At 35.0% G+C, this 72,089-nt stretch overlaps 4 protein-coding genes and 1 pseudogene across 21 annotated transcripts; 1 reads left to right on the top strand and 4 right to left on the bottom strand.

Annotated features, from left to right (window-relative positions):
• Positions 1-22,074: 22,074 nt before the first annotated feature.
• LOC111901476 (E3 ubiquitin-protein ligase WAV3) lies at positions 22,075-25,797 on the bottom strand. The gene is made up of 2 exons (XM_023897342.3): positions 25,279-25,797; positions 22,075-24,174 (listed from the first exon to the last, which is right to left on the bottom strand). The coding sequence occupies exons 1-2, from the start codon at positions 25,492-25,494 to the stop codon at positions 22,273-22,275; spliced, it is 2,118 nt and encodes a 705-aa protein (XP_023753110.1). The 5' UTR covers positions 25,495-25,797; the 3' UTR covers positions 22,075-22,272.
• Positions 25,798-29,178: 3,381 nt separating this feature from the next.
• Positions 29,179-33,806, bottom strand: LOC111901475 (putative pentatricopeptide repeat-containing protein At3g15130). Of its 9 annotated transcripts, none has more exons than XM_042899356.2 (4): positions 31,197-33,806; positions 31,010-31,079; positions 30,883-30,935; positions 29,179-30,803 (listed from the first exon to the last, which is right to left on the bottom strand). In XM_042899356.2, the coding sequence occupies exon 1, from the start codon at positions 33,388-33,390 to the stop codon at positions 31,327-31,329; it is 2,064 nt and encodes a 687-aa protein (XP_042755290.1). In that variant the 5' UTR covers positions 33,391-33,806; the 3' UTR covers positions 29,179-30,803; positions 30,883-30,935; positions 31,010-31,079; positions 31,197-31,326. The 9 variants fall into 9 exon arrangements, with proteins under 9 accessions (XP_042755290.1, XP_042755292.1, XP_042755291.1 ...); XM_042899358.2 differs by lacking the exon at positions 30,883-30,935 and having other exon boundaries at positions 29,179-29,406; positions 30,741-30,803; XM_042899357.2 differs by having other exon boundaries at positions 29,179-29,406; positions 30,741-30,803; positions 30,883-33,806.
• Positions 33,807-42,890: 9,084 nt separating this feature from the next.
• Positions 42,891-49,002, bottom strand: LOC111901473 (helicase protein MOM1). 10 transcript variants are annotated; one of them, XM_023897331.3, is made up of 13 exons: positions 48,762-49,002; positions 48,558-48,653; positions 48,316-48,435; positions 47,690-48,217; positions 47,474-47,536; positions 46,790-47,361; positions 46,533-46,706; positions 45,613-46,462; positions 45,415-45,533; positions 45,208-45,312; positions 44,414-45,133; positions 44,068-44,290; positions 42,891-43,948 (listed from the first exon to the last, which is right to left on the bottom strand). In XM_023897331.3, the coding sequence occupies exons 4-13, from the start codon at positions 48,201-48,203 to the stop codon at positions 43,059-43,061; spliced, it is 4,230 nt and encodes a 1,409-aa protein (XP_023753099.1). In that variant the 5' UTR covers positions 48,204-48,217; positions 48,316-48,435; positions 48,558-48,653; positions 48,762-49,002; the 3' UTR covers positions 42,891-43,058. The 10 variants fall into 10 exon arrangements, with proteins under 10 accessions (XP_023753099.1, XP_023753100.1, XP_023753101.1 ...); XM_023897332.3 differs by having other exon boundaries at positions 47,690-48,211; XM_023897333.3 differs by having other exon boundaries at positions 48,359-48,435.
• Positions 49,003-49,493: 491 nt separating this feature from the next.
• On the bottom strand, positions 49,494-54,715 carry LOC111901501 (BTB/POZ domain-containing protein At5g41330-like; annotated as a pseudogene).
• Positions 54,716-57,352: 2,637 nt separating this feature from the next.
• Positions 57,353-61,355, top strand: LOC111901500 (uncharacterized). The gene is made up of 4 exons (XM_023897368.3): positions 57,353-57,437; positions 59,127-59,623; positions 59,708-60,775; positions 60,870-61,355. The coding sequence occupies exons 1-4, from the start codon at positions 57,353-57,355 to the stop codon at positions 61,353-61,355; spliced, it is 2,136 nt and encodes a 711-aa protein (XP_023753136.3).
• Positions 61,356-72,089: the final 10,734 nt, after the last annotated feature.

The following is a 72,089-nucleotide window of genomic DNA, read 5'->3' as shown; positions in this document are numbered from 1 at the left end:
AACTGGTCAGCACCGAAGACGCCTACAGAAATTCGTTAATTTCTAGGTCTCGTTGGCTACTACCGCAGGTTCATACAGAACTTCTCCCGAATTGCGAAACCTCTTACAACACTGACCCAGAAAGGCGTGGCCTTTGACTAGGAAGAGAAACAAGAGAGAGCGTTCCAAACGCTTAAGCGAGCCTTGTGCACCTCACCAATACTATCCTTCCCCGAAGGGATAGAAGACTTCGTTGTCTATTGCGACGCGTCAAACCAAGGGCTCGGGTGTGTTCTGATGCAGCGGGGTAAGGTCATCGCCTACGCCTCGAGACAGTTGAAGACACACAAAGTTAACTACACGACCCACGATCTTAAGCTAGGGGCAGTTGTGTTTGCCCTGAAGATCTGGAAACATTACTTGTACGGAACGAAAAGAACCATCATTACCGACCACAAGAGTTTACAACACATATTCAATCAGAAGGAGCTCAACATGCGACAACGACGGTGGGTCGAACTACTCAATGACTACGAATGCGATATTCGTTATCATCCGGGTAAAGCCAACGTAGTAGCAGACGCCCTAAGTCGGAAGGAATATTCTGGTCGAAGAGTCAAGTCGTTGACAATGACTATCCATTCACACTTGTCTAAGCAAATTCAGGCGGCCCAGCTTGAAGCCATGAAACCTGAAAACGTGACGGGTGAATCCCTTAGAGGAATGGATAAAAATTTAGAAGCCAAGGGTGGCGGAGCCTTATATTTCATGAGCCAGATCTGGACACCGAAACACGGTGGTTTCCGAGACTTGGTCATGAACGAGGCGCACAACACTCGGTATTCCGTCCACCCAGGTTCAGATAAGATGTATCTGGATCTTAAAAAGCTATACTGGTGGCCTAATATGAAAGCAGAGATTGCTACCTTCGAAGTAAGTGCCTTACTTACGCAAAGGTTAAGGTCGAGTACCAAAAGCCCTCCGGTTTACTACAACAACCAGAGATTCCAGAATGGAAGTGGGAGCGGATCACTATGGGTTTCATAACCAAGTTGCCCAAGACAACGGGTGGACTTCATACCATATGGGTCATCGTCGATAGATTGACTAAGTCTGCACACTTCCTGCCTATCAAAGAAACTGACAAGATGGAGAAGCTAACGAGAACATACATTAGGGAAATCGTACGACTACATGGTGTACCTATATCCATTATCTCCGATAGAGATAGTAGGTTCACCTCAAGATTCTGGCAATCACTACAACATTCCCTGGGAACAAGGCTGGACATGAGCACAACCTACCATCCACAGACCGACAGACAAAGTGAGAGGACCATCCAAACACTGGAAGATATGTTGAGAGCCTGTGTGATTGACTTTGGAAAGGCATGGGATACTCATTTACCCCTTGTCGAATTTTCCTACAATAACAGTTATCACACGAGCATCAAGGCTGCTCCATTTGAAGCCCTCTATGGCCGAAAGTGCAGATCCCCTCTGTGCTGGGCTGAAGTGGGTGATACCCAATTAGCTAGGGGCAAGTTTCTGACAGTACTCTCACAGGCCCGGAGATCATTCGGGAAACGACAGAGAAGATCGTTCAGATCCGTGAACGATTGAAAGCCTCTAGAGACCGACAAAAGAGCTATGTTGATAAACGAAGGAAACCTTTGGAATTCCAGGTGGGAGACCGAGTCCTTCTTAAAGTCTCACCATGGAAGGGATTGATACGCTTCGGTAAGCATGGGAAGCTTAATCCGAGATATATAGGGCCCTTCGAGATTCTCGCAAGAATAGGCCCTGTAGCTTACAAACTCAATCTACCCGACGAACTTTGTAACGTACATTCTACATTCCACGTATCTAACTTCTTGGACTTTTAACTCAAATCAAGCCTCCTAATAGTAAGTACTTCCATCCTTGAGTGTTATTAAGCTAGTATTACATTTAAACATCAAGAAAATATGCCAAGAACACAAGGTTGGAGGTGTTCACGGTCCAAGAATGTTCTTGGGCCGTAAACACCAAAAATGGCACCAAAGTGTTCCTAAGTCCCTAATCTAAGTCCTAGTTTGATGTATAAGCCATCCTTGACATGTTTAAGCCTTCCCTTATTGTTTTTAAGCCTTGAAAAACATCAAAGACCAACATTTATAGGTGTTTACAGTTTGGGGATCTCCCAAAACCGTAAACACCCTAAAGTGTGTTTAAATGGGTCATTTTCCTTCCTTAGGCCTAAAAACTAACTTAGACTATTACCTAGTTGTGTTAAGGACTTGAAAACATGGAAATACCCTTTTCCATAAGGGTTTACGGTAGTAAACCCAAAGGGAAATGACCATGAGGCCGTAAACTCCTCTAAGGAGTGTATTTGTTGCCCTAGTCCCTTCCAAAGGCCAAATCACCTAGTAGAAATGCTTCAAAAGGCTTGTTAAACCACAAAACAACACATGGTCAATAGGAGTAGAGTTTACGACTGTAAACCCTAGAGTTTACTGCCGTAAACTCCTTGGGTTATGACCATCAAAACCATAAACTCCAAGGGAGTTTACCCTTGAACTCCAAACACCCTAGCTTTGCCCTACCAACACCTGGATGCAATCCTTGTGATCTTTAACACTTGAAACAAAGTGTTTTCATGTTCTAGAGTGTCCCGACTTAATTTATTAGTTATATTTTGAATAATTAGCTATATATATGTTCATTATATGATAACTAGGCTCGTGCGTGTGTACAAGTCTTCATTTGTCACCTAGCACCGTACCCGACACTTCAATCCAATCCACTCACCACAAGTGAGTTCATACCCCTTTAACTAACCTTTGAAATACTTTTAAATGTTTTAAATGCTTTAATGGGGGGATACAAGTTGAATACTTATAGTTATTACATCAATCACATGTGATTAATAACTACAAAACCAATGATTTTATTACTGTTCAAACTGTTTATCAAACTGGTTTACTTCAAACTGCTTTACAAAATCTTTTACTTATCAATTAATTTTACTTAAACTCTTTTATACTTATTATAAATTGCATGCCTGTATATGTATAGTTATATAAGCAATTTTTAGAAGGCTTAGGAAGGTCGTCCGCCCTATTTCCTTTTCGCGCTTGAGATGTGGTCTGGTGGGATATCGGGTAGCCGTCCGAAGGTCGTTTCAATATTAATTATATATCATGTGTACATATATAGTCATAAAAGGTTTCCATATTCATGTTTACTAGTTACATCATTAGTAAGTTACCATCGGGGTAGCACAGGATAATACTTATACTATTGGTAGATCAATGAGTCAGTTCATTCATGAGTCGGTACTTATTACTATGAGAACATATACATTACATTACTATGAGAACATATACAACTATACTAGAAGAAGAACATATAAAACTATTCTAGAAGAAGAACATATACAACTATACTAGAAAGAGAACATATACAACGATACTAGAACGAGTAACAATACATTACATATACATGAATACGTTAACATAATTGTGATCCACTGTATCGGAGGATGCCTTCAATGTCATGGCCCGAGTTGTAGCCATAGTCTCTTGGAGGGAGAGCGTGAGTTTGCATATAGATCTATACTGGATTGACTATCCTACACCTTGCTGCTAGCTACAGCCGGACCTGCAGGTCTGCGGGTGCCAAACGTCATACATTTTTACGACCTACATTTTTCATTGTTACCTAGTCGATAGTATGGTACAATTAATCACATGATACCTTAATATAAATCCGGTTTAAGGTAGTTAGTACAGCAGTAGTTCTTATAATACAACACTACAGTACTACAATAATTTACCCTTTACATACATTTAGTGATCATTTCACTTAAACATTAATGTACAAACTCTATTTTGTTAATGATAGTTACACTTGGGAAAATTACACACTTTTACGATAAATGAACATACAAAACAATTACGCTTTGGTAGAAGGCTACTTTTAATAGAAAATATAGGTTTTTCTGAGAGATTCAAACTATTACAAACACTTATAAACATTCACATACTTTTATCACCAATGTTTACAAACTCATACTTAAAACCACGTTCAAACGTTTTGATACAAACACCGACACTAAAATACTTATGAACTCATCAGCTTAATGCTGATAAATTCTTTCAAAATAACTTGTATTCTCAGGTCGTCAGTAGACAGGTACCGAGGCCAGCTTTTGAGAAGATGGAGCGCATCCAAGACTCGTCTTATTATTTTTGATTTACTTTTTGGTGTCTATAACTGTACGGAACACACTTGTATTAAAATTATATATTTAATGCAATGGATGATGTTGTTTGCTTATTTACTGTTATACTGTGTTGTGATACTTTACATGACGTCCTCAGCCCCAGAACGTTTCCACTGTTCTTGGTTTTGGGGTGTGACATATTTTGTCCTCATGATTTTATTTTCTATTTTTTTATTTAAATATTTTTATAATTAAAAAAATAAAAAACAAAATAAAACCCCTGATAATCTATCCCACCAAATCCTTTCTCTTTTAATATATGAATTTCATTTTCTATCCACCTCTTTTCTTTCCTACTGGAGCACTACTGCCAGCCACATCCCACCAGATTTGTCTTTGTCTAAATCCATTGTCATTCACTTTCGTCCAGATCCACCACCACCTACCTCCATACAAAGCATATCTCCACCTCCGACAAACTTCCTCTCTTTCTCCGACAAACTAGGTAAGATGAAAACATATATGATGGTAAGGGCTTGCCTTAAATAGATGACAACTTTGGTGGTTTCCATCATGACAATGCTTCCCGACGAGAATTGCAGTAGTTTCTAGCGAGATAGTGGTGCCCGTAGGTAACCGACAATTGCACACGGTGGCTACTAGTTTCTTGGAGTAAGGGTGATATAATAATGGAAGGTTGTGTTATAAATAGAGAGGTGTTGGTTGGTTGGGGTTATTATTATATTTTTACCTTTTTAATCTAAAAAATAGATAAAGAAGTAAATGAATGAAAAATAAATTAGTAATAGTAAAAGAGTCATTTCAAGTTCAATCTAAATTTCGAGGGACTCATTCTGCATCGGAATTTCAATTTTGGACCAACCATGCACAAAGAAAAAGTAGACTCAAACTGCACTTTTTGTGATACCACATGTACCAATTTGGTAGTTTAATCTTTATTTGTAACATCCCGATGTTCAAGTACTTCTAAATTCATCCCTATAATTCTATGTCATGTCATTTTGGTCCCTAAGTCCAAGAAGTTATGTTTTGAAGCCCTATTGGCAACTTTGTAAATATGACAGGAGGAGTACGCCATATGTACATGTGTGTACGTTGAGCGTACTAGGGCGCGCCCTAGTACGCTGGGCGTATACTTATGTACGTAGGGCGTACTAATTTCAAGAGGAAACCCGAATTTTTGGGGTTTCAACACTGAGCACCAGGTCAACTCCCGACCCCACAGTTGAACCTCCAAAGGTTACCTATTGCATGCCCCAAAACTTCTCACTGACTTCATTCTCACAATAACTATCCCGGCCCATTGTGACACACAAGTCACGGAGTTCGCTTTACCCCCAAGCGAATATTACAATTCCAACTGAAAACGTCTCGCCCTCAACCTCTGTCGTCTACCACTCATTAGCTCCATATGTCTCGCGGTTCTTCCCATACAAAGATCTGACCCACTTAGGTCTAAAACATCAAATGACACATAATACCCATCAAAATGAAACCCATCTCTGAATCCAGAATTTCATTCGCCTACTCAAAACACCACCAAAGCCAAACTCAAACTTGAGAGTCTGGTCTGACACAGAATTGGAACCACTCGTCCCAATGAAGCACTCAACTCATGACCCATGGCCCCCAACCCACACATACATCATTTCTCCAATTCCTTTTTTATTGCGATAACCATAACTTAACTCAGAATATATCGATTCTCGACAAATATTGAGACCTCAGTCTCACCCCTAGTCTGACCACCAGGTCCCCGAAACTCAAAGAATAAGGCTACCCATGCCTAAAAACTCTTATGTGTCATTCCCTAACTAGCGAATAATACGGCTCCCTATAGAATCATAACATTCCCTCTCACTAACATGTGAAGACTACGGCTCCCTGCAGGCTAACGACACTCTCTCCTTGACTGGTGAACACTACGGCTTCCCGCAGTATCACAACACTTTCTCACTGACTAGTGAACACTACAGCTCCCCGCAGTATCACAACACTTTCTCACTGACTGGTGAACACTACGGCTCCCCGCAGTATCACAACACTTTCTCACTGACTGGCCATGGGCTCACTCCATGGTTTTCCCCTTATAATCCGAAGTGATTACTCCCACTCAGACCCACTCACCCTCTAATCCCCCATAGTTCCTCCTCAAGTCATCACCCCCACTATGTTCACTATCAAACACTCCACGACTCAACATAGATTGGTACTCACACCCACCCAGGTTAAGCATCACCACCCCTTATGGCAATCGGCGTGACCAATGCTTTTCTTGCTGCAATTCACATTCTTGGGTAATCTAGTTTGATGAAAAATAGCTGAAGGGTTCCCGTTGGAACCATAGTCACTTGATACTTCAGTTGCCATCTCGTGACTCGAGTCTCAAAATAATCCGAAATTCAGGGCATTCTACTCGGATACCTCGGTACACCATCAAAAAATCTCAAAATGTTTTGCCTCAACCACTAATCTCCTTCTTACGACATCATAATCAAATACAACAATGCATCCTTTCAGAATCTAATAACTGATATTCCTCTTACACAACTCGTAACTTCGGAATATTCCAACTCTCAATTGAAACACGGAGGAATCGTCAATGGCTCAGAACACGTTGACAACCATTTGAAACTCCCTCCTCTATTGCTCGAAACCCATGCAATAATACACATACCGACCCCGAAGTTGGTTGCCCAATCAACTTCTACCCTTCCCAGAGTGCACATAACACCCATAGGTTGAACCAGAAATCCTCAACCACCGAACTATCCTTACGAGCCACCCACCTCGAATTAACCATTATAACCTCGAAGAGTTCCTAACCACCACAAGGTCTCAAACCAACGGTCACCTACCGTGGAGACACTCATCCTTTCCTGAACACGTACAACCTACATTATCTCGCTCTATACATCGCCTCGACCACCAATAACCTTGGTCTCATGCTTCCGTACCGTAAGTCACTATATCCAGTCCTCTAACCGCTCTTGGAAAAATCTCTAATACTCTTAATAAAATACTCGGTTCTCCCCCACTCAGGGTTCAAACTATCACCATTTGGCACACCAACAATCTATTCCACAGGCTGCTTCACCAGGTACATCACACTTACTCTTGGAAAGTACCGCATAACACTCGCTGATCTTTCCGATAGAGACCAAGAAACTCTAAACATCTCGAATCTCAGATAAAATCCTCGAAAAACTTCCCAACGTGTTATCCAAAATCTCACACCGATACACTACCAGACATCTCAATTGTCTCGTAGTAGCCATGACTCACAATCTGAAAATAATGAACTATCACACTCCTCATCTTCGACTCCCCAACCAACGTCCCATCATGAGAATTGTCATGAGAGCAGATACCTCACCCCCACACTCGATATCTATCATAGAAATGAGAGCCACCACCCCAAAATACTCATCTTGATCACCCGACATTGCTGCCAACATATGGCCTACTATACTCAAATATGGTATATCCTTGTCCTTGACCATCTCAGTTCCCAATGATGACCCTCTCATGCTATAATATTACCTTGCGGCAGACATATTGTCCAGATACTCTGGCAAAAGATTGCAACCACTGCTACCCCACAGGGTTTACCTCCAAGCTCGGAAACCGGAAGCTCAATAGCTCTTCTGCTCCTCATAGGAAACAAAAAAGCACAACTCTGGTCACAGAAAGTGACATCTCCACTATCGCCCGATTGCTCCTCCATAAAGCACCATCTCTACTCACCCCTAAGTCTTGCGACTCCAACTGACATCTCACCAAAAAATCTCTCGGAAACAAACTCGATTTCCCTCTCAGGTATGCTCTATTGAAACTCGTTCAACATGGCCCTCTGGCCCCACACTCTATCACATCTTATCTCAGTTTAATCAATCACAACGGGATAACTGGTAAAACCAGAAGCACTAACCGCCACAAGTCATGGTACCCGAACAATGTGACCACCTCTCGATCGGCTATGAATCATGGTACATGAATCATGTTATCTCCTCTCAATCTGCCACTTAGAACCTTGGGAACTCACCCTGTTTCGAGTACAAGACCTCTTCTTTCAATAGTACAGACCCATACTACCTGCCACATCTACCCATACTTTCCACACGGATTGTCCCAGATTTCCTAAGTGGTTGCTCAACCTTCTCGATCACCAATCCCGTTAAACCTGGTCGCTCCCCAACGAATACTCTAATCTATCAGCGTACTCATCTGACTAAGGTCACTCCCTAGGCTCTTCCTAGGTTCTCACACGCTCTACCATCAACTGCTGAAGAACTCCTTAGGATGTCAACCATCTACCACCTGAATATCGTCATATCCACTTAGTAGCTGACTCCCATCACCGAGAGTTCCACAAAGCACGAAGAAAACATCATTCGGGCATCGAATAATCTCCACCAGCACGTAAAACCACTCTAGGTTACAACTCTATTTTCTCTACTCACACTCAAAAGGTGTCACCGAACTCAAGCAGCTCTACCTCATGCAGGTATCTAGCTACTCTCTCAGCAGGCTCCTCCAATGCTCATTTAGGTATCTCTCCTAGATTACCCCTCTACTCAAAGCTCTATCTTTGCAATATTCCTGCTGGATACTCTTACTTCACAAATACTCAAGGCAAATCACAGATAGAAAAATCCCTAGGCTAAGGCATCACAAAAAAGGAAACTCTAGCCCTAAAATATGAAATACCTAGCCTTCTCTATAGCATACATAATATCTCTCATAAATATCTCATAACACAAAAAGTAAGGGTATTTTGGGAAATCACCGTTCGGGCTCTGGCTGATTGTACACACTACTCTTTCTCGTTTTTCTCTTAGAAACTCTTACTTGTTTTTAGAAAAAAATTGTTTCTCTTGAAATTTTTTCTCAAATCCTTAGTTTGAGTCCAGACATACCCGAAGGTGCATCCGAATCCCTCAAACCAAGGCTATGATACCAACTTGTAACACCGTAAATTTCAAACCAAAATTTTCAAGTTAAAAACACATTTATCACAATTATAAAATCACAAAATGTCACAATTTCAAATCATTAAATCTCATATCCAAAATCTGTATATATCAAAACTCTACGATCCTCTTATTTTAACTCTGTCTCCGATGTGTGTACAATCAAGTCGGTGCCTTCCCGCGATCCCGAGAAAACCTGAAACAAATAACACATAACACGGTAAGCACGAAGCTTAGTGAGTTCCCCAAAATACCATACATACAGCTCATTAGCCACTCGAGGCTATATCACTATAAGACCCTCCGGTCAACATGTCTCAGTGGGACCCTCCAGTCCCACGGTGTTGGACCCTCTGGTCCGGTATGTAAAACTTTGCATAACATAAATCACAAAGACATAATGCACAACATACAACATAAGATAGGATAACATAATACTCAATGTAAGCACATAAGACCCTCTGGTCACCCATAAGTACTACTCTAGGTAAAGTATAGTGAGAAGACTCGCCTTGATAGCAAGCAAGCATCCTCGCACTCAAATCTTGATCTAGCCACCGCCTAACACATAGGGTAGTTATCTCAATAAATATTCGATTCTCGACTCTAAATAACCAAACACTACTCCTCTCTTTCCAACTCTCGAATTGGGTAAAAGACCATTTTACCCTTCCATGGTCTCCAATACTTACGCAGACCAAACCCTAAAGTCAACAGAAGTCAAACTCAAGTCAACAGTCCATGTTTGACTCGACTCATCGAGTGCACTCTTGCGACTCGTTGAGTTCCCTCATTCCCTTAGAAGTCTCAAGAAAGTCCAGCTCAACTCGTCGAATTGACCCCCAACTCGCCGAGTTATCGCACGATTAAGCTCATCGAGACAAACCCACACCGACTCGTCGAGTCAGGCCATGGACTCGGCGAGTCCCTTCGATCTGATTCCTCGTTCAGTCGATTTAAGGCAGATCTGTAGCCCCACACTCCAGATATATCCTCCTAAGGCTCGAAAAGCATGTAAAGTTGCAAGCTTTACATTCATGCATGGCATAACAGGCTCATAATGCCAAAACATGCTCCAACAAGGGCTAGATGCACAAGAGTTTGCTTCCAACTTAATAAAGCTCAGGTCTCTAGACTCACAAGGCCACTCATAGTCCAAATCTGAGGTTCCAACCTCAATCCATACACTAATCACTCCATGACACAAGATAAATGGAAGAAAGCCCAATAAGTTCCTTAAAACAAGATCTCATAAGGAAAAGATCAAGCTAGCATCTTTTTACCTCCAACTGAAGCAAAACGCTGAAGAATCTCTGGAACCAAAAGCCTTCTCTTGATCCAAGCCAAGATGTTATCCACAACCCCTCTCAAAGTTCCACAAGAACACCCAAATTAGCCTTTTTCTCTCTCACAATGGATGGAACTGATCTAGGGTTTCCCACAGGGCTCTCTGGAGATAAGGGAGGCGGAAATGAGGGCTTAAGGCCCTTTAAATATGACACAAACTCGGAAAAATTAGGGTTTCTCTGCCCATCACCTACTCGACGAGTCGGCTCTTTGACTCGTCGAGTCCATTCATTAAAGCCACACGTACAACTCGACTTTACTCGACGAGTTGGACTCTCAACTCGCCGAGTCACTCCATAATTCTTAAAAATTTTAGACATACATTAATGTACCTGAAATTCTGGATGTTACACGTTATTTGTTTTATCAATTACAATTTGCTTTACAATTTGTAAATCGATTCTACCATATCTGATGTCGATTCATTCTTGTTTCTGTTAGACTAATCTCAACGGTGAATCTTGAATGATTGAGATTTGTGAAATTTTCTTCTAATAATGGATGGAGGTGATAATGGTGAGACTGAATTTCTATGGCTGTCGCGGTGGGTAGATGGTGGTTGATATGATAAGAAAACGGAGTCGTGCAGGTTGTTGTGGAGAGGGAGAGATGTATGATGGGTGATTCATAAAGAAGATGATGAACATGCCCTATTTCTTCCTCTGGTAAATAATGTATAGAGAGAGAGAGGGCCCCTTTTTATTTTATTAATTATTAAAATAAATAAATTAGTATTATATTTAAAAAGAAATGAAAGAAAAATGAAAAATAAATACCCTAAGGGTATTATAGTCATTTCAATTTTCGGAGGGACTATTTTCACATACAAACTAGTCCAAAAGGACCACCAATCCAAAAAAATCGTGTTTTGGACTAAAACCCCCCCAAAAAAATGTATACCATATGGGCCATTTTTGCAATTTTGTCTAAAGAAAAAAATAATTATATATATTATCTATGAAGAAAAGAAAATGTAAAGTTAAAAAAGAACAATTTTTTTGAATTAATAAGCAGAAAACTAAAAATGAAATTAAATGTTATTGTGTAATACAAGAGAGATAATTAAAACCAAATTAAATAATATAATATAATAAAAGAAACTCAACAAAATATAGAGTAAATGACATGAATGGTCCCTATGGTTTGGGATAATTCACGTGTTTGGTTCCTAATTAATTTTTTTAACTCGGAAAGTCCCCACTGTTTGTTTTTGTTACGCTTTTGGTCCCTATTATTTGTTTTTGTTACACGCTTGGTCCCTATCTTACCTAAAAAGACTATTATTTAAATAGGAAAAAATGGTGGGATAGGTAAGGTAAGGTGAGGGGAATAGAGTTGGGGGTGTGTTTATTTAAATAAATTAAAAATTCAATGACAAAATAGTCTTTTTAGGTAAGAAAGGGACCAAACGTGTAACAAAAATAAACTATAGGGACCTTCCGAGTTAAAAAAATAAGTTAGGGACCAAACGTGTAAATTACCCTAAACCATAGGGACCATTCATGTAATTTACTCCAAAATATATTATTTTTGTGAAATTTTCATAATATTACAAAATACATGTTTTAACATATTTGTCTGTGATTTTATTTTTACTTTTATAAAATTACATCCCCATTTCATAAAACAACATTTCACAAATATCTTATTGTTGTTTTCATCTTTGATTTTAATCACTTTGCTACTTGAAATATCTAAAATCCTACCAAAACTAAAGCAAGGACATTATGAATAAATTTTAAATCGTTAGGCCTTTCATATAAGTTACATTTACATATAGGCATAATATGAATTATATTAATCGTCTTGGATGTATGTTTTCCCCGTATTTCGCATTAACCAAATACTCAAACTATTAAACTCGTCTTTTTTTTAGTCATTACTTCCGTAATTAGTCCAACGATGTTGTAAATTGAATACAGGGTTGGGCCCTTCAGGTTTTGGACTCGTTAGCTTTGTAAAAATACACTTCTGTATCTTGGATCTTTAGCGTTTTCATTCACTTTTATGAATTATGCATGGTGTTTATGCCTTGTGGACTTAGATTGAAGGAAGTGGGACAATTTTGTCACATTAATGTTATCCTATATTTGCCAAATCTTTTTATGAATGATTTGCCATATGAAGTTTTTTATTTTTAAATTATTTTAAACAATTTAATTTAAATAAAAACCAGAAATTTTATTAATTTACGATAAAAATACATAACATTATATTAAAACATAATAATAAAAATAAAAAAAAAGATAAAATTTACATACTATATTTTTTTCTTGAGTTCTAAAGCCAAAACTGTGCTTCTCCTATATAGTGACTCACATCTTTAAGTAAAAGTTTCACATAACAAACTTTTTTATTTCAGAGTTCTTTTTCTTTTACAAAAGTCAACTAATTTTTTAGACTTTTATTTAATCCCACTATTTAATCCTTCATTACTTGTAGATTATTTGAATTTGACGCGCCATACGTTTTTTCTTTTTCTTTTGCTTTGTCCCTTCCTATTGGTCTTGTGGTATCCATCATGATATGATGCAAATTGCAGAAGATGTATTTTGAGTTTTAGAAAGTATTAGTCAAACGTCTTATACTTCCATACTGAAATTTCACTGTTTTTGCTTGACATAACATTTAATATAGGTGTTTACTAGCAGTTAACGTTTTTACCCGAAAAATTTACACTTAAGAACAAATTATGTATAGTAAAAAATATAATCACTATATTATAATAGCTGTTAATTAGTAAATATACAAATTTATGCTGAAATATTACTAAAAGTATTTTTTTTTACAAAATTTATTAGTAATCGAGAACTTTGTGGTTTGTCAATCAACCATAAAAAAGCAAAAAAGAGATTATTAACCTTAATCGAAAAAAAAAGTTTTTTTAAATTGAAAAAAATCAAAAAATTATGATTTTATTAAAAAAGTTAATGACTTCAGAGGGCATTACTATAAACAATGTTGTAAAAATCTCAACTAGGTCCTGATTAGTCCCTAGACACTGCCTGACCGACTAGAAGTCGCCTAAAGATTAATCTTTGCCTACAAAATGAGCGAAACAGTAGCAAATGATGAAATTTTCACACTTTGAATAAATTTTATCTCAATAAAAACTATTTGAGGAGTGTTTAAGTGTTATATTAATCATGTTAACCTATTTTGTTATGATATTAGTCGTATTTACGAACTTTGTTATGATATTAACATTATTTAATTTTTTAAAATTCATCGAATTAGCATTTTAGTATCCCCACTTAGTCCCCCGATTAATCCCCGCCTAACCGATTAATTTTTTAACCACAGTCGGCTGGACTAACTTACGCCGGAAGTTTTTTTACAACATTGTTATAAACTAAGCCATGTAAACATATTTAGTCATAAAACATTTTTTTGCATATGGTTTACCATTACATGTTTTCAGTTGTTCAAAAACTATTATTATGATCGAGTATTATAGGTTATACTAGTTACTTTGCTTATTTGAAAAAATTAATCAAATGTAATTTACGTAGATTTTACATGGATACTGCTAGGTAGTAATGTATTATGCCTTGTGTATATATTTAGTCATTAAACTTTTGTTTATATAATTTATCATTAAACTCTCATCAGTTGTTCAAAAACTATCATTCTACCCGAGTGTTGTAGGCAATTAGTGATTTGGCATCTATAATTATATATGGTAGAGATGGATATAATACATTATTGTGAACCTATATTCAATTTCTAAGCCATCTAACTCAAATAAGAATAATGTTCCAATGTTAGTCTTCTTCATCGTTCTCTAACTTAAATATGAAGGGGTAAACCAAAGTTCCAATCAATTCTGGCTAACCCTCTCGAATAAGAGCATTTGTGATTGAAGATTTAAAGAAGGTTTAGGGTAGGGTTTTTGGCATTGTAACACAACAAAGTTTGACCATTTTACACATTTTGTCATTCAAGTAATTTTTGTGTCTAATTGACCATTAAAGTTGAATTTTACCTATCAACTATACCATTATATGACCTGATATAGGAATAGCAGGTTACTTGAGTGACTAAACTTGTAAATTCGTTAAACTTTGTTGTGTTACAGTGCCAAAAATCATATATCTGTTTTGCTCAAAACATTCAGTCACGTCAGCATGTCATTCATAAACCGGATACAATTTCCCCCAACCCTTAATTAGCCGGTATTTTCTAACATTAAGGACCAACTGAGCACAAAAAAATACTTGAGTGACTAAATGTGTAAATTCACTAAACTTTGTTGTGCTACAGTACCAAAAACCCTTTAGGGTATGTCCTAACTCCATGTTAAGTGGTTTTACATTCAATTTTGGCTTATCCTCTTGAATCAGACTTCCCATTGTAACCATTTTTCTTTGTTTTGATGAGCTTTTTTTTTTTTTTTTTTTTTTTTTTTTTTTTTTTTTTTATGGAAAGGGATACCTACAAATATAAAACGACTTGCACACAAATGAGCTGATCCATGACCTATAAATAACATATAAATGAATGGTATATCATTTGTATAAGAGATCCATGTTAGAAAAGTGGCTAACGCAAGACAAAATTTCAGGGTTGTACGACGGAAAATTACATTATATCAGAAAAAATTTCAAAAAATTTACACTATGCTGCAAAATTTAAGGGGTTCGGTCATCTCAGGAACCCATTAAATCCACCCCTGATTAGATAACCTACACACTGAGTGTTAGTCCACAATCACGTATTTGATTGTCAAATGATCATTATCCATAATATACGGTCATAATGGTAGCTTTAACGATTGAAGAGAGTTTAACATTAAATCGTATGCAAAATATAGTTTATTGATTAAATATTTACACGAGGCATAGTATCTTGCTATCTCATGTCATTAATTCCATCAATGTAATATCCATGTAATTAACATTTACTCATTTTGTTTTTCAAATAAATAAGGTAACCAAAATAACATACAATACATGGTAACAATTATGGTTTTTGAATAAATGAAAAGAAGTTATTAGTAAATTGTGTACAAGAAAAAATTAGATGATTAAACGTGAATATTGAGCATGATACATTACTCTATTAAGTCATACCATTTGCAAAATTAAGAAAAAATCCATTGTCGTAAGGGCCTAAATACGCCGAGGTACCTCCTCAAGGTTTATGCTTAATTTTCAATTTTAATACAAAAAGATAAAAAAATGTTTTTTTTGAAGTACATTGGTGATGTAACGTTTGGACCATGGAAAATAATTTGGTTTTTGAATCAAACGTTAAGTGTTAAATATTCAATGATTGCTGTCAAAGTTTGACGGATTGTCTCTCTTTTCTTGGTTGGGTAGTAGCTTAAGTAATCTATAGAAATAGAAATTCAACTACCTCATATTCAAAAACGCAAATGGATATTCTAGCAATATAATTTGTAAATAGTTCACCACGTCTTTTGCCATAAAGTTATTATTAAATGTTCTTTATAGTTTTTAGACATCGATTGGACAGACTTCCAAGTTATTATGTCACACTTGGTATGAAAACAATAACTAAATATATTTTAATAACAATTCATTATTCATGTACACATTGAAGATTATCTAGTCCAAATGTATGGAATTGGTATTAACAAGTTTTGGAATTTTGCATTTGGTTTCAAAAACTTTGCTAAATTATTAAAACGAGTAAGTTGCTATCCCCGCTTCGTGAGCGACTAACGTATGTAACGCCAAAAGTGTAAGGAGAAAACCTATGAATATACAAAAGTCATGTGTCGAAAACGTTCAGCAAAAAAACTGCAGCGACGAAACATGATAATATATTGCGGGAGCATGGGGTGTAATATTCAAATTTTCTATTAGGCGGAGACTATTTTTGTAAAAAAATTAAACAAATGGAAAATTCTGTAAAATAAATACACTTTTTCTGTAAATTATGGGACAATTTTTGTAATTTTTTTTAACATAGAGTCCATGGCAATATACAAAAATCTTAAACAATAAATTGTTTTTATAAAAAAAAAAAATCAATGAGACCTTTTCGATAAATTATAAAAATTCAAGGACTAAATTTTTCAAAATTCAAAACAATTGAAGAAAAACTCCAAAATTAAAAACCTTTTTGTGGCGAAACTCATAAAGTGGGAAAATGTTTAATACTAAATAGGTACCAAAATGCTATTGACTTAGGGTATCAAAAGTTGATTGATAGACGTTTCTCGGCCAAAGGTTGAGACCATATGTCTTGGGGTAATTCTATTTGCACGAAACTGATTCTAAATGCACGAATACAGACGTGGCATCACTCAAAACTAGTTTTAATATGAATTTGCAGTTCTTACCCTCCCATTTTTATTAAACTTTCAATATGTTTCTTTTACCATTTCAATCTCTATACTATATTCTATGTTATTATTTTAGTTTAAATTAATATATTAAATTGTTTTGTCATAACTTCTAATCTTCTATGATACAGTATTAACGTAATACAATTTTTAATTTTTTTAAATAAAATTAAACTTAAATAATAATCAAGTTACTAGTTTAGGTTTTTAATTTATTTTATTATATTTTTGTATAGTCCTAATTTTCTTATCATTTTCCATATGTTTTTTTTAATTTCACATGATATATATGCTAATTACTAATGATGGTTGTTACTTTAAATTTTTTTTTTTAAATGAAAACCTCTAAGAATTAGTATGTATACTATAGACATTAACAAAATAGTCATTTTCTTTGTATTAAACAAATAACAAGATATTTTAAAATTTTGATATCATGATTATAAAATACAAGCGTGTGATAAAAAAAACTTAAATCGACTAACTGAACCAAACTAAATGATGGTTGGTTGATTTGGCTCGGGTTACTCGGATATTTGGTTCATTTGGTTTGATTAACCAAATAAAGATACCTTATTCGGTTAAACTGATAAAACTGAATAAACTATTTAGTTTTTTATACTTATATCTATAAATAAACATTTTATATTTAAATTGATAGACTAGTTACCAAAAAAGATTTTGATAACTCATTATCTAATTATTAACCATTATAAATTGATAACTCAAACGGTCGACCATTTAACCAGATAGCCATTTAACCATATGGTTTGACCGTTATTAGAAACCAATTATGTTTAATATTTGTATGATTTTAAACGCAAGATGAAAATAATCTTTCTAAAACTTATCAATGGAAAAAAATATGTCCAGAATGCCGACAGATTCCCCATGAGGGGGTTCTATCCCTAAATTTTAAAATAACATTTACTACTCCTCACCAAGATGGTTATCTTTTAGCAAAAGGCCCAAAAAAAACCATTTTTATCCTGGATCGGTTTTAATGATTTTGTTATTTGACGACAGTTAGGAATCACATCGGAAATTTATTATTATAAATAAAAATAAGATGACAAGATTTCAAAGTTAAAGGGGCTATATATATTATTATTCTAAGTTCTAGGGTCTTAATGAAAAATTGACAATTAAAATGGATTAGACGTACATGACGTTTTTTCACAGAATTTTATACGATATACAAATTTATTCGTGTATTTAGGAGTACCCAACTTTTATGCCGTACACGAATTTATTCGTGTATATAGGAGAACCCTATGTCTTGTTACTGACAAAAGATGTAAATTTAGAAACAGTGTACTGTAGTGTGTATATATATATATATATATATATATATATATATATATATATAGGGGCAGAGAGTAGGGGGGCTAGTGGGTGTTTTGCCCCGTAACTCTTTAGGTATAAGTGTATTACAAACCCACTGTCAATAATATGCTCCATTTCTTTCACTTGGAATTTAATTAAAATAAAAGTATTGGATGGTACAAGTAAAAATACACTATATATAGTTACCATTCTTTAATTATAATCTGTGTTTACAATGTAAGTCTAAGCCTCCTTTATCTAAAATTTCTGGCTCCGCCATTATATATATATATATATATATATATATATATATATATATATATATATATCAAACAATCACCTAAATAAACCAATTAACACTCAAATCAACTCATTAAACTTATATTTTGGTTAACATCATTCACATTTGCCTTCACCCACCCTATACCTTACCGGCCCACACTATTCCCCCTCACCCTTTTCTGAGTAACACTCAAATCAACTCATTAAACTTATATTTTGATTAACATCATTCATATTTGCCTTCACCCGCCCTATTCCTCACCGGCCCATACTATTCCCCCTCACCCTTTTCTGAGTACAATTCCCCATCCTTCTAAACGTTTTTGGTTTTAAAAAACTTGACACATTTTGCTTGCTAGTTTTAAAATTTATCATAATAACTTCAAAATTTATAAAATAATCATACATAAAACATTAGTATTTAATATCATGGGATGGAATATGATCCGACAAAACATTTCTTGTCTTTAAGATATAAAATACCAATATATGAATATGTTTTTTCAAAGTTTCATATCATAAAACAAGACCAATTAAAAAAAAGGAATTGTGTAACATGTAAAGTAATTATCGTTACAAAAACACCATATTTAAAAACTTACTACTTGTGAGATTCGTGTATTACATGGATTTATCTAAAAAAAAACTTAAATATGAAGTTATAACATTTAACATTTTGAATTTTATTCAAATTGAAATATTTATTTCTTTTTTAAAATTGAACAAATAATTTAAATAAATAAAGAAAATAAATAATTTGGTTTTAATTTAGAAATTTTGGAATTAGAAGGAAAGTTGCAATAATTAAATTGATATACATTTATTATTATATTTATTACACTTAAATATATGTGAAATTTAATAAAATGAAAAAAAAACAATAACATGATATGTGGAAAAAATTTAATTTAAAATAACCATAAAAATAACATTTGACAAATTAAATGAAAATTTATGGTGTGACGAAATAGATTTTTATTTATTATAATAAAGATTAAAAAAAATGATAACGTTAACATAAATCTAGGAGTTTAAATAAAAGTTAATAACAAATAAAAATTTTGAATTTTAGTGTAATGTTTGAAACTTTAACTTTTAAGTCATGTTCCATGTAATATTATTGTACTTTTTGGACTGACAAAAATTTTCTGGTATCAAAAGTAATTGTATTACGTGGAGCATCGAACAAAAACACTATAAAATTTTCAAATATAAATATAAATCATAATTATAGTGGAAATTATTATGATAAGTAATTTGTAAATATTTTTTTCCTTAGAACTTTGTGTTATAAATACTTATAAATAATATTTCACAAATCATTTTTACTTTATGTTTTTATACCAATCAAAGTCATTTTAATCAATTATATGTGGGTTTTAGTGTTATTGGAAACTTTAATTTTCTTTAAGTTGTCATAAAGAGTAACGTCAAGTGCATAAGAACATTAAACACTTCGCCAACATTTGACTACCGAGACACAAAATTGTAAGAGAAAAAAAGATTTGTTAACTTTTAAGATTTTAACAAAGGCCGATGTTTAATGTTCTAAGAGAGAAATATTATTTTTAAACTTTTGTATATCATTCAAATGTTTATGCAAGATTTTAATGTTCATATTCACGTGACATTCTAGCTTGTAAAAGCTTGATAAAGCTTGATGTTTCAAGATAATGTTTGAACTTTGAATGACCATCATAATAATTTTTATTTATTATAATTACGGTAGTTGGTAAAATATATTTTAATTCTTAACTATTTTTATCAAGATAAGAAAGAAATAAAAAAAAAATAGATTTACAATATAAATTTTTATAGAATACTTTACAAATTAATAGATTTTTGTAATAAGATTAAAATGAAAGATTAAGAAGGAACAATGAATTATGAGATAACAAAATTTTAATTTTATTATATTTAATCGTTTTTCTTTTTATGTATGAATAATTTACTAAAGAACTTATTTTTTGTGTTAAAAGAAACAGCTTATGACCTGCAATAACCGGTCATAATAATATTTTTTGAAAACAAAAAGTATGTTTATTTGTAGATCTAAATATGATTAAACATTAATGTTTTTTACCCTTATAAGTTATTTTCTCAAAATATGAGGAGGTGTTTGGGATTGTTTTTCTAGCTGGATAAATATTCTTTTAGGGATGTCAAAAAAATCTCATGGGACCGCGATCCCGTATGAAGAATATTTGTTATAAAACGGAGGTGGAGGCAAAATTAACCCTTGTTTTAATTTTGGGGGCTGAAACAGGGGTGGACAGTCCCGTTCCAAACCTCCATGGAAGCCCCATATATATATATATATATATATATATATATATATATATATATATATATATATATATATATATATATATATATATATATATATATATATATATAGAGAGAGAGAGAGAGAGAGTTAGGTTCAAATGTTTTCAGTATCTATTGTGTGCCTGTATGATTGATTCTGGACCAATCATTTTAGTTATTTCAAGAAAGTAATTAATGCTTATTAAATGCTGAAGATGTAGTTAATACCTATTATATCTTCAACATGTAATATACATTAATTACTTTCTTAAAATAACTAAAATGATTGGTCCAGATAGGGGTGTAAGTGAGCCGAGCTACTCGCGAGCTACTTGGGATCGACTCGTTAAAAGCTCGACTCGAGATCGAATTAAACGAGCCCGAGCCGAGCTCGAGCCCAAATATGAGGCTCATTTATTAAACGAGCTCGAGCCGAGCTTCAGCTGGTGGGCTCGCGAGCCTAAATGAGCCTAAACGAGCCTATATATATATATATATATATATATATATATATATATATATATATATATATATATATATATATATATATGTGTGTGTGTGTGTGTGTGTGTGTGTGTGAGAGAGAGAGAGAGAGTGTGTATATATATATATATATATATATATATATATATATAGAGAGAGAGAGAGAGAGAGAGAGAGAGAGAGGCTCGTTTAGGCTCGCGAGCTCACTAAATTGTTCACGAGCCGAGCTCGAGCTTCATTTTAAGGCTCGAATCGAGCTCGAGCTTCTTCAAATTAAACGAGCCGAGCTCGAGCTTGGTTAGGCTCGGGCTCGGCTCGGCTCGTTTACACCCCTAGGTCCAGAATCAGTCATACATGCACACAATAGATAGTGAAATCAAAATAACTAACGATATATATATATATATATATATATATATATATATATATATATATATATATATATATATATATATATATATATATATATATAATGATTTTTGATTTATAAAAAATAAAACATTTGAATTAATTTATATGGTATCAAAAAAGTTATAAGTTGATAAATCAATTTTATTTAAATGTTTGAATTAAATTATAGTTTTTTTATAATTATTTTAGGTGAAACATAAACACCTTAGAAAAGTCATGAATTTATGACATTTTAAAAACAACTTTTAAGGGTTTTGAAAAGGCATTTCTAAAATCGCTTATCAATTTGCCAAATATCTTTTTTTTTTTTTTTTTCTTTTTTTTTTAAAGATTATTGACCTTTTAAAAAACAAAGAAATCAACAAGCATAACCAAATCCCAAACACCCCAATACCACCTAATGTTTTAAAGAGGGCACAAAAATCACAAATACAATATCACTATTTTCGTTTTTTTTTTCCTTAATTTCGTAAGAATACATTCTTTCAAGTTTAGGATCAATCAATTTTCTAACATCCCCAAAAGAAAAGAATTATTCCCTTACATTACACCCAACTAATCCAATATAATATACCCACCCATCAAAAACCACACAAACTTTAATCACCCTTTATTTCACTTTCACCTCGGGCGTGGTGCAGGAAATGACTGTATTGACCTCAACGACTTCTTACCCTGTGCACCCATGGACGAAGATGGGCTCCGGCTAAAACACATAGTCTGCGACAAATTAACCATGTCCACCATCGACGGTGTCTGATACGCCTGAATCACACTCGTCACCTCCGTTGAATCACCTCTCGCGGTGGCCCGCTGCCACGAATGCGAGCTCAGCCCCGACAACACGTAAGCCCGACCCGACGACTCATACACTCTCCGGCTTGCCATTCTCTCTTTCATCTCCCTCAACTCCGCCACCAACCCCACACACAACCGGTCTCCGCCACGCGCCGCCACCGACTCCGACAGCTTCCTCCGGCAATCATCCAACACCGACGTCGCTGCCGCCAGGTTCCCACGCTCCGCCGCCACCCGCGCTTCGGCTATCGCACTGGCGGCGTTAAGGCGGTTCCTTTGCCGGTCCACTTCGATCGAAACTATTTGTTTTCCGGCGGTGGTTTCCGGCCTCGAGATTGTCACGTTTTCGTTTCCGCCAACGGTCACGGTGGTTTTCTTTATCGGGTCTTTATGAATAACTTTGAATTTCACTAATGACATTTCATCACCCGATGATTCTTCAACCGGAATATCAATTCCCACGAGAAAATCCCGTTCTTCTTCGGCGTATAAATCACCAACTTCAATAAACCCGGATCGAAAATCAGACCCCATATTCACTTTATAACTCCCGGCTTTAATCGACCCGAGTTTCAAAACCGGATCAACACATTCGACTTCGACCCGTAATTCTTGGACCACAACACTCAAAAGCCCGCCAATACATTGAGCAAAAGCATCTTGTATAACATTCTCGGCTTCTATAAACGAAAACATTCCTCCGGAATGTTCCGAGATCGTGTGCATCGCGGAAGCGTCATGGTCCATTCCGAACCCAAACGTGTGAATCGGAATCCGAATCACATCGGTATCGGAATTGGATTTCTTGATTTGGAAAGAAGATGGTAAAAGAGATTGGTAATCGGTTTTGGATCCGTTTTTTCTCGGGCTGATGCTCGTGTACGTGTCCTGCCCGTCTGACAACAATATCATACTGCTGACCGGATTCTTGAATTTCCGGTCAGTCATTACTTTGGCGCCCTTTTTCAAGGCCTCAGCTATGTTTGTTCCACCATTGGCCACCAATGAGTTAATCATTTGTAAAGATTCTTGTTTTCCTGATTCCGTCATACGCCGGAGTGGGAATAGGCGTCGGGCTGAAGAAGAAAACGCGATTACTGAAAGCCGGTCCAACGGGCCAAGATTTTGGATTACAAAGCCCATTGCTTGTTTTAATAAGGCAATCTTTGTTCCTGTCATACTTCCACTAATATCAAGAACAGTCACGAGATCAATCGGTGCTCGTGAGTTCATGTTTCCTTTAGTCACAGGCGCTTTTAGGTTTATTAAAATAGCAAAATTGTCAAACCGAGTTGACTTTGCTACTGCTGAAATTTCAGGGTATGTTGTCATTTCCAATCCTTGGTCGGAATCGGAATTACTAAAAACTTCTTCGGGTGTTTGGTTGAGTAGTTCGTCATCGTCAAAGACAGGAGGCTCGAGGGATTGGAATAGGAATGGGACGTTACGACTGGAATGGAGTTGTTGTGGGGGTAATCCTTGTAGAATCATGTAGGAATCATTGTGGGCCCATGAACCGGAATTGGTGTTTGACTTTACGCGAGAAGAACCGGAATTCTCAAAAGGGATTTCTTTCCATCTTGCCCGACAAACAGGACAAACGCGATTCCCATGTTTGACATTTGATGTAATGCAATTGAAATGGAAGGAATGTGAGCATTCTGCAGTGAAGATGGCATGACCATTGGTTGGTTTTATTGTAGTTAAACATATTGCACAAATTCTCTGCAAATCAAATGAAAGTTCATGTTTAGTATTAAATTTTTAAAGAATATCATGCAAGTTGTAAATCACTTTAGATGGCCAACAAACAAGTGAGTGGATTATTCTGGGTGATTATAAAAATTGGAACTTTTTAAAGTGAACATCATTAAGCAACTGGCGTTCCAATGACGAATGGTTCAAGGCAATAAAGAAAAGCATATGCATCATATAATGAAAAAAAAAGGCACATGTAAAAGAAAAGAATTGGAACCCAATAAGAATAAGTTACAGAGTTTCTACTCTTTCAAAAGTTAAACTTAAACTTATGCTCCACAAGTAAAGTCCAAAAGGGTAAATTCAACCACGAGAAGGGAAGACTGAAGAGAGAGGTTTTATTTGTAAAAGTGAAGGTGTTGACCAGATAAAGCACTTTACCTTCGAGAAGGGGAAGTAAAAAAGTAAGGGAGATGATAATGAACTGTGTATAATAGCAACAATATTTATAATTTAGTTAAATACAACTATACAAGCAAAGACATTCAAAGTTAAAAAGGACTATCAATGGAAAAGAGGATAACCTAAAAGAAGCATTAATGGTCGTTCCTAAATGATTAAGGAAAGTTGAAAACTACACGACAATAAAATAAGGAAGCCATCGTTATCTCCATCGCTGCCGTCTGTACTGTAATATCACTGTCGCAATTACCAGCCATTTCATAACTACATTAAAAAAAAATCCTTTCGTCGATTATAATCAGAGTCAACTTGTGACCAAAAAGAGATTTTAACTTTTTACATCTCACCATGAATTATTACATCCTATGTTTTTTTACTGTAGCAGAGTGTAATAGCCGATTCTCAAGGGTTGCTCGACCACTCAACTCTCTGAATCTCTATCTTTTCAATTAACAAACACATAGTAATTCAGTAACTTGTGAAAATGACAAATCTTTTCAATTAACAATCACATAGTAATTCACAAGATAATCAATCGCAGAACTTCAGTTCAGTCAAACGAATAACTCAATCATACGTCATATCCCGGCAAAGTGAGATAAACCCCGGCAAGGTGAGATAAACAACGGAAATAGATACTTATAGGAGAGTTATAGTAAACAAAGTTACCTTGGACGACGATTTAATACCGTATTTTGATAACTGAAGGCCGGAGGACGAAGGAGTCGGAGTCGTGGGCATTCGGTGACGAATATCTGAACTCTTACGAGAGCGTGAAGACGGCGACGGCGGTGATTCATTATCGTCGGCGGTTTTAGGGACGTAAAGGCATGTATTTAGGCCTAGAGCGAGCTTGACCTTCCTCCATTTGCTTTCGCCTCCCATACTTCTGATACTAGTTCGATCTGTGGAATCGAGTAAGATCCTAATTATTTATAAATTGATAGAAGAGATTTTGTTGACAGATCTTAGGAGGAAAAATCGCTTGGTGAAAAGCAACATTCTTCAAGAAGAGACCATTCTCCGAAATTCTTGATCCATGAATATACGATGAATTCACTTTTTCCCCAAATTTCTTTCCCTAATCTCGATTTTAGGGTACCTGGACATGGAAACCGATAGCTTTGGACTTATACCAAAGCGAGAAGAGAGAGAAGAGTGAGAACAGCTTGGAGGGGTAAAGCTGGAAAATCAGCTTTATCGGGGAAATGGATTGGCAATCTACTCTCTACCAAAAATAATTAATTTAGTAAATTTTTTTATCTTTAATATTATATATAGTATATTGTCATTTCGGTTCAAAATTTGGCATGGAGTTTTCATTTCCATCAACATTGATCCTTTTTGTCGATAGTTAACCACATATAAAGTGATTGTTTTATATTAACTTTCTTTCCTTTTTATTAGGATTAATGTTGTAACATTTGGCATGGAATACACCCTTGGTGGAGAAAAGAAATAATATGATGTTGAGATAACGAATTTAGGTAGTGTGATGGTGTTATTGGTGTGATGAACACAACCATCATTTTTAGATCTAAGAGGAGTACCTTTTTGATATTATTGTTGATAGGTTGTATTTTTAGATTGTAGAAAAAGCAAAATTAATTGTCTTAGTTGGCTTCAAAACGCACCTTTTGTTAGCATTTTTTCGCAATGATTTTTTACTAGTTCATTGTTACAAAAAAAAAAAAAAAAAAAAAAAAAAAAGTATGTCCACCATACCCTCACACTCTTTTCGTTTTTTATCCGAACTAAATGCTATGTCATCCTCTTATTTTTCTTAAATTCGAAATATATATATATATATATATATATATATATATATATATATATATATATATATATATATATATATATATGGTAGTGATGTTGACAATTTATTTATATATGAAAACAATTGTAAGAGTTTTTTACTACAAACAACACCAAAGAAAATGTTGTTCCTCCACCCAAACTCACTTGCTAAGTTGCTATACCAACCCCACTGTATGATACCAATATATGATACGATGGGAACTCCATTTAATCTTTTATAAAAAAAACAATTTATATATTTAATTAATAGAACCTAAAACTTCAATGTTGATTTTGTAAACAAAGATAAAAGCAATAAACATTAGTTAAGTTTGGTTACATCGAGGGAAGTTGGAAGATAGGGTGGGATTTCAGTTTTATTCTAGTTAGATTAGAAAAATTACATCAAAAAACATATTTTAATATTTTAATAACATGTTTTTTATTATTATATTCAATTAGAACATAAAAATTAACATATTTTATTAATTATAAAAAGGACAAATTATGGAAATATGTTAATATTTTTAAAAACATATTTAACATTAAACTCATTTTAAAAATCTCAATAATTTTTTAAAATACAATCGCATATATATATATATATATATATATATATATATATATATATATATATATATATATATATATATATATATATATATATATATATATATATATTGCATTTAAAGTAAAATTGAATATCTAATAATTATTTATAAAAACAAGTTAGATATTTTTGTGTAAAATAAATAATAATTCATGTGTTATTATTGGTCGACATCACATTCATAATGTTTTTGCCTGTCGATTGTACTTTGAATCCACTTTATATTTAACCAAAATAAAAATTATATTGGAGTTGGTTATAGATGACATTTCATCTCAACAAAAAGTCTAATATGGTTTAAGCGTGTCATGAAATTAATAAACCCGAAAGTTATTATAGTAATATATTGGTATATGACTCTTTTACCCTTGGGTCTGTAGGTAATTGCAAGAAATGCCATTAGATGTCTTTGGACTTTGATATTAACGAAAGAATGGGTTCGCCGTTTATGGTCATCATCATTGGATGTCATCTAGTTTGGAGTTTGGACGTGAGTGATCCAATGGCGATTTTCAAGTTGACCCAGAAACCCAGTTGTACTATGTTATATTATTTTATGATTGTTTTTTTTTTTTCTTTAATATTTTTAAAAAAATATCTGAGAAATTTTAATATAACATAATATATTTGCAAAAATCTAAAACATAATTTATTTATATTTATATAATTGATAAATAAGTATATTATTATCTTTCAAAAATAAAATATTTTTAGTTGAAATAAACGTGTTTGGGTATCTTAATATTAGATTTTGAATCTTATTAATCTACTTCTAAATCATGGCACACTACTATTTGTGTGTTTTTAAAAGATTAGAAAAATATCTTTTTAATATCTTCTTTAACTTTTCTCAACAAAAAGTAAACTCGTCCCTTCCTTTCCCTCTTTCCATCAAACTTTATTTTTGACGAATCTCATTTCAATATTGTTTATTCATCTTTTTAATAATTAATTAAAAGATGCCACTAAAAACGATTTTGTTTCATAATACTCCGTAGTATATTTATATGATATTTGTTTGACTCTTAAATATTTGAATCAAACTGACTTGTTGCATTGCGTGCCTAACCAAAGTTCGTTTGATTTGACCAATAAAAAAGATGGATATGTTTTCTTACTTCAAGTTATTTTCGTACCTATGTTAAATCCTTTAAATATTAATATTTAAACTTTCATTTATGTGAAATCAGATAAATTTAAGTTATTTAGTGTCGGCCATTTTAGTTTTTCATTTATCTTAATTTTTATGAGACTTGGCTTATTGTTATTATATATTTGACTAATAACTTGATAATGATATGTCATTGACATATCTTTATGAAATGAAACAATCTCATTAAATAATAACCAAATTTATTTTTCTTTCATATTTCTAAAACATCTAAAACGTAAATAGATTATACAAATAAAGTTTAAATTTTGTTTCATTGTAAAATACCTTTATAAATCAATAAAATTTAGTCTAATTTTACCTTTATAAATCAATATTAGGTTAAATTTTATTGATTTATAAAGGTACACAATTTTATAGTGAAACGAAAATTGAACTTATGCTCAATTATACAAAATTCATACACGCAACTAATATACAATTCTTTTCATACCATATTTTTCTTCTCGTGTGTCAAAAACCTATTAATATTACGTAGAGGCTTATTCATATTACTTATCTTCATTATAATATACATAAATCTACATGATCACTCTATCACTCATAATATCACCACAAGTCCACAAGCACCAAGATATAGCCTGGTAAGATGTGTTTGAAACCATTTCACTAAATACTATGTTTACATTACCAAAAACATGTATCTTAGGCATAATTATCTTGCAGGCTAATATTAGAAGTTATCACTACTTCAAGTCTTCTAAAAGTGTTTTAAAGTCTTCCACAGTGATGTTAAAAGGCACCCAAAAGTCTTGGTGATACGTTTTCATGACTTTCCTAGAATGTACATCAAAAGAAAAAAAATGTTTAAACCACTAAAGTGTCTAAGGGAGAACCCTTCCAATCCATTCAACCCACTTGCTATGTCAATATTTTTTTATTTAATTAAATTAAAAAAAATATAAAATAAAATAAAACATTATATTTTTTTTCTTTAGAAAAGTTTTACTAATATAAAACAAAAAATGTTCTAAAATAATTAAAGAAAAAAGAAACAAAAGGTTTACCATTCATGCATTAAAATTGAATGAAATGTTTACAAAAATATATAACAAAAAAAAAGTACAAAATTACAATCACATGGGTTGAATAGTGATAATGTCATATGCATACATTTGATTGTGAATAGAATTGAAAACAAAAGAAACCACGTGCTGGAGAGAGAGAGAGTTTAGAGAAAGAGAGGGATCAGTTGCGGGTTGTATAGCCTGCTCAAAAACTCCACAAAGAAACCCGCAATAGCCCGTACATATCACGAAATCAGAGAATAATATCAAACATAAAAGATGTCATGCAAAAATGTCAACGCATAGAACACGGAAGAAGAAATGACAAATCGGTAATAACAACAAGAGTATACACTAGGACCAAAATGACATATAAAGTTGAATATCAAAATTGTATACTTAAAGGAATGTTAATTGCCAATGAGTATTTAACGAATTGATGAGTACATATGAGAGACACTCATAACAACAAATGTACTCTCGCCGTTCAAACATTAAAACTTTTAGGTATTTTGTTACTTCTTAACTATTTATAATATATTTTTATGTGCTAACATTTTATGATACAAAATAGATTATAAAGAGGCAGGAAAATGAAGAAATAAGATATTTCCTCATTACGAGGATTTATGTATCCTTTTTGGAAATGATAGAGCTCAAGGGAATAAAGGCAAAGATTTTGCCCAAATGGAAAAAGATGCAAACAATGAAAAACAATCCGAACCAATAAAAGACGGTTTTAAAGAACAAACCATAGAAAATGAAAAATCTCCAAATGCATAGAGAAAAAGTAGAGTTGATGTTGTTATTAAGCGAATAACTATTGCATCTAACGTTCTTGGAGAAAAACTTGAAAAAAAAAAACAACGAATATCATGAATCAAGCAATTCTAGAAGGGAAAAAAAACTTCTATGGTAATTCCTGAAATTTCAAAGCAAGTAGGAAAATAATACGTGATCTGGAAACCATGTTAAATTTTTGGAATTTGGAAGGAGAAAACCGTGACGATCAGTGGCGTAGCCAAGATTTGGTTTTACGTTAGGCCAAACAATTTACAAAATATAAACGAGTAGCAAAATAATTCAAAAACTTGAAACCACAATTGTTTAAAAATCGTCTAAGATTAAAAATAAAATAGTTAATTGATTAATTCAGAAATAGAAAAATAAAATAACGAATTTGATGAACAATAATGTGATCTACTCAAAAACTTGTAACCCTAATTCTTTAATCAACATGCCGTGATGCCGCTGCAAAAAATACTCTTCATACATAATTTGAAGTTTTTAATAGATGGCTCGTATCACAATTCATGATTCCTAATATATATCTGTAAAACTTCTTCATGTTTATTATAAAAATATAATAAGTTACAAAAAAATCACTATTTCTATCATATAACAAAATTAATTTTTCAATTTGTTTGAGCAAACCAAATAGAAAACAAATTATTTTCCATGTCAACAACTCCCTTTCAAAAACATTTTGCGAATCAAACACAAGCTTAGAGTTTGACCCAAAAATATTCGAGAAAATAGAATTTACCTGCTTTAAAAATAGGAAAAAGACTCTTTTTGTTTGTTTAGTGGAATCATAAGCCAAAACCGCCTGTAACCACAAAAAACAATGATTGTTATGATAAATTGGCAAACCTTAAAATATTAAGATAAAAATTGAGATTCATCACCAAGGCATTATAACTTCTCCTCATGCCTCGCTTTTTTAGGATATACCTCCTCACTTAAGTCAATAAATAAGACACATTAATTCGAATAAATACAAAAACAACTCTTTTCTTAATCTCATCTAATTACCTGCAACATATTTTCAGTATCACCTAAATACACATCATGTGCTTGTCTTGGAAACTTCTTCCAAATGAATCTGCACAATGATGTGATTCCAAATTACTAAACAAATAACATTTTTGCAGTAACAATTTTTATATCACTCATGCAACATGATATGTCACGAAGTCCCAATGCTCTTGTGAGAATTTACCTGATGAAGACAAGTTGATATGAAATGACAATAATGCCCCCAATACAATAAACATCACCTAACAATCTTGGGGAATGCATATGACAATTCTTGTTTTCGGTTCACGTTATGTAAACAATGTTTGATTAAGTCACCAATAATCTCCACAAGAACACTCACCATTTTCAAATTTATGAAACCTATTAGCATCTCTAACTAAAAACACTTTGGTTAATATCTTTGACAACCCCTTTATAAACTCGTGACAATCGCCACAAACCCTCAAGTTTTTAAAAATCCGAATACAACCCCTCTCCTTTTCAATCCCATCATTATGAACCAAAAAAAGCCCGATAGCCAACTTCTCACTATGAACCCTCAAACTCTCTTCCCTCGATTCCTCCTCCACATCATGCAATGAAAACCTAACTTCATAAGCAAATTGCACTTCCTCCTTCAATCTCTTTTCCATTTCCTTCAACTTTTCATGGATTCTTGATGTCAATGGATGCCTCTCATCTCCATTGTAGAAAAAGTGAATCGATTTATCAATCTCCACCCAACTTTGACCACCTACTTTATTTAACCCCTTCACTTTGACCGACTTTCTAACCTTTTCACTCTCTTTCCATAAACCCGCATTCGCATAGATGCTTGACATCATGACATAGTTTACAACACTTACATCATCCATTTTCATAAGAATTTCACCAACTTCACGTCCCATTTCCAAATCTTTGTGTAGTTTACAAGCACTAAGCAATGTCTGCCAGATACCTGAATTAGGCTTCACGGGCATGTTCTTGATAAGATTTCTTGCTTCTTTTAAACGACCAGACCTACCAAGAAGATCAACCATGCAAGCATAATGCTCCACATTCGGTTTGATTTTGGGGTCGTTGAGTAATCTTGAAAAGTATTGTTGACTTTTCTCAACTAAACCAGAGTGGCTACAAGATGAGAGTATGGCCAAGTAAGTTACTCCATCAGGTGAAATGTTTTCTGATTTCATGTTCTCAAAGATGTTAATCGCTTGTTCACCAAGTCCATGTTTTCCATATCCTGTTATCATGATTGTCCAAGATACCACGTTTCTCTTAGGCATTTCTTCAAACACCTTATCTGCATCTTCTGTTACACCACACTTCAGATACATATCCATCACTGAATTTGCCACAGAGATGTCTAGACCGAATGGGACTTTGGTTATGTAAGCGTGCATTTGCTTACCTTGTTCAAGAAGAGCAAAATCAGCGAACACTGCCATCACGCTGGAGAGAACAAACCCGTCAATAGGAAAGCTGCTCTTTCTAAGTGCACTATATGACTCCATAGCTTTTGACAAGTTTCCTTCTTGAGCATAGCCTACAACTAGCGTTGTCCAGGAGATGACACTCTTTCTTTCGACTTGATCAAACACCTTCTGTGCATCACGTAAAGACCCACATTTTGCATACAAATCAATAAGTGAACCTGCAACGATTGTTTGTTGTGACAAAAGAAAACCCATTGAAATTAGAAACCCGTGGATTTGTCTCCCAGCCTCCAATTCTCCAAGACCAGCACAAGCTTTCAAAGTGCTTGTGAAAGTAAACCCATCGGGGTTTTTTCCTTGTATCTGCATCTCCTTGAATAAATCCAAGGATTTGTCACCCATGTGTCCGACTGCATATCCTGATATCATTGCATTCCAAGTTATCAGACTTCTCTCAGGCACTTCATCGAACACCTGAGATGCAGCCTCGATTCTCCCACATTTTGAATACATGTCTATCAAAGAATTTCCCACCACTGGGAACCATTCAAAGCCCGTTTTACAGCACCAGCCATGAACCTGCATCCCATTCTCGGGAACACCTACGAATCCACAAGCTTTAAAGTTGGTAGAAAATGTGAACTCATTCGGTTTAACCATGGAACTTCCCATTCGACTTAAGAGTAATAATGAGCTTTTGGCATTGCCTTGATTTAGGTACCCACACATAAGAGACGTCCAAGAAACAACGTTTCTTTGAAGCATTCTATCAAACACTTTACATGCCATCTCGACCCTGCCACATTTTCCATACATATCTATAAGGTCATTGTTTATCATCATATCAAACCCATAACCCGATTTCACAACTGTGGTATGAACCTGCAATCCTTGATCTAAAAACAAATTCTTTGAGCAAACCCTCAAGAGCTGAGCAAACCGTTGCCTCTCGTTCATCATGAGAATCCTTTATTGAACCTTCTTCCCAAGCATCACAATTTGACGCATGATATGATAATAGTGTCCGTAAAGTCTTCGTTCATGTCAGATTTCACGCATGATAAATAAATGTTCTTTACATATACATTAGCAAAAAGTAAAATAAAATTGTAAACATTTCAAAAGATTTGAACAGAACGAAAATAAGTTTGAGAAAATAAACAGTTTGAGTTGCTACCAAATCACAGGAAGTATATTAAAATAGATGATTGCATATGACACGCACACTCGGCATCTTAAAAAAAGTTTTAAATAGGAGTAATATTTATTAGTATTATTAGAAAACTATTGATGCTGGTTCAAAGTGTCAAAACAAATCACTCTCTACTAACGAAGTTTCATGATTTGAGAAGATGATATTCAAATACCCAACCTCCTTATCGTTTAAGCTGCCAAATTAATTAGTAGTAAGTGCAAGAATTGGCAACAGATTTTCATTTATTAATTTATGACAGAATCATATTATAATGCCCTAAAAAGATAAAAATGAAAGTATAGTGTTGTATTAGAAGTAGGATGATATAAAATACAAAATACAAAATGCATCCCTTTCACAAATTAATTTGTTCCTAATTAACATGGTGTGTACTTCATATAAGGTAAGGATTATAGAGGTAAAATCCACTGGTGAAGGCTGATTAGCTGTGGTCAAACAAGCTAATGCAAGGGTCAAGGGTTTTTAGGTCATTTTATATGTTATGTCTGTAGAATATAAATAGAAGCCTTGTGTTTTTTGTTAAGCATCTTAAAATCTGCTTCATAAAACACTGAAAACATAGAGTCATATCATTTTACTCTTAAAATCTGTTTCATGTGCAGCTTTTAACTTGTAAAAGTAGAAATCGATTTCATTACAACATTCTACTTTCAAAACAAGATTCCTTCAAGGCATTGTACTTGGAAAATTTACCTGATTATAACATATTACTTTGGAATTTAAACATTAAAAACTCTATAGTAGTGAAAAATCTACCTATACAACAATGCACTTATGCCAAAATAAATAAACAGATCACATTTGTTTTAAATATTCCAATCTAAAAAATATATTAAAAAAAAAAAACTAACACATTTGGCATCAACGTTAATTCATCTATTTGATGGGTCAAACATTCACATATCTATGAGACTATGACTCAAAACATATGAGAGAGAGAGAGAGCTCTTAATCAAAGCTTGTTTTCTTCTCCTTCTACAACTTACTCAACCTACAACATATTAAAACTAAAAATTTCAAAATCCAATAAATAAGCATATAACAGAAAAATGAAGAAATGTAAGTGTTTTCACCTCAGATCGTGGATTAGGGTTTGTGGTGGTGGTATCTAGATGTAGGTTTTTTATCAGGCCGGAGGGTATGTAGCAGAGAAGGAGGTGTAGGAAATAAACTGCGGCCGGAAACATAATATCGTGACCGCGGTTTAGGGGTGCGGGGAGCTACCCCGCCCTCTAGCCTCATGTCATTAGTCACCCTTTTTTTATTTTTATTTTCGGTTTTTTTAACATTCATTAAATTAGCTTTTTTTTTTTCAAAATTTTTAACATTTATTAAATTAAATATATACTTAAAAATTATAAAAAATATATTAAAATTTATGGTTTTTAATTCCCTAGAAAACGAATATAATATTTATATAAAATATATTTTTAAAAAAAATAAAAAAAAAATGAAGATAGTGAAAAGTAATGAAAGATAACCATTTAATGTCTTTTGGTAACAAAAAGTGAGCGAGTGGAAAACTGACATTCAAAAAGTAAAAGGTAAAAAATAGGTATACCCTAGAGAGAGAGAGGTGTGACGATGGTGTAACAGTGGTCGTGGTGGTCCAAACAGTAGATTAGAAATAAATCCATGTTATAGCGATTGTGTTTGTAGGTGGTTGAAGGTGGAAGGAGGCAGCGCAAGGCATGGCAGGGAAAACAGTGGTGAAGGCTTAAACACCCAAAAACCATAAATCTTTAACCCTCTTCAAGCTACTGATTTCTTATACGATGTCATTATTGGAAATTAAATAAGATTTATTTTAAATTTCTTATTTTGTGAACAGATGGCTCTTATCCTATTGGTAAATATATGCTTTTATATTGATGGTGAGATAATGAGTATACAGAAGGAACCATAACTCTCTTTTTGATGAAATAGAAAACCCCAGAAGAGCGTTTATCTTGCTTATACTAACTTACCTTAATTTTTCCATTGATTCAAGCTTGTGCTTATGAGTGGTATGAGCTTTACATAAATATGTTATTGAAGAAATGGTGCAAGAAATGTTGGATAGTACAAAAAAATAGCTTCCAAGTTAGGAATACATTTTCTAGGTTCTAATCCTAATTGATATTTTTTTCACCACCTCCACTGCCGTCGTCGCCACTGTCACCACCACCGTTGCCATAGCCACCAGCGCCACCTTCCTTACTACCACCACCGCCACTGTCGCCACCACCTCTGCCACCGCCACCTCTGCCACCCACCTCACTCCTACCTCTTCCACTACCATCAACACCAACACCAACCAATCAATTTTTTCATAAAAGATTTTAAAAAACAAACAATTTTTTTTATGAATGACTAAAGACATGAAAAAAAAAACATTTGGTTCACATCTTATTCCGTAGACATGAAGAAAAAAAAAACAGAAGGCGATTTACCTCTTCCAAAACAAACACCACCTTAATGAATTCAATTTTTAAACCATTCCTCAGGATATTTGTTATAGCATTCTTTGACGGTATTCTAGTTTATAGTAAAAGTTGGAGTGACCATTCTAAGCATTTAAAAGGTGTCTTGGGTGTATTGAAATCACACACCTTGTTTGATAAATTATCCCAATGCAATTTTGCTAGGAGACATGCCAAATATATGGGCCATGTAAGAGGGTGTTACAACACTGAAAATTCCAAGCGTATTCTGGGAAGTAGTTTCAATGGATTTATATAAAGGTTGCACAAATCTATGGGTTTTATGATCATCTTCTTGGTGGTAGACAAACTAAGCAAATATGGTCACTTTATGGGTTTAAAACATCCCTATAGTGCTTATGTCATCGCTTAAAGCTTCCTCGACAATGTGTCAAATCTGTATGAGTTTCCTACTAAAATCATTTCGGAGAGAGACCCTATCTTCTTAAACAAATTTTGGAAGGAGTTTTGTAAAGCCTATCATACAACCTTCGCATTCACCACATCTTATCCTATAACAAATATCATGAGGAATGGTTTAAAAATCGAATATCCTAACGATATTCTAGTTTATAGCTATCTTCTTAAACAAATTTTGGAAGGAGCTTTGTAAAGCCACACCACCTACTCTCACCCACGATTTTACCCATGATTCACAAAGTGAAATGAAGTCATCGTCATCTCTCCTACACCCTACCCACCCGCCTAACCCTACTCCTACCCACACTACCTACCCATCACTACACACCCACACACGCACGTCTATGCTCACGCCCACCTCTACTCCTACATATCCACCACACCTTTATCCCCAACCAACCATCCACCCAAAACCTACACCCACACCACTCATCCTTACCCCATACCCACAACCACACACCTATACTTACCCTCACTCACCATACCCTACCACATCCACATCCACATCCCCATACCCATACCCACACCCACATCCACACATACACACCCCCACCACCTTTAGCCACACCTATACCCACATGTTTATTCCCATATCCATAAGCCTATGACAATACCTATGCCAACCATTGGCCCACATCTATACCTAGACCTACACGTATACATACATATGTTTATTTTTTCTTTCTTTAACTCTTTGAACTTGCACCCAACTACTGATTAAGTCCTTAGATCTAGCCTAAAAGCAAGATATCTATTAACTGTTTTTATCAAGTATAATTATATATTTTTGTTTTGTAAAGCTGTTTTTTACTATATATAGTACATGCAAATTCAATAAAAACATTGGTTTTAGCGGATAAGGGTTTAATAAATGAAATTTTTAATTAAATGAAATGTTTATCGTTTTATAACAATAAGTTACAAAAATCAATAAAAATAGTATTTTGATCACATTATATAATTTACGTTCAAATTTCTTTAACAAATATGCAAACCAAGGCAGGAAAAACAAATTTCACTCCATGTCAACCAAATGCATATCTGATTTCAAATTCATTCATATTTTAATTCCTTCATATTCTAATTCCTTTTAAAGATTACATTCATTCCAAAAACATTATGTGTACCAAATGCGCCTAGTGGTTTTCAAAGATGCTACGTTCCAATGAAATTACTAAAGTTGGATATTTCCGGATTACCTCTATTGAGTTGAAATGGATGTAGTGTAACACTGGAAATAGTTGACAAGTATTACTATTAAAATTTATAGGTGGAGATAAGGAGCAAGTTAGGATTATAGTAATCAAGTCTAAGTTCTTGCAGACAATAAGATTCTGAAGTACTTAGAGTAAACGGAGTGGGCTCGTTACTTCCGGTCGTCAAGCTCGCCAAAAACACTAGAACACCGCCCCTAGCGCTCGCTAGGGGGCTCGCTACCTCCGACTCATTGCAATCTTGGCGACAAGAGAGCGAAATGAATTGTGCAATGTGATTGGTGGAAAAGGAATTGGCGGGATTGCAATCTAATTTAAATTAAAAAAATAAATAAATAACATTTTTTATCTAATATTTTACGAAATATTAGGAGTGTTACCACTCCCTACCTACCTACCAAATGCTAAGATTAGGTGTTAGATGGAGAAAAATGAGGTGACACTCAAAAAACTGATGTGGCAAAGTGCTAGCAGTGTTACCATTCTCCTTAGTCTTAGAGTGTTATGGTAATTTATATGTGTAAGTGGTTATTGAGACAGATCAATACGATAAACCTTGTCAGGTGGGCATGTTGGGTTTTTGGCACCGTAGCACAACAAAGTTTGGCGAATTTACACATTTAGTCATTCAAGTATTTTTTTGTACCTAATAGATCATTAAAGTTGAATTTTACCTATCAATTACACCATTATATGACCTAATACAAAAACAGTCGGTTACTTGAGTAACTAAATGTGTAAATTCATCAAACTTTGTTGTGATACGGTGGCAGAAACCCCATATTGATATGTCAAGCCATTGTCAGTATTTCAGCCGTAAACCAGATACAATTTCCCCCAAACCCTTAATCAACCGGTATTTCCTAACGTTAAAGACCAATTGAGCACAAAAAAAAAGTTGAGTGACTAAATGTGTAAATTAACCAAACTTTGTTGTGCTACAATGCAAAAAACTTTTTCATGTTTTATGTTTACGACTAAATTGCAAATTTGGTCCCTGTGTTTTGCGAAAAACTGTGGATGGAGTCCAAAAAGTTTACAACTTGCACCAATGGTCCAAAACAGAAAACTTTTTGTGGATTTAGTCCCTCCTAAATTTAAGTTTTTGTGGATTTGGTCCACACCCAATCTAGAATGACAAATACACCCTTGAAATAAAAAATTTAATTACTTTCTTATTTTAATATTATTAAAAAAAATTTATATCCATCTCTCTCTCTCTCTCTCTCTCATTCCTCCCTCCTCATCCTCTCCAACCATCCTTTCCTGGGTTTCCGACAAGGTATACAAAAATTGTTGCGGGCGACGTTTTGTTCTTTCGTAGATAAATCCCTCCACAGCCTCACAGTTGGTGCAAAGATGAATGTAACATACACATTCTGAAATTGTGTATTGTTATTATTAAAAGTGAATAAAATTGAGTGTTGAGTTCTAACAGATGGTTTTTACTAGAAATGAAGTAAAACTATGTTTAGAATCACTCATAAAATATTAGAAGTCTTATGAGATTCCAATTAATAGCCAAATAGTGAAATATAGCGAAAATATAAAATTTGGAATAAGTAAAATTTTATTATTGAAAGTTGTAGAAAATCTCATTAGAAACATTTAGGCGAAAACCTAGTCGAAATTCGAGTTATAACAAAGAAGTTATGACCAAACGAAGATCCGTGATAAATCCGGAAAATACTTTGTCGCGTAAAAATTTAGTTTTCGATAAACTAATTTTTAGCCTTAGTGATGTAAATGAAAGTTGTAGAACTCGTGAAAATAATCAACTTTCATATAAAGAACGCCAAAATCTGACTTCGTATAAGGAAGTTATGATTTTTCGAAGTTTCAGCTTAACAGTAGACAGCTAAAAACTTGAATTTTAGATCGAGTGATTTTTATCCGACACAACCTAAACGAGAATTGAAGGTCTCGTCATTTGTAGTACAACGGTAAAAAGTCTGACAAAAACGGATGTCGGATGAAGAAGTTATGAATTTTTAACGGGTTATCCTGTCCCGGTCTGTTAAAAATAATAATATAAAAATCAAATTCAAAATTAGTCGATGAAGTCTAAACGAAAGTTGTAGAGCGTAATTTTAGCTACGCATGCATATAAAGAACGTCGAAAACAGAGCTCGTATGTGAAAGTTATGCATTTTACAAGATTTGGCACTTTTTCGAGAAAAATTCGCATGAATAGTACTGCCACGTCACCCTCTTATGCGAGGCTTCCACGTGTCGGACACGTGTTCGCTGCTGATTGGACCGCAGCTTTGCATGTTGCCTTCTGATTGGACCAAGTCCAAGGTCCACTAAGCATGGGACACCTTCGCATGAGACACCTCCGGATCTCGCCCCGTGTCCGAAGCAGCTTAGTCATCCGAGCAGCTGGCAACGCGCGTCGCAACCCCCTCGCACCGAAGGCTCGGCCAATCCGAGACCGCCACCTGCCCTTCGCGTGTTGACCTGCGAAGCGAGCCACCTGGAGGCTCGCATGCGAGCCACGTACTTCGTTCCTCCTGCTGCCTCGTGCCCTCGCTGACTCACCCCTTCTCGGCCGAACCCTCGCATCTCCTCCCTATAAATACAAGGCCTGCGAGCCTTGCCGAGGAATTTTAGAAAATTGCCATTTTTGGCCTCCTTTTCCATATTTTGACTATTTTGACATCCCCCGAAGCCCTGGTGTCAATTTTAACACCCGAAACACGTCCCGAAGTGCTGTGAAGTCCGAAAAATTTATCTTTTCGGTTTTGAAGCTCTACCTTTTTAGAGTCCGGTTTTTAGCTAATTCTCTCGGTTTTCAACAAATAAAGCCATATTTGGAGCCGATATGCTGCTCAAATTACTATTTTAACCCCCGATTATTTTAAGGTGAGTTCAATATATAGGAATAATTGTATGTTATGTGTTATATGTGCTATGTGTTTTTCAGTGTTATTATTCTGAGTTATTTTCCCGTGTTATTTTTATTCGCTATTTTTAATAGCAAAGATATACCTTTGACCTTGTGATCAGTGAAAGGACTTAGATTCAAGATGGTACTGGTATGTAGCCTCTGGCCATGTAGAACATGTCTCGTAAGAGAATGACTTCTATTCTATGGCATTAGCAGAAGGTTAGATAGGACTGGTATGTAGCCTCTGACCATGTAGAGCATGACTCCGTAAGAGAATGAACTCTATTCTATGGTATTGGCAAATGGTTATACAGGGATTTAAGCCTGAAATCTACCAAAATGTTAATCCGAAGTTGTATATCTTCTGTACCGTTTGGGCCAAAAGTTTTATTGATGCATATCAAGTATTGAAATTGTTATGTCTCATTGATCGTAAATCTTTGAATCAAATCTTGAGTTGATATTGAAAGCGTGACATATGATACGCATATGCTATTGTTGTTCTTGTTCCCTTTTGCTTCTGTCATATTGGTATATATAAGGCATAAGATTATAGTGTATCTATTTATTGAATTCACTAAGCGTTATCGCTTATCCCTCTCAATGTTTAAACAATTGCAGGTGATGAGTAACCAATATAGTTTTATACTGCTGAAAGATTTAGAATAGTTAATACTATTTCTCTGTATTTTAATGTTCATGTATGTATATGAATAGTAGATTCCTGGGTAGATATGAAATGTAATAAAACTTAGTCGGTTTGTATCCAATCTTTTGTAATCACTTTATCAATATAAAATATTGTTTTATAAATATGCATGTAGCATGTTTTGAGAAAGTAACTTAAGAATAATGTTGGAATAGTATGAAAGTTTGGGTCTTTCATAAATATGAAAATTGGGGTCTTTCAATGAAGGTAAGGTTTCTCACTGATAAGACCCTTTGCACCCTTACTGCTGATGTAATCCACCTCCGATGAACTATTCCTCCATAATCTCCATCCTCTTCACACCCTGTAGAGAAATCGATGGCTTGGTTCTTCAGTTTGCTGCAAATATGAGTTTTAGAAACCAAAGATTGTAAAGGGTCTCTTTTTTTCCCCACATTATATACCTTATCTCCTCATTCCTCACCCCCCCCCCCCCCCCCTTGGTGCTGCCCCCTCACAGCAACCTTAATTTCCAATTTTCTCACTAGCAAAACCTTACACACTTTCGATCAACCTAGATAGCAGACCAAATCTGAAACTAAATCACACCAGAAACCATGGCAGGAACATATTGCCTCCTTGTTTGTTGTTTTCCAGCGAACCCATTTTGAGTTAAGGTTTCGTATGAACTAATTAAGGGTTTTAAATTTTCAAAATCAAGATTCATGGTATCTATTTGCAGGTTTTTTCTATATCTTAATAGCATTGATTTGAAGGTTATTGGTGAACTTTAATGGGATCTTACGATTTGTGATGATACAGGAAGAAACTGTGGCACATATAATACATACACATATAAAATACACACATAAGTGCTTAGAGGGAAAACCACAAGAGAAAAGAGACATTGTCGGTATTTTTCTTCATCGAAATTGCACAAGGGAGCAAGATCGCGGATTTCTTGAGCGAGAATGTGAAAGTGAAAAAGAATCGATACATTTTTTCCAGTCATGTGTATGAGAGAGAAAGAGAGAGGGGCGAGAGGGGGTACCGTAGGTTGGGGTGGTTAATGGGTAGGGTTTATTTTTCTTTTATTTCTAGTTATAAAATTATAAAAGTATAAAGTGATTATAAAAAATGAAAAAAAACAAATTAAAATGGTATTATAGTCTTTTTATGTTTAACAGGGACCAAAACCACAAAATGTTTTCGTTTTTGGACCATTGGTGCAAACTGAAAAGATTTTGGACTTCATTCACAATTTTTTGCAAACCAGAGGGACCAAATTTGCAGTTTAGTTTAGTCTACGTTTACTGTTCGAAAATTGGCATGCTGTCAAAAGTTTAAATGTTTTATGCTGTGAAGTGTTCCAATGCATGAGTTCTGTTTGATGTATATGCTTAGCGGTTCAGGTTGTAACAACACTTTCGGAGATCCTTATCTTCTTTAAAGAAGTATTTGCATGCTGATATGTTATCGTTCATTCAAACTGGTGATTTTGACGTTAGTTTGTGTTCTAAAATGCATGATTTTTATTTGTTGATTTTAAATAAATTATAATAACATCAATATTATTCTTGGTATATGATGAATGTATAAATCTGTAACCTCTCATTAAACTATATCTTGTATATTAATATAAAATCGGAGATTAATCATTGTTGTGGGTTTAGAGAAAAATATGGTTCTAGTGTCTAGTGTCTACTAGCAAATGTAAGGATTTTCTTGAAAGAAAAGTTTGTTAAGAAAAACAGGTCTAGAAACTATAACACTACATTTAATCATCATCCGACAAACAAACTAGGTCACCATCACCACATTTACCAAATACCTCAGATGGAGATGGAGATGGAGATGGCATCGGCAACACATTATCTTTCTGATGAAAACCAGCTTCTTTATCAACATCCATAAGCAAATTCATAAAACCACCTGATGATGATGGTGATGGTGATGATGAGCTATAAAGACCAGTCTGACTTACAGGTACCGATGGCAGTGAGGATGATGATGTGGCAGGTGGATGCTGCTCAGATGGTGCTACTGGCTGTGGCTGAGCAGGGTGGCTGTTATGGTTTGTCGGCATTTGTGATGATGGTGGTTGAGTAGGGTGGCTGTTGTTATGATTTGTTGGTGTTTGTGATGGCGGTGCAAGTGGTGGTTTAGACGGAGTATGAGAAAAAGTGGCGGAGGATGGCGGCAGGCTGCTGGATGCATGCTGACCTAACATCACCCTGTGCTCTGTCGAAGGCTTAAAAGGTCGAATATGTGGGGCCGGAGCACGGATTTCACCGGTTACTCGTGTGTTTCTGATAGAAGGGGTGGTGGAGGTTATATTAGGTGGTGGTTTGTTTGGTGTGCTTAAAGGGAGGCTCATTTGTGGTGATCTGGTTGGTGGTGTGCTTGAAGGGTGGTTCATGTGTGGTGGTAGTCTGGTAGCGGGGCTGTTGGTAGGTGGTGGTATGGTGGTGCTGATATTAGATGGTTGTGGGGTGATTGAGTTGGGGTAAGATTGTGGTCTGGTAGGTGCGTGTGAGAAAAGATTTGCAGGCTGATGAACAATTTGGGGTGTTTGGTGCAGCTTGTTGCTTCCGGAAGATTGACCTGGTGAAGAGAAATGTTGACCATGAAAGTGATGCAGATGCTGCATTTCTCCTGTTTGAAAAACTGCAGGTCATACATATAATATGGATGGTGACAACTAAAAACAAATCATTTTGACAAGTGTAAATACTAAATAGAGACAGATATATCAATCTATCAACAAGTCAAGAAAGAAGACCTACTTTGTATTTGGGAATGGTCAAAAGGGTTGAGATCTCTGCATTTTGACCTGAAAGCGTCCGCCAATATTTTATTCCTTACCACTTTATTAAAATTGATATCAATTTCATTCTTTTTTGTGTGAAACGCCAGCTCAGCTTTATGAGATTTATCATCATATTTACGATTAAGCCGAGCAAGAATTTCTGCTCTTTCCTTCTCATACTCAGCTTTTAGCTTCACCTTCTGCACAAGCACAAAAACAGACACCAACAAGCATTAAATATTAATTCCTACACAAACAAAACAAAAAATGTTTATAAATAGTCAAGTAAAGTAAGGTAGTCAAACGGATTAGACAATACTCACAATAGCTTCATAAAAATTATTAACAGTATTCTTCAGTTCACTTAATTTTTCCAACTCAGCTTGAAGTGGATCAGTAGAAGATGGCAGCATCCGTGTGGGCCCGAACCCACGGTTATGACTTTCAAATTCTAGAAGATGATTAAAAAGGTTTGGCCAAGATTGTGTAGTAGTGTGATTTGGGTCATCTGCAGTAGTCTCTAAAACTTGAGGAGGTGCTTCATTATGCTGTTGTTGTTGTTCAGCCTCTGTAGTAATCTGATTCTGATTCTGATCATCATCATCAACTTTTTCAGCATCCTTTTTAGTTTGCAGATTATCTTGAATTGGAGAAACTAAAGGCTGAACTGGAGCAGGAGGTGCTACTTTCTGCTGTGATGCAGGTGCAGGAGGTGAGTGTGGGTGTGAGTTACTATTATTATTGGAGCCATGAGAATCATTCTGATCTTCCGGAACATCTGACATGTCAGGACTGACAGTCACATATTCATCTTCTGGGCTGCCTAGAATCTCCTCTACTTTTACGACATGTGGGTTATTAATTTCATTGCTTTTCTTTTGGCTGTGTGTGTGAATTAAAAACATCTCTTTTGCTTGTTCCAGTTTCAAGTACACTGAGTTTGTTTCCTCTTCTTCACAAGTGAAATTTAAGCGCTTCTTCACAATAAAAAGGCTTTGTTTCCTATCAACCTTCTTCTTTAACAATGCACAACCAATCCAACACTGCAACAAAAAACAAAATTTAATAAATTATAGTACCAGTTAGTAAAAAAATTTAAGATTCGAAAAGAACAGACCAGAGATATTAAGAATGCCTGCACTGTATTTGCAGGTTCCTTGTTCACTTGATAATTCTCAATAACATATTCAAGAAATCTTTCCACCATTTTCTTCACTTCCTCCTGTACATGTTTACATTTGGAAATAACAAGATATATACAACTATTATTATTCACTAGTATTGATATAAACTATATGAGAAAAAAAACAAACAAGAAACATACCGAGAGCTTCAGGACTCGACATAGTTCAGATATGTTGAGTTTCAGAAGGTGTCGAAAGCTTGTTTCATCACATGAAAAGCTGTCACCAGGGGACAGTTGTGACCCATCACTGGAAATAACTGTAGAAAGTATAAATGAAAATCTTAAATTCAGAAAACATTATTATAGTAATATGAATATCACTAATTTATTATTTACCTGTACACCCTTCTTTGATTTCACCTTTTTCTGTTACAGGTGTAGTCTTTTTACGTTTGCGTCCAACATCATCACTGCTAGCATTTGTTTTCTCAATTGACTCATAAAACTGTGGTCTTTTCCTTTGCCTTGGAGTTGAAGTAGTCAAATACTTCCAACATGGATCCCTTCCAGCCAACAATTTTTTCCAAAATGTATGCGGTTGTTCGCCATCTGGCAACTCATTTGGCATTGGGAGATTTTCACTACTTTGTTGAACTCTTGTAATTATTAACTTGGCTGGATAATGTTTGTCAGAATTCAAGTTTAAAAACTCCACCATTAGTTCATTCAACAAGCAGTCTTCAGATGATGTATTCGCATGGTGAAACTCGGTTAATTTGCTGAAAAGATATGTAGCACCCCACATGAGTAATGCATCACATGTGCTCCTACTTAGACTCTGTAATCCTTTATCAATAGTTGCATTGTGCTCTGAAAGTTTGAGAATTTTCTCTTCTAGTGTCCAACAAGTATATAACCGGAAAATCTTGATTTGTTCTCGATTTGAATCGATTGCAATCCTCTGTAATGCTCTTAAATCATTAGCAGGATTCCACTCACTGTCGAATATGATTACAGTGTCTACTGATGATAATTTTATGCTTGGAAGACACGCACGATAATCTAATAAGAAGACGAATCTACCCATTTCTTTATTGTTGAAGTTATTTAAAGCAGCATGTCTCTTTGAAGGGGTAGTTATAACTGCATCAACACGTTCATAGGAGTCTTCACCAAATCTTTGACGAACAAAATCATCCAATATGTCTCCAATAGAAGTTGAATCTTTTCCAGAACCACTTAAAGGCTGTAAGAAAGAGAAATTTATATCTCACCCTATAAAGAAAATGTCATAAACAGATTAAATAAAAACATACCTGAAAAAGAATAAGTACTCTGAGTTCACGTTTTCTCATCTCGGGAAGTATGAGGTCAAGAAACTGTAGCTTGCCACTTGCTTTTATGCCAACTTCTAGAAACTTTGCAGGCTCAAGATCCTTTGTAAGGGCACCTTGAAGAGATTGATCAACAATGTAGGGGTGATCACAACACTGCAAAAGGAAACATAAGATCAACCAAAGAAATGAAAATGTGCATTATGCATTGTGCTATTTAGTGATTAAATCTTCAAAACCTTGCGATTAGAAACAAGAATGTCATGAAGAGCACCAACAGTATCACTTTTTGAACACGAACTAAGAGCCATGGCATTTGTAAGTAGCATAGAGCAATACTGTTCAAGCTGCACATTGGATATCTGAACAGGAACCCAAAATTCTTTAATATCTGTGCTAACATCAGGATCTGTCTTTTTTGAAGCTGATGAGCCTTTGCCACTATTTGGTGTCACAGTCACACTGCCATTTTCAATAGACTCACCATGAGGGGATTTTTTTGAAGGAGAACCAACATGTTCTGCTTCTACTTGTTCTAAATCCACAAATCCGTCATTTGATATATCTTTTACAGCATCAATTGGATCTCCTTCAACTGTTTTGCTATTTGGTGATTCTTCTACTTCAATGGGATCATTTATTTCTTCTACACTAAAGTTTGTAAGACTAGAATTTGACGTGCTGCATTGTGCTTCAGAGGCTTTCTGAGTAGATTCTTCCCCTGTTCTATCACTGCATTCTTCAACTTCATCATCATCTTTATCTTCCACGGACTTGGAGCCACTATTTTCGTTTTTGCTATTATCCACATCTATGGTCCAAAATAAATTGAACACATGATAATCTACTAATTTGGAGCAACTTTTGCAAGAAATGACAATAAAAATATCACAATTTTAGAAACACTTGGTAAGAAGTTGTACCTCTGTTGCTGCTGGAAGTAGCTTGAGATGACTCATCTTGACTTTCTTTATCATTATCATTACCTACATGCCAACAAACAAGAGTGTTAATAACATAGATGTTCATTTGCCAAAAGAAACTGCAGATAAGTTTCAATAAAGATACTAGTTACATAATGAATGCTAAACTGGAACTGAAGATAGATAAAATAAGGCAAACTAGATAAGTTCACCCACCTGCTTCAGTTCGTCTTCGTGAAGATCTAGATAAAGCCTTATCAACAGAACTGGTGGCTGCTCTCTTCCTTTTCCTACCACCAACATCCAAACTCTGCTTTTCTTGTCTCTTATCTTCTTTAGAGTCCATCTTCAAAGTCCTTTTAACTTTTTCATTCTTTGACTTCATACTTGATGAAGTAGGCTCTTCAACAAGCTTCTTTGTTCCCGAAGAACCTACAGAGGTGTTTTTCTTACGTCTATCATACCTCTTCAGAGGAGTTGTCATCTGTTCCTGGGTTCTCTTTGATTTCCTCAAAATTGGAGGACTATCTGATGGTTTATTCTTCTCCAATCGTTTAGACTTACGAGTACTACCTGGAATTTCTTTTGCCTGTTTACTGGATGCTGTTTCTCTGGATGACCTTCTTGAGCTAGATGTTTCAGGAGATGCATCTTGTGTTGCCATTTTCTTCTTTGACTTAATTCTTTCATCATTTTTTACCTTTTGACTACGATGGTTGTCGTTTGCCATCCTAGCAGCTGAAACTGAAAAGGTCTTAGCTAAAAGGTCAAGTTTGAGATAGGTCTATTGGAGTGTTTGGATGTGCCAAAATCAGATAATGGTTTGATGAAATCATGCATACTTAGGTATTGAGTATTTATCCTCCATATTCGATTTGTTCCTACCTCCAATCTGATTAATTTGAGTTTTAAAGAATCAGAAAATCATAATCATAGTCCTTTTGGAGCACGTCCAAACGCCCCTAAAGTTTACAAACGCAATGTGAGATTCACGCAAGAAAATCCCTAGCATTGTGCCATATGTAGATCATGGCACGGCTCAAATTGCAGAAGATACATTCGAAGACCTAAATTAACAACTTACTCTAATTTCGTGTCATCATACACAATCGGAAAGCAACTGATCGACACGCATAACTGTATGAACTCCACCTAATTAGCATTAAATCCGCAAATGTATCTGTCAAAACAAAATCAATCACGACTAAAACAGCATCTGAAACAATAATAAGCACAAAAACAACAAGGAATAATAAACTACAGATCAGAATTTCAACGAGAGACAAACCTGGATTCAATATTAGGGTTTTAGATGATTATGCATGCCATGACTGTTCGTTCAAGTCGATTGAAGATTTTCTGGCACGCAAACATAAAACAGTCTCCGACTGGAGCATCTACACACGCAGTTTTAAGCCTGATTTTCCGGTTCGTAAAGGAAGTACACAAGGGTTGTTTTTCATTGGGGAAGTGGCAAAATTCGTTCCGATACACCGAGGTTCCGTTGAGTTTACTACTATTACTCAAACCAAACCAAACAAACCCAAATAAAATATAGACAAAACTTAAAAAATGATCCAAAAAATTCAAACGATTTTTGAAAATATCAAGTTTAGTCTTTAAGTTTAAAAAACTTCACATATGGTCCTTGTGGTTTCAAAACTTTTAACATATGGTCCTTTTCGCTAACTCCGTTAGTTTTTAGCCGTTAAATGAAAGATATTTCTGTCATTTCACAAAAGATTGACCATTTATGAAGTTTTTTGTTATTTAAAAAAATATATAAAATATATAATTATTTAAGACAAAACTTCAAAAATGGTCCATGTGGTTTCCGAAAATATCAAGTTTAGTCCTTATGTTTAATAAACCTCACAGATGGTCCCTGTGGTTTCAAAACTTTTAACAAATGGTCCTTCCGCCTAACTCAGTCAGCTTTCTACCGTTAAGTGAGGGGCATTTTCGTCATTTCAATACACAGGGACCATTTATGAGGTTTTCTCTATTTAAAAAAAAAAAAGAAAAAAAATATATAATTGTTTAATTAAAGGGCCTCTCTCTCTCTCTCAACAAATTGTTGATCTTTCCTAGTAACGAACATTTTGTTTCCACCAAACCCTAGATTTGTGATCCTATTTTGTCCTAAATCCTTCGACCTACCCAACATGTTCTTTTTAAAGACCCTCTCTTCTTTCCCATTTTTACCAGTTCTCAAAGAACCCATCAAAACCTCAGACCATAGCTCCAATTCACCTTCTTTACTGCAAAAAAAAACTTGATTCCCATGACTTTCAATCTTACAACCATACCCTTCTTTCTTCACATTCATCACTTTTATTGAATCACCAAGACAATTCCAAGAATTATCTGACAAAATGTTCCTAAAATCAATGTATGAAACCTCTCCAAAATTTGTTCTGATCTTGAAAATAGATGAAAGGGTATCATAAACTGTGATATCCGAAAAGCAATCCACTTTCTCTTTTATTTTTCTGAAACAAGATTCCCGGATCTTATATCCCAAAACTTGATGTTTCCTGAAACGCCAGATGGTCCACTGTGAGACCCAGAAGCCATTAGCAGTTTAAAACTTGGAATCCAATTCAATTTTGTTGATGGAATTGCGGAATCATGATCAGCACCAAAGATTACATTATGCTCAATTTCTTATACAACTTTGAAGCTATTATTCAGGTCATATACCAACGTAGAGTTTGAATTCCTACGACTTGATTCAAAACTAGTGAATAAAAGCTCAGGGGAAGTTCCAGTTGCTTGAACAATTGAACCAGATTTGGTCACATTTTCCGAGTTTACGGAGTTATCATTCAGGTCGTATACCAATATAGAGTTTAAATTAATCGAATAATCAACTCCGGTACCCACTAAGAACTCGTTGGCGCTGGATACGACGAAAAGGGAGCATATGTTGGTTGTAGCGTGGTACAGGTACCCAGGATGGCAATCACATAAAGAAGAGTTGAAACAGAAGGAATTAGTGCTTGGGCACTGCATTTTTGCAATATTTGGCCTTGGGTTTCAATGATTATGTATAGGCAGAATTAGGGTTTAGGTTTTTGTATTTTGTTGGAGATCTTAGAGAATTTAGGGTTTGTTTGTGTAGGTGAAGAAGAAAAGAATTTTTAGAAGTTTGTGTGTGTGTGAGAGAGAGAGAGACCCTTTAATTAAATAATTATATATTTTTTCTTTTTTTAAATAGAGAAAACCTCATAAATGGTCCATGTGTATTGAAATGACGAAAATGCCCCTCACTTAACGGTAGAAAGCTGACGGAGTTAGGCGGAAGGACCATTTGTTAAAAGTTTTGAAACCACAGGGACCATCTGTGAGGTTTTTTAAACTTAGGGACTAAACTTGATATCTTCGGAAACCACAAGGACCATTTTTGAAGTTTTGTCATTATTTAATAAAGGGTCTCACCCCATCTCTCTCCCACTCACTCACACACACACACACACTCTCTCTCTCTCTCTCTCTCTCTCTCTCTCTTTCTCTCTCTCTCTAAAGAACCCATCTTAAACTGGATCTTCACTTCATCGATGAATTTATCTTCCGCCATATCAAACGAAGAAGACTTATCCCCTTTCATCATCAAGACCTTCGCGTCAGGTAAGCTCGAAACCCGACTCCACCACCTCCGTCATTTTTGCAAATCCAAAGAGTCTGAGATTGAAGAAGTCAGCAAGCTTCATTATCAGGACTTCATAATGGCTTTCGATGACCTCTGTTCTACTATTTCGACTTTTCGCCCGTCTGCGAGGGTGCCTTTGAAGACGAGACCAAATCGTCCACATCTGATTATTTTTTCTTGATCCAAATTGTTGGTTGATTTCAAAAGATCATTGAGGGAAAGATCTTTGTTGTTTTCGTTCGATTTTTGGAAAAGAACGACTAGTCTCGATTCGTGTTCTTCTTTGTTGTTATCGGTTTCATCTTCATTTTCTTAATCGACTTCTTGTCTGGTTGTTGCGCAAAAAACGATCAAGAACATAAGTAGAAGAATGAATAATGTTCCATTCCGATTCCGATTTCTATACCTACAATTGCACCTTTGCTTTACCTAGATTTCCTATTTTGGGATTGTGGAAAGAGTTCGTTTGATTTCTAGCAAGTGTAATCGCATAACTGGTTTTCTTCAAAACTTGAATTTGTAAACAGTGTGAACTGACCTCCCTTTGAATTGCAACTGCCTGCTATATGTTTCTTGTATTGATTTGGGGGTGGCTGTATGCGCTTCAATTAAAGGGATAAAAGGGGATACATTATTTTCTTCTTATGTTATGTATTTTCTTGATGTAATTAAGGTGTCAATACTTTTCTTTCATATAAATGGGAGCCGGGTTATTTCTTTCACATAAAAGGGTCTTAATGGAAGCCAAAATCTTGTTGTGATAGCGACGACTTTAGAGGTGGAGCTAGATCTTAATCCATCAATTGAACTAGATAGAATGAATCATTAATGTGTGTATGTGAAATGGAGGGAGAGTGAATCATCAATGTATGTGTATGTCTATGTTGGTCCGATAGAGGTTGCAGAAGAGAGTGATATATGTTCTTCAGTTCGATGAGAGAGAGAGAGAGAAAAAAAATGGGGTTGGACCCTTTATTAAATAATTATGTATATTTTATTTTTTTTAATAACAAAAAACTTCATAAATTGTCCCTACGGAAGTGAAATGACAGAATTGCCCATTCACTTAACGGCCAAAAGTTAACGAAGTTAGCGAAAAGGACCAAATGTTAAAAGTTTTGAAACCATAGGGACCATCCGTGAGGTTTTTTGAACTTAGGGACTAAACTTGATATTTTTGAAAACCACAGGGACCATTTTTTAAGTTTTGTCTAAAATATATGGGTATTTGAGTTATTTGGATTTTTTTTTTTTGAATTTTTTTATAAATACCACAAAAATAATTAAGTTTTTATAAAATAAAATAATTTGAAACTTTGTTTTTTTTTTCTCAAATTGGTCACTATCTTTAAGCCTTCTGATATGGACCCTTCTTCACACGTGAAAAGCTAAGCCGACATAGATTTTCACACTACAAACATATTCTTCCACCGCAAATAATATTTTGACTTCAAATTCTTCTTCATTCTCCGATGATGGTGATTTGTTTCTGCACACATTGTCAACGGCAAGCGAAATGCTACGTCAAAAAGTTGAAAGTTCAAATGTCAAAAAGAGGCGTAGAACGGTAGAACTTCGATCAACCGAGGATTGTATCGCGGCAAACGAACTTTTTGTACGTGATCACTTTACCCCGTATGGTTTATATGATCTATCGAAATTCGGAGACCGTTTTCGTATTAGTAGAAATTTTTTTACGTATAGCTAAAGATTTGGCAAAGACTTATGAGTTTTTTTAATTGAGATGACATGTTATAGGTAAACGTGGTTTTACTACAATTCAAAAATGCACAACCTCTCTTCGATAATTGGCATACGGCATAGTCGCAGACACATCAGATGAGTACTTGGAAATGTCTGAGAGGATGGGTCAAGAATATACAAATCTTTTTTATGAGACTATGGGTATGTTATAGAGCTTTACGATGACATATACTTGCGAAAGGCGACAAGAAGTAATGTCGAACAGTTGTATGTCGCACATCAAGCTAAACACAGTTTTTTAGGAATGTTTGGTAGCATTGATTGTGTTAGTCTAGGACTTCGTTTTTATTCTTTGTATATTCATGTAATAAAAAGGTTATTAGTAAATGTAGTAGTTGAGGCTTGAGTTTGACTTGATTCCCTTAAACAGATTTGACGTTTGTTCCCAAGGTACAACAACGTTAACAATGTGTACTGTCGGATAAATCCACTTTCCTGAAAGAATTGTCGGAAGCAGGTGTACAAAGAAGGAGGAGGAAGAGTATTTCCATTCGTGTGTTGAATGAGACAGTGAATGTCTCCTTTTATAGATGGACATGCAACGGAAACAAATCAAATCATGATACGGAATTGATTGAGGCATTAAATGACAATAAATGCCATTAAATACGTAATTAATGCATCCGTTACAAAATTCAAAGCAAGGACTAAAATTGTCAAGTTTAGAAAAAATGAGGGTTGCGTAAGCCCGAGTTTTCGAAGCTGCATTCGTGTCCGTAGGTAGCGCCCATGCGCAAGTTCGGTGGTTTTGGTCTACGAAATCCAAGATTTGCACCCCTCTACACATGGGTTGGTCTTGAAGTAAAACCATAGACATAAGCTTGTAAGCCTTTCATGCATTCAACCTTATAAACCTAGTTGAGTTTGGTCTTTCTACCGATGTGGGACTCATCCTCACATTTGTCTATTTGCTAACTTTATTTCTCAAATACCCGTCTTTGAGTATCAATATCTCATTCACAATACTCCATTTTGGACATATAATATACCGTTTCAAAGTTCTCACGGAGGAGAACACAAACCCACTTAGAGGTAATTATATATACAACATATGTATATATTTATATATGTCCAAAGTTAATAAAAATATAAATATTTATACCAAATTTTCCAACAATCCCCCACATGAATGGAGATCGATCTATGCATATCAAATTTCCAAACGAAATTTTCAACAGTTAAAACTTGCATAGGATGGGTATGTATTACCCTTTGAACTCTCCCTTAAGAATTACACTTAATCTCCTAGCAGTTGGTAGATCTCGATGTCTTTGAACTGAGCTGCCATTTGTGTAGAAGACAATGTAACTCTCACAGGATTCTCCCTGACAAGGCCATATCCTTATATATGTGTTCTTTTTGGTCATGAACACTCACCTAGTTCTACAAGAGCTTTAGGAATTGTGCCCCCATAATTCCCTTCGAAGTGACCCCACTTCTCTCTCACATAGGTGATTCCAATAATCATTAAAAACCATATGTATAGCCTAATTTTGTCACTACATATAGGAATGTATTAGGAAGTAAAGATCACCCCCCCCCCCCCCCCACACACACACACAGTTCTACGTTGTCCTTTTGAACCCAGATCATGGGATCTCCAGTCTTCTGGGTAAGGTTTCATTCGTATGAATTTATTCATTTACGGGCTTTAGTACCATTCCTCTTGACGACTTATAAACTACATCTCTACTAAAGCCTTTTGTAAGCGGCTCCGCAATGTTATCCTTTGACTTCACCCAGTCAACCGCGATAACCCCTGTAGAGATTAGTTTTCGTATCGTTTTATGTCTACGTCTAATGTACTTTAATTTCCCATTATACATTATACTTTGAGCTCTACCAATTGCCGATTGGTTATCAAAATGTATATATATGTTCGTTACCGACTTAGGCCATTCGGGAATGTCCTCTACAAATTGACATAGTCACTCCATCTCTTCAGCACAAATATCTAAAGCGATAAATTCATATTCAATCGTAGATCTGGATATAACTGTTTGCTTGGATGATTTCCAGGCTACAACAACATCTCCAAGTGTCAACACATATCCATTTGTAGATCTGGAATCTTTTATGTCAGATATCCAATTTGCATCAGTGTATCCTTCAATAACTGTTGGATGTCTGCTATAGTGCAGTCCATATTCTCGCATGTATCTCATATACCTTAGCAACCTAGTAATACTCTTCCAGTGTTCAGAATTGGGTTTACTAGTATATCTACTTAGTCTGCTCACAACATATGCTAAGTTGGGTCTGGTACAACTCATTAGATACATCAGACTCCTAATGATTCTTGAATATTCCACTTGATTAGTTGTTTGTTTTTTCGAAGAGAAAATTCATGAAATACGTGGACCACCTCTCCAATCCTTTGTAGCAGAAGAGGTGGAACAAATGGTTGCAGCCTGTAATAAGAAGTGTGTTTGTTTTTTAACATCTGCAGACTGCTGCAGTAAACTGAAATTTAAATAAACTAATTTTATAAACTGAAAATAGTTCCCAACACGGAAATTTTAATAATTCTACTATTAAAACATTGAAAGAATACTAAAAAGAACATGTAAAAAACAAAAATATAAAACTTTTAAAAGAAACATAAAAAATATAAAAGAATTTAACAGTTTTATTCTAGAAAAAAACTAATTTTAAAGAACATAAAAAAAGAAAATAATAAAAAATTAAGAAAGTATTGCAAACCATGTCTACAAAATTCGTAAAAAATTACACACGTTAAAAAAGATGCAACTGAAACTGAAAATATTATTAACAGAAACGGTAAAAAAAATTAAAAACATCAAAGTTTTTTTTTAATAAAATCAAGTTTAAAATATTTGTGGAATAAAGAAAAATTGTATCAAGTAAATAAAAGTTTAAAAAATCAAAGTTTTTTTTAATAAAAGTTAAAATAAAAGTAAGTTATACCAAAATTCTAAAAATGAAAGTTGAAGAGGTTTGAAAAGGCAAGTCAACTGTTGCGCCACGCAGCACACGCGTAGAGGTTTTGTAGTCTGAAGTCTTTTAAAAAACAAACTACTGCGAGAAGGAAAATGTTGCGCGTGTGCTGCGCCACGTAACAAAAAGTGGTTTGAAGAAGTTTTTTAAAAAAAACAAATTGCACCTAACACTATCACCTCTATTTTTACATAGATGTTGACTTGTGTCAATTGGAGTTCTAGCTATACTAGTATCTCTCTTAGCAAATTTCTCAAGAATCTTATCCACATAGTGTGTTTGACTTAAAATCAAACCACTTTGGTTTCTTATGATCTTGACTCCAAGAATCACATTCGCTAAAACCATATCTTTCATTAGGGTTGTTCGCTATTCGGATAAAACCAAATTATCCAATTGGACTATTTGGTTCGAATATTCGGATTTTTGGATTGGTTTTCAACAAAACCAAATTATTTTTTTGGATTTCGGATTTGTTTTGGTTTATAAAATAAGAACGGAATAGTCCAAAAAACTGAATAAACAATCATTATTTATCTATTTATAATATATATCCATAGTTATTTATTAATTTTGTAATTTATTTTTTTAAATAGGTTCAGAATGTTTCAACCGATAAAAAAACATTGATATGTATTTTCTCTCAAAAGTTTTCTAACTATAAAATATTTAACTATAATATATGTTCTTAGTAGTTGTTTATAAATTTCAAAACTCAACCGAATAATTTGTTTTTGCTTATTGTGTAAAGTTGGGTAATACTCCCTCCGTCCCAATATTATTGTCCACAGACCACAGATAAAAAACACATAGATTAAGAAAATCATTAATTACTACTAACTTTATATAATAAAATGACAGTTTTGTTTTTACTTTGCATTTAATGTTCCATTATATGCTTAGTGTGTTAAGTAATATTGAGGAGTATTTTGGTAAAAATGTTATTTATTTTTAGAAGTGAACTATTATTTGGGACAAACCAAAAAGGAAAGATGGACTATAATTTTGGGACGGATGGAGTATTATAATTATATGTCGTTTTAAAATGTTTCGTTTTTGAAAACCGAATTATATAAAACCGATCCAACCGAATTGTAATTGGATCGGATCGGATTTGAATTTAGATTGGACTATTCGGATCCATCTTTTAAAAACCGAAATCAATTTGGATTCATTTGATTGGATCGGATCAAACCGATCCATCCAAACGAACACCCCTATCTTTCATGTCGAACCTGAATTTCAACATATCCTTCATGGATCTTATCATATTGTCATCACTACCAATGATAAGCATATCATCAACATATAAACACAAGATGACATAACCATGAGTGGTGTTTTTCACATAGATACACTTATCACACTCATTGATTCTAAAGTCACTTTCCATCATGACTTGATCATACTTTTAATGACATTGTTTTGGAGCTTGTTTTAATCCATATAGAGACTTAACAAGTTAACAAGTTTACAAACCTTGTTCTTCTGTCCCAAGGCAATGAATGCCTCAGGTTTCACCATATAAATTTCTTCTTCCAACTCCCCATTTAAGAAAGCAGTTTTCACATCCATTTGATGAACTTGCAGGTTTCTAATAGCTGCAATGGTAAGAACTAATCGAATGGATGTCATCCGTTTTACCGGCGAATAGGTATCACAATAATATAGACCTTCTTTTTTTTTTTTTTATAAACTTTGATTACTAGTCTTGCCTTGTATTTATCAATACTGCCATCAAGTTTCATCCTTCTATTAACAATCCAACGGTAACCTAGTGGTTTGCTACCTGGAGGTAGATCCACTAGTTCCCACGTATGATTTTGTAAGATAGATTCTACCTCATTTTTTTATGGCTTATTTCCATTGAGGTCCCTCAGAAGAAGTAACCGCCTCATGGTAGGTTTTAGGTTCACTTTCCACCACATAGGTGTAAAAATCATCACCAAATGATTTTTCAAGGATTTATCACTACTTTAGCTACTTTAGCAGCCTGGCATGTTACTCGGCATTTTCGATTATTCCATTTCTTTATGTTAACAATGTACAGTGGTCAAATAGGATCATTTTCTTCTCGAGAGCTTTTACCTTTTTCCATCGTGTGGGAATTATAATTAATTTCGGTTTATCTACTTCTATCCATGTAAGGAGGAAAGACACATCTCTACTCAGCCACAAAATTTATTTTGTACACGGCGGGAGTTTCCATTTTTCTCTTAATGGGAGTTCTGGGTGTCGGTTTATATGGTTCTAATGAACCGACATTAAATTTTGGGAAAATTTCATATATATCCTTGCAAACATTAACAATTACGTATATGTCCTTTGAAAGTTTATAATTACTTATATATCCCTATTAACATATTAAATTCTCATTTATATCCAATCTTATAATCTAATAATACATAAAACAATTTAATATAAAAAAATATATTTCTAAATCAAAAATACATATAAACTTACCAAAATACCCTTTTCTAAAATAAAGATTAAATTTAAATAATTATGAGAAAGTTAGCAACGTGATTCTCCTCCTGATCATATGTCTACAATTCTGATCATACGTGTACAATTGATTCTCTGATCGACAACCTGATTCTCCTGATCATTCGTCTACAACTGATGCTCCTGATCATACGTCGACAACCTGATACTCATCGTCATACGTTGACAACGTGATTTTTTTTATCATCTATCAACGATTTGGGTCTTCTTCCTCACGTCTTCTTCATCATCACGTCTTCATCATCATCACGTTTCTTCATTGCAGTGGACTAATCAAGTCCGTTTTTTTATCATAGGTATTTCCTTTTTCTGATTTAATTAATTTTGGTTGTATATTTGATTAGTTTTTGCATTTTGTTCACTGTAATCTCGTTTTTTTCCTTCTCCTCCTCTTATAAGGGCAGCAAATAATCTGTTTTTTATTCAATTACTTTTGATGGATGATGAGATTGATACACCGACATGGGAAATAAGTGCTCAATCACCGATAATTGAGTAAGTTCTTGCAATCAAGATGAATGATACTTTATGTGGCACTTCAATTCCATTAATTTTTCTTTTCATTATGGTTGTCAGGGCTTTAATATCAAAATACAAGTTTAAACTAAATATATGAAGGCTTCTTTCGGTTAGCGAGGAACTCGTGTAGGCAAGTATATTGTTTTGGATCTACAAAATCTCTCTATATAGACACATGTTCGTATGACTTAGATCATCTAGTTGAAGAGGTGAAAAAACATTATCCATCACAAAGTGATATTGTTTTATCAATAGTATTTGTTGACAAACATGCAAAAGAGCAATGCTTTATTGAACTTGATAATGATGAGAGGTTCATGGTGATGCTTAGCATGTATAATGAGGAGAAAGAAGTAACAATTTATGCGACAACCGAAAAATTAAGATATAAGGTTAAACAGTTTAGTTCTCAAGATCACGTTATTGATGAACCTGATGATGAAAATGAGACAGACTCAGTTTGTCCAAGTCAAGAAAGCTATCATAGTCCTCATAATTCTGATAATGAAACTGAGCTTCTAGATTATGGTGAAACTTATGCATATAGTAAGTCAAATCTATTTATGAAAGTGAATTCTAGATTCCCAGGTGTAATTGCTTTTAGAAGAGCATTAAACCATTATGCACTAATAAATGAATTTGAGTATAATATTGAGAAAAGTGATTTGACAAGACTTACAACATGTTGTGGAGATAAAGAGTGCAAGTGGAGAATTCATGCTTCTGTTACACAAGATGGAGTTACTTTTGAAGTAAGTATGAAATTTGAGAAATACTACATTTGTCGACATTGTTGTTATGTTAACATAATTATATGTTTTTATGCAATTTTTTAGGTTAAGAAATTTGTAGAAACTCATTCTTGTACTCGAAGCAACAAGTGTGGTAACAAACATGCCACTCAAGGATGGATTGCTAATGTTGTAACCGACAAGTTGAAATCTGAAGGTGATGTCTCTCCTGCCGACCTAAAAAAGTGGCTTATGCATAGCTACAATGTTGAAGTGCCATATATGAGAGTATTTAGAGGAAGAGAACAAGCTTATACTGACATGTATGGAAAGTGGGATGACTCTTATGTACATATATATGATTTCAAACACGAACTTGAAAAGAGAAACCCAGGAAGTGTCGTGGAGATTGATTTACAGACAGTGGGTGACAAGAAACATTTCCTACGCTTTTTTATATCATTAACAGCATGCTCCAAGGGGTTTCTTGTTGGTTGTCGTCCTTACATTGGGCTTGATGCATGTCATTTGAAAGGGAAATTTAATGGTGTGTTAGCCGCTGCCACAAGTATAGACGGCAACAATGGTATGTTTCCAGTAGCCTATGCTGTGCTTGAGTCAGAGAATACAAAATCATGGACCTGGTTTCTCAAGTCACTAGAAAAAGCGATCGGTACACCTAATGGTCTTGTTATCTCCTCTGACATGCAAAAAGGGTTGGAAGTAGCTATTACACAGGTTTATCCTAACATTGAGCATCGAGAATGCATAAGACATTTGTGTAGCAACTTCAAGAAACATTTTCGAGGTGACTTTTTCATGAGCAAGCTATGGGATGCTGCAAATACCTACTCTGTTAGTAAGCATGATAGATTGTTAAAAGAAATTGCTAGTAAACGTGAAGATGCAATTGCATATTTGAATGAGCACCATAAAAAGATATGGAGTAGAAGCAAGTTTGGCACACTTGTCAAGTGTGATTACATTACCAACAATATTTCTGAAACTTTTAACTCTTGGGTAGGTGACATACGTTATAAACCGGTGCTAGATCTCCTTGATGCAATTAGAGAAAAGCTTATGGAACGATTTGACAAGAAAAGGAGTAAGGTGAAAAAATGGAAAGGTCCACTAGTTCCAAAAGCAAGGGACTATCTCAAGACAATCACTAAGGCAAGTTAAGAAACTATATATACATATATTTTTTGCATTAAACATGTATACTTTTCCTGATATTACTTTGTGTTTGTTTTATTTTCTCATGTAGAATTTGGGCGAATATCAAGTTTGTAGATGCAGTGACAATAAAGCAGAAGTGAACTACAAAGGAAATCGTTGGGATGTTATATTAGATGAGAAAAAATGTAGTTGTCGAGAATGGCAAGTCACAGGCCTTCCATGTGTGCATGCAGCTGCTTTTATTGCTTTCACAAGGGAGCCTAGATGGGACAAATACGTTGATGCATATTTCACAGTTGGGAGATATAAAGAAGCATATGCTTTAGAAATTGGTCCAATGCCTGGGAAAGATCAATGGGTGCATATAGACACAGTCGATAAGATATACCCACCTATTATAAAACGGCCACCTGGACGACCTAAAAAGAATAGAATTGTAGCACGTGGTGAGCCCAAGAAAAGACATAGATGCACTCGTTGTGGTATGTATGGACACCATGGAAAGAGTTGCAAAAATCCAGCGCCTCAAGGGTTTGACGAAGCATCCACTAGCAAGAGGAAAGAACAAAAATGATCATGAGTTTTTGTTATGATTTTGATTACATTTTAGTTATTTAATGAGTTCTATATGGATTGTTTAATTTTTTTTTTCTTGCACGGTAGGATTTATCATGGGAAAACCTTTAAAAATTTGATCTAATATATATTTATTTATTTTGGGACCATATTTTTAATGAATGTCTGCCACATTGATTTGTTTTAGTAATGAATTTGTGCAACATGGACCATTTTGTAAAAATATTCTTCCATATGGACTGTTTCTGTAATGAATTTCTACGACAACGACCAATTCTGTAAACATTGTCTGCCAAATGGACTATATCTGTAGTGAAGTTCTGCCACGTGGACCAATTTTGTAAACATTGTTTGGCACATGGAGCTTTTCTATAATGAATTTATACCATAGGAACTGATTATGTAACGAATTTCTGCCATAGGGACCATTTCTGTAACCATTTTCAGCCATAAGGACCATTTCTGTAAAACATTGTCTGTCACAGGGAGCTTTTCTGTAATGAATTTATACCATAGGGACTGATTATGTAATGAATTTCTGCCACATGGACCATTTCTGTAACCATTTTCAGCCATAAGGACCATTTCTGTAAAACATTGTCTGTCACAGGGAGCTTTTCTGTAATGAATTTATACCATAGGGACTGATTATGTAATGAATTTCTGCCACAAGGACCATTTCTGTAACCATTTTCAGCCATAAGGACCATTTCTGTAAAACATTGTCTGTCACAGGGAGCTTTTCTATAATGAATTTATACCATAGGGACTGATTATGTAATGAATTTCTGCCACAGGGCCAATTTTTGTAACCATTTTCAGCCACATGAACCATTTATGTAAACATTGTCTGCCATAGGGACTGTTTCTATAATGAATTTCTGCCAGAGGGACCATTTCTATAAGCATTTTAAGCTAAAGGGACCATTTCTGTAAACATTTTCAACCGCATGGTAAACTATCAACATGTTACCAAATTATCATCACCTCGGTAAATTAAGAAATAATAGCAACTTTTATTTATCCTGAATTGCTAAAATAGATTAAACATTAAAAAACAGCAGGATGCTGTGAATGTTACAATACAGAAAATTAAAATCTACAAAACTTAGATGAACATAAAGAAAATCAACTAAAACTTGATGGAAAAAGACTAATCTAAAAAAATAACACTCTGCTTTGACAAGAGAACAATAACAACACCAACTCCTTAGCATCTTCGTTTGAAATAAAAAAACCTTTGTTTGACTTTTTCATGCTAAGATTTTTAGAAATAGCAATCTACTTGTAGTGGTGTTTCAAAAATAACACTCTACTTATGAGATGGTTTCCTGATTCATACATGAATAGTACCCTACTTCAAATGCAACACCTTTTTTGTATCAACTAATCTTGGCATGTTATGATAACAAGAGCTTGATTCCATGTGATTATTGTATAAGACTCAATCGTTTTAACTCCAATAGTTGGAACATGGTTTAATCAATCTTCATCGGCTTCCCTCACTTTTGCTTCGATGTAAGGATCCCGTAGGTAATGTTCGTAAGGCATGGAGCTTCTATGGGATTGCGTACATTAACAATCTTGGCAATTTGATATGAAGATGTTAGTTACGACTTATATATATATATAAACTTTATAAATATTTAACCATAAAGTAGGATGCTAAAACTAAACGAATATATGAATATGATACTCACTTCCACAAACCACTCACCATTTTTCGTTCCCCATTTTAACCCTGAATCCTAATTTTAAATTACTAACAATCATGACCTTTAATGCTAAAAGGGTCTGCAAGCTACAATACCAAGTTCAAAATCATCATCATCTTCAATTACCTTTCCAGAATCATAAATATAATACATAAATCCAACAAGAAATGACAGAAAGATTGATTACCTGTTGTTGGAATGAAAGGGTGGTAATTGGTGTAAATTGTTGAAATGTTTTAAGATTAGGTGTTTGGGAACTGTATAAATCTTTTGCCAAATGAGTGGCACATGTAACAAAACTTGAACCGGATGAGAAATCAAGAAGGGCCTAAAACATAAAGTCCAGGAGAAGCTACTTCTACAATTAGATTATGATGTGGGAACTGCAAGAAACATACAATGATAGTTGATGAACTATGACAAGCCCTAAATGAAAACAATACTTGCCTTGTGATGAAAAAGAACATTCTTTTGAGGGGTCTTACAGTTTTCATTGACATAAAATTATAAGTTGAATGAAGAGAATCATCAAGTGTAAGGAAGAATTCTGATCAGTAATCAATTGCGCACAAAGACTTGTTACCGAGGTGTCTTGCAATGCTTTTGATACCATGGAAATTCGTCATTAGGTTGCCTGAACCCGTTTCTCTTGATACTTGATGCCAATTTTTGTACATTCGACCGAACAAGCATAGTTCCAAACCTAAACAAAGATGCCCCAATTTGCAGTTTGAGTCGATTTAAATGAGTGAGGACAAGATTATGAGTGAGGACGAGATTAGGAAGAAGGGAGAAACCAGTGCCAGCGAACAAGGGCGAAAGGTAATAAGAGAACGTGAGGATGGAGACCGGTAGATGAGAGGGAGTGATGGAACTCGGTTTTGGTGGTGCTTCTCAGTGAATGGGGATGGCTGACGACTGAGAGACCAAAATTTTCCCCCAAAAGCTGATTAATAATAACATAAGAGATTTTAATTTGGGAGATATTTAGAAAGGGTATTTTGGTAAGTTTATATGTATTTTTGATTTATAGATATATTTTTTATATTAAATTTATTTATATATTATTAAATTATAAGATTGGATATAAATGAGAATTTAATATGTTAATAGGGACATATAAGTAATTATAAACTTTCAAAGGATATATACGTAATTGTTAATGTTTGCAAGGATATATATGAAATTTCCCCTTAAATTTTGAAACATCATTGAATCAGTCGTATCCTATGGCTTTGGAAATAATATTCCATATTGGATTTTTATTGCTTTAGCTGACAAATTACCGATTCTACCCCAACATACATTTTTACCAGATACCCACGGAGAGGCACATTATAGTACTTGTGACAACCGTCAATTTTCGGTCAAGTCAAAGTCAACAAAAGTCAACAAGTCAAACCGGTCAACCCAATTTGCCGTGAGTACTAGAGTTTACGTTAAGTAACTTCTAAACAACTCTCTATTCTAATGAGAGATCATAAATTGAAAAGTGCGTTCACCTAAATCTCCTTAACCTAAAACGGTGGTACGTAGAAAGCCAAACCGATACAACAATGTTACATACTCATCGGGAGTATGCAAGATCCCTAATCAAGGCTTAACGGGGTTTAAGGACCTTGCAGTGCGTAGCCGGACACTCAAAAAGGTCACCAGTGAAATCTCTCCCACATATCTCTAAGTATGTGAAACCTCTCCCACATATCTCTAAGTATGTGAAACCTCTCCCACATATCTCTAAGTATGTGAAACCTCTCCCACATATCTCTAAGTATGTGAAACCTCTCCCACATATCTCTAAGTATGTGAAATCTCTCCCAAATCTCTCTAAGTATGCGAAATCTCTCTCACATATCTCTTTGTATGTGAAATCTCTCCAAGTATGTCAAATCTCTCCCAAATCTCTCTAAGTATGTGAAATCTCTCTCACATATCTCTTTGTATGTGAAATCTCTCCAAGTATGTCAAATCTCTCCCAAATCTCTCTAAGTATGCGAAATCTCTCTCACATATCTCTTTGTATGTGAAATCTCTCCAAGTATGTCAAATCTCTCCCAAATCTCTCTAAGTATGTGAAATCTCTCTCACATATCTCTTTGTATGTGAAATCTCTCCAAGTATGTCAAATCTCTCCCAAATCTCTCCAAGTATGTCAAATCTCTCCCAAATCTCTCTAAGTATGCGAAATCTCTCCCACATATCTCTTTGTATGTGAAATCTCTCCAAGTATGTCAAATCTCTCCCAAATCTCTCTAAGTATGTGAAATCTCCCTCACGTATCTCTTCGTATGCGAAATCTCTCCAAGTACGTCAAATCTCTCCCAAATCTCTCTGAGAACGAGGAATCTCTCTCAAATCTCTCTCGAAATCTCTCCCAACTTTCTATAATCACTCGGGGCATCCCGACCTTCGAATTTGGCGAAAACAGCCCAAAAACGGAAGTCTACGCGAAAAACGGACTTAAGGGAACGAACCCTCCGAACCGAAAGTACTATTCATGAACCGAACCGAAAGCACTATTCATGAGGGTCCGAACCGAAAGTACTGTTCATGAGCTGAACCGAAAGTACTGTTCATCCGAACCGAACCCGGCCATGAAAGAGATCCGAACCGAACCCTGCTAAGAAGAAAGGTCCGAACCGAACCTCACATGGAAGGAAGGTCCGAACCGAAGTTACTGTTCACTACTGTTCACAACAGTAGCTTCGGTTCTAGCCACCCTTCGGACCGAACTCTACCTTCGCGTCGGATATGCCTGCCTCGGACCGAACCCGCTTTCGCTTCTCGCCTTCACTTCGGACCGAGCCTCGGACCAGCTTCGCTTCGTTTCTTCCCTCCGGCTCGCGCCTTCGCTTCCGAGACCAGCCACCCGCATCCGAACCCAAGCGCCGCCTGACCAGACTTCGGCCTAGGGACCGAGCCTCGGCCTAGGTCCGAAGAAACTTGCTGGAAATTTACATTTTTCGCCTGTTTTTGCATATTTTTGCGTTTTAAACCCATTTTTAATTATTTTAACATGGGATTTTCACCCAAAACTTTATTTTTAAGGATAAAATCTTATTAAAAAGGAGTTGGTAAAGTACAAAAAGAAGAGTGTTGACTTTACCTTATTTTATGACACAAGCAACCCCATACCCACTCCATGATCAACCCACACTCCTCCCCACCATACCTTGTACTTTTTACCTTCCTCACAAGCCACCTCCATGCTTTGAGAGCTGGATATTCACCCTCTCTCCTCATTTTCTCTTATTTGTTCTCATTTTCACAAGAAGATCAAACTCCTTTCTCTCTCACTTTCTCTCTCTAGAAATCCAAGATTCAAGGGCTGATCTTGAGAGTTTCCTCCACCTTTGGTAAGCATAATCCATTTCCTTTATGATTACCTCTATTATTTCCACTCAAATCATGGATATCTTACACAAACTCCATTATATTTGTGTTAGAGCTTCGAATCTTCAAAGGGTTCTTCTAGTGTTCTTGGGTTGAACACTTCTCTTCTCCATCACTTATCTACTGAAATCACACAAGGTGAGTTCATACCCCTACATTTTCACGTTTTCTCAAGTTTTTAGGGGGGGAATACAAGTTAAAATGCTTAGAACATAACTACATTCTTCTAACAGCTTTCATCAGAAAAGTTTCACTCCATTCACGGACTGTTTTGGACATCTTAAATATTTTTGTTTTCAAAACTGTTTTAGGTGCATGTAGTTCCACTTCTTAGCTTTAAAATGACTACTTGCACATCTCCATACGATTTTTCTACAATTTATGGTGATTTTTACAAAACCGCCTATCATTTCAAACATCAATCCGGACCAGTCTGTGATTATGGACTTTTTCACCCAAGTTAGAGATCATTAAAAATTATAATAAAAATTATGAACAAACTAGACTCATTTTCCAAACTCCCAGAAGTTACAGAACCTGATTTGGACATTTTATGATTTTTCTACAATTTTTCCAATATCAGTTACAGAAAAGGTTATTAACAGAAAAACACAATAAATTTCATTTCACCTTGTAACATGTCGAGCAAGGTATACATCGTTAGTTGATTATGTGTAGTTGCAATATATGACAAATTTTGTATTCCTACATAGACATACATCAGAAAACACATGGATTTACATCTTCACAAGTATGACAAATATATATATATATATATATATATATATATATATATATATATATATATATATATATATATATATACGATACTACGAGGCTATATCCATTAAAATATAAATATTGATAAATTATGACAAGTAAGGCCTATGCTCATTTCCCACGAAATCAATCGATAAACTATAATAGGTATAGTTTAGGGTCATTCATATAACAAACACAATATTAAAGGTCTTACACTTACATAAGAGTTATTGCCGCTATGGACGATTAAGATAATCTATAATAAGTATAGTTAAGCCATTATACCCCCACAAACGAACTCGTTAGTTATAATTGGTATAGTTATGGTAAATACATATTACAAACAATGTAATAAACTATAATAGGTATAGTTTATGTTTCATCTACTCTAGGAACTTAATTACAAGAAAGGAATTCACCATCACTTTCGATAAGCTATTTATATGCATAGTTCAGGTTCACTAATCTCTATTATTCCTCGGTGAACTATGATATGTATAGGTTATATTCACATTAACACATCATATAGGTTATATACACATCACTTTCGATAAGCTATTCGTATGCATAGTTCAGGTTCACTAATCTCTATTATTCCCCGGTGAACTATGATATGTATAGGTTATATTCACATTAACACATTGTATAGGTTACACTCACCATCACCATCACTTTCGATAAGCTATTCATATGCATAGTTCAGGTTCACTAATCTCTATTATTCCCCGGTGAACTATGATATGTATAGGTTATATTCACATTAACACATCATATAGGTTATATTCACATCACTTTCGATAAGCTATTCATATGCATAGTTCAGGTTCACTAATCTCTATTATTCCCCGGTGAACTATGATATGTATAGGTTATATTCACATTAACACATTGTATAGGTTACACTCACCATCACCATCACTTTTGTTAAGCTATTCATATGCATAGTTCAGGTTCCCTAATCCCTATTACTCCCCGGTGAACTATGATATGTATAGGTTATAATCACAATAGATTTTCATATGGTTAGACTTCAACTATAATCGTTGAGCGTATATGCTTGAGTCATACAAGAATTTAGTCTGGATTGGCTTGGAATTGGTGGTGTCCGCCTCATCTCCTGTTCCTCGTTGGGTTGTGGACCTAGGGCGGACCCACTACATTCGACGTTTTATCTAACTTAAATCTTCTATAACTTATATAGGCTGGACAATTATAGGGGAAATCTACGGGTAAATCTAGAATACATCAACGTATCATTTAGGATTATTCCGTTTACACTTAACTAAGAAAATATTGGATTTTCTGGAAATCAAACTTCATCGATTTTAAGAAGGAAAACGGTTTTTACTCCAAACAAAACTCTTATGAACTCACCAACTTAATTGTTGACACTCTTTTTCAAAACTACTTGTATTCTCAGGAAATCAGTGAAACAGGAAAACTTCAGCGCTTTGAGGATGGGACGTTAAACCGTCAACAATTTATTTTTGTCATCATATTGTAATTGATTTTGAAACATGTAAACATATACTTTGATGTAACTTTTTCAATTATATTTATGATGGTTGTATTTACTTTGAGCACTATTATACACGTTGTTGTGATACTGTACATGAAGTCCTCCACCCCTGGACGTTTCCGCCATCCTTGGTTTGGGGGTGTGACAGTACTTGTATGCTTCTAGCTGGAATTTTATTAAAAATGGTAGCGTATGGATTGATTTGGATTAATATGTTATTATTATCACACGCTCATTCTATATTTTCTCCTTGGTTGATAATAGTAGGTACAATACAAATAATCTATGCAGCTTCAACATCTCCCGGCCAACGTAATTTTAAAAAAAATTAGGACCAAATACAACAAGCTTACGACTCTAATAGAAAGAAAGGGTAAGCTCTCTACTCTATTTGCTTGCAATGTTATGCCTATCAAAGTAGGCGAACGCTTCTGTAACCTTAGACTCGTTACACTGTTCGACTGAACTCGTCTGTAACAACGTAATTTTTCAACCAAAATTTTCATTTTTAACACAATAAAAACTTGTGTCATAATTCTCAAAACACATATTTCTCAAATGTCAACAAAAGGAAACACAATCCCAGAATCATAAAAACAATCTCCTGTCAGTATGTACAATCATGCCGGTGCCTTGTCGCGATCCTTGGAACTACCTGAAACACATAACACATAACACGATAAACATAAAAGCTTAGTGAGTTCCGTAAAATACCACACACAACACAGTAGCTACTCGAGGCTATAACTCAATTAGACCCTCTGGTCAATGTGTCTCAGTGGGACCCTTTGGTCCCACAACTCATATGGACCCTCCGGTCCCTCAACTCATCATCACAATATAATACTCATAAAGCATAACACAAGTAAATAGCAGGATATCTCGTTACACAATTCATGCACATAAGACCCTCTGGTCACACATAAGGTTTACCACTCAAGGTAAGTATAGTGAGAAGACTCACCTCGTAAGCTAACGAATGAAAATCTCACAATCGGGATCATGATCTCTACTCTCGGGTCTAGATCCTGCCTAACACATAATAATTATCCATAATTAATATTGGCCCTCAAGAAGCTAGACTAATCCTTCTACAACTCACAGAAGTGTAAAAGACCATTTTACCCCTCCAATGCTCAATAGCCCTCAATCTTGACCAAACCCTAAAAGTCAACAAAAGTCAACAGCAGGAGTACGTGGCGCGTACCAACTCTGTACGCGGGGCGTACCCCATGGCTAACCAGAAACGGGGAACTCGACCCCCTACGCTGCACGTACTGGGATTACGCCCGACGTAAGTCCCGGTTTCACACTTCTCGTGGTTTTTGGTCTGAATCGGCTAAGACAAAGGCTCAAATCCCAGATCTAGTTACTCTAATGCCTCTTCATCCATAAAGTCAGTGACTTTAAGCCTTTGCATGGCTGTAAAGGTCACCAACCCCCAAATCATGCCATTTCCTTCCTTAAAAGACTTAGAAATCATGCATGATCAACTCTTAATGACCAAGATTATATTTTTATGGCTCAATAACACAAAATAAGCCAACATGGGACAGATCTCGGGTTCTAAGGGCTTATCAACTCATAAAGCCATCAACTTTGGGGACAAAAACCCTAAAACACCCCACACATGAACACATCAAAAGAGTAGGAAAGCTTGGAGCTTTTTATCTCCAAATGAAGCCTCTCCCACTGCTAACCTCAAATCCAAAAGCTTGGGCTCTAACTCCTTCTCCAAAACTTCCTTTCCACTCCAAAAGCTCAAGAACACACCCACAAGCTCTCAAAGGCACTCTCTTGCTACAAGAACGAGATTTAGGGTTTTGGGGAGGTTAAGTCTCTGGAAATGGTGGCCACAAGGAGGCCATAACACTCTTTAAATAGGAGACACACTCAATATTAGGGGTTACAATCTAGCCTTGGTACGCACCGCGTACACCTTAGTACACCCGGCGTACTAGGCGACCCTTCGCGATCAAACACGCGCACGAGTACGCTGAGCGTACACCTTAGTACGCCCCACGTACCCGTCTACCACCCTTTTCTTATCAAGGACCAATATGGACAATTGCTCAAAGATTAGGGTTCACTGGGTATACTTGGGTTTTTGGATGTTACATCGTTGGCTCCACGTCCAACGAAAGTAGGTAACCTTCGTCACCCTTGGTTCTCGTAACCAAACCTTTATTATCTTTTTTTTATTATGTCTTTCTTTCTGAAGGGCTTGCGGTTCATCACACCAACGACTTTCAGTGAACTGTTGCCCTCTTACTTTTTTTGAGTTCTATCTCTTCTTCCTCGGACTGAGCTTGTTCTTCCTCTCGAAAAACTTCGTTGTTTGGTAAAGATGGGCTTTCAAACTCCTTGTTCACACAAGTAAATAAATCTTCAAAGAATGAAGCATTCCTTGATTCTATTTTGGTATTTTTGTGTATTTCATGATTCTTAGAATCATGCACAAGAAAACGATAAGCACTACTACTTTGTGCATACCCAATGAATACACAATCCACTGTTTTAAGACCTAACTTTCGTACCTTAGGCGGTGGTACAACAACTTTAGCTAGGCACCCCCACACTTGTAAGTACTTATACGATGGCTTTCTTCCCATCCAAAGTTCATACGGTGCTTCATTCTTTTCTTTGTGAGGTATCTTATTTAGAAGATAGTTAGCCGACAAAATAGCTTCCCCCCACATTGACTGGTTTACACCCGAACTAATTATCATGTCGTTAACCATTTCTTTCAAGGTACGACTCTTTCTTTCAACAATTCCATTGGATTGATGTGAATAGGGTGATGTGGATTCATGACGAATTCCATTTTTCCCATAGAATTCAACATAAGGTGAAACATATTGTCCACCCTTATCACTTATAACTACTTTAATTCTCTTGTTGAGTTGATTCTCAACTTCATTTTTGTACAAGACAAACTTATCTATTGCTTAATCTATACTCTTAAGTAAATATATGTAACAATATTTCATGCTATCGTCGATGAATGTAATGAAGTATTTGTTCCTACCTTGAGTGGGAATTAACTTTAAATCACACACATCAGTGTGGATTAAATCAAGAGGTTTGGTGTTTTTTTTTATTGTTTGGAAAGACAATCTAGTTTGTTTAGCTTCAACACATGTGGGGCATTTGTGATTTAAGTCAATATTAAGTTTTGGTATGTAGTCTAGTTTAATTAATCGTTTAATAGAATTGTAATTTACATGTCCTAAGCGACCATGCCAAACATTTGAACACTCAAGAAAATAAGCAGAACTAGAACTTGTTTTATTCATTTTGTTTGTAACCAATACATTCAATTTGAACATGCCATTCAAGGCAT

The sequence above is a fragment of the Lactuca sativa genome, chromosome 2 (assembly GCF_002870075.4).
Source record: "Lactuca sativa cultivar Salinas chromosome 2, Lsat_Salinas_v11, whole genome shotgun sequence".
NCBI classification, from domain to species: Eukaryota; Viridiplantae; Streptophyta; class Magnoliopsida; order Asterales; family Asteraceae; genus Lactuca; species Lactuca sativa.
Note: the sequence above shows the minus strand (reverse complement) of the source record. Positions and strands in the feature narration are given on the sequence as shown.

Coding starts and splice junctions, on each gene's coding strand:
- LOC111901476 (XM_023897342.3), bottom strand. CDS start 25,494: ATGGGAGGCGAAAGCAAATGGAGGAAGGTCAAGCTCGCTCTAGGCCTA. Junction 24,175..25,278: donor GTATTAAATCGTCGTCCAAG/GTAACTTTGTTT, acceptor TTTGATTTGCAG/AGAATTTGTGCAATATGTTT.
- LOC111901475 (XM_042899354.2), bottom strand. CDS start 33,390: ATGATGAACGAGAGGCAACGGTTTGCTCAGCTCTTGAGGGTTTGCTCA.
- LOC111901473 (XM_023897331.3), bottom strand. CDS start 48,203: ATGGCAAACGACAACCATCGTAGTCAAAAGGTAAAAAATGATGAAAGA. Junction 45,134..45,207: donor AGGCATTCTTAATATCTCTG/GTCTGTTCTTTT, acceptor TTTTTGTTGCAG/TGTTGGATTGGTTGTGCATT. Junction 43,949..44,067: donor TGACCATTCCCAAATACAAA/GTAGGTCTTCTT, acceptor TATGACCTGCAG/TTTTTCAAACAGGAGAAATG.
- LOC111901500 (XM_023897368.3), top strand. CDS start 57,353: ATGCCTCAGGTTTCACCATATAAATTTCTTCTTCCAACTCCCCATTTA. Junction 57,438..59,126: donor TCCATTTGATGAACTTGCAG/GTTTCTAATAGC, acceptor TTTTATCAATAG/TATTTGTTGACAAACATGCA. Junction 60,776..60,869: donor ATCTCAAGACAATCACTAAG/GCAAGTTAAGAA, acceptor TTTCTCATGTAG/AATTTGGGCGAATATCAAGT.